We start from the raw sequence: 71,174 nt of genomic DNA, 5'->3' as shown, positions 1-71,174 counted from the left end.
CCCCACTAGATCTGGTTACTCAGGGTCCCATTGTTGTGGACTAAACAGACTCAGCTTGGGGAAATTATTTTAGTACCAAATTATATATAAAACCACAAAAATATATATTTAAAAAAAAAACATTTAAAACTATTGATTCAGGTAGCTGGAATCAGAAAGACAATTATTAACCCACAAAGCGAAACAACCTTTCCTCCTCCTTTCCTTGGCTGACCTCATTCCAAGTCCTCTTCTGCCCCTGCTGTTGCCACCAAAGGTCTCACCCAAGCCCTTCACTGCAGAACAGGCAGTGCAGCTCAGGGCAGCAGCTGGGATGTAGAGACTCCTTTGCCTCTCATTCTCTTCCTCTGCTCTGGCCTGGCTCCTCCACAGGCTGTGCTTCCTGCCAGGAACCTCCATCTGCTCCAGGGCAGGTCCTGCACGGACTGCAGGGAACTCCTGGTCTCCCATGGAGTTCTCCCCACCAAAACCTTGTCACAAACACCCACCCGTTCAAAGGGGGTCTGTCTTTTGAAACAGCAATTTGGGATCCAAGTGGGGAAAAATGGTTTCTTTTCATGTTTCTGCAATGCTGTTTTGAGGGCACAGAGAAAAAAAAAATGTTCTTGTGGGTTCATTTGCTTTGTCCAAGTTTGCAAATTATCCTAAGTCCAGTCTAAATCTGTTTTGATTTCATGGTACTAGAGCCATCCATCAATGCAGACAAGTCTTGTCCACTGTTATTAATGTTCAACTCCTTCTTCCTCCACACTCATCCCTCATCATGACAACGCTCTTCTGGCTAAATTCATTATGGACTCCTGCTCTGTGGTGTGCAGCACTTCCCAAACTGAGGAGCAGCAGCCCAGTTCCAGGGATGGAATTTGCAATGCTGAGTTGGGGGCCCTGCACACACTGGAATGAAAATGGAAAGGCCAGGCTCAGAGAGCAGGGCTTGTGACAGGGATGATGCTGAGCACAGGGATGTCCATGGCCCTGCGCTGGAGATGACAATGACACAGGTTGTGTGGAGTTTCTTCCACATGAGTTCACGTGTCTATCCAAGAGCAGCACTTAGGCAACTTGTGAAATTGGGATTTGGAGCATGAAACTTATTCCTGTGTTTAGACACTTAGACCTCTGTCTTCTTATAAAACACGTAAGGCTCTCTTGTATCCTGCAGTGAGAGCACCTGCCCGAGAGACAGCGGGCAAATCCTCCATCCCTGCTGGGATCTGGAGGGATCACTGCAAGTATTTGGCAAAGGGAGAACAGCAGTACCTCCCCCCCACCCTCACTCTCTGTGAGCATTTAAAGTTGGAAAAGGAGCATCAATACTTTGTGTGTGTGTTTTGAAACCAAGCATAAAATCCACATGTTATGGAACAAGCAAGTGGGAAATCTCTTCTGTGGGACCTGCTGGAAAAAAACTATGCCTTGAGGTTCTGCTCTGACTGTTTAGATGTTTTACATCTGACATTTACTGGGTAAGGAAAAAACCACAACATCCAAAGGGCAGAGACTCAACAACAGATCTCTGGGAGGCACTCGGCTCAGTTCTGTGCTGTAGGCTGAGAGCAAGACACGTTCTGCATTTCCAGATCTGGGCCCAGCAGCACCAGCTCCCCAGTTTGGGTCCAGGGAAGCTGAGAGTGGAGGACGTGCCATGGGACCTGTATGTGTGGCTGCTCGCCTGTCCAGGGCTGGGCTCTGCTGCAGCTCAGAGAGGCTCTGGACTGTGTGTAGTGAATAAAACCGGGGCTTCAGGGAACCAGCACCTGAACCCTCCAGGAGGGGAGGAGAAACAGAAACATGGTAAGTACATTAAAGTATCGTTTCAGCTCTTAGAGAGTGTCCAAAGAAGGTGTAGGAGAAGCCTTGTAAGGAGCAGCTGGGGGCACTTGGTCTGTTCAGCCTGAGGGGGGACTCATTGTAGTTACAGCTTCCTCTGAATGGAACAGACAGACACTGATCTCTGCTCTGGTGACAGTGACAGGACAGAGAGAATGGCTGGAGCTGGGTCAGGGCAGGGTTAGGTTGGATATCAGGGAAAGGTTCTTCCCCCAGAGGGTTCTGGGCACTGCCCAGGCTCCCCAGGGAATGGGCACAGCCCCAAGGCTGCCAGAGCTCCAGGAGAATTTGGACAAGGCTCTGAGGCGCAGGGTGGGATTGTTGGGGTGTCTGTACAGGGTCAGAAGTTAGACACAATGACCCCAGTGGATCCCTTCCATTTCAGCACATTCCACAGTTCTATCACCTCCCGTTAAAGCAAGAAAGTGCCTCTGCTCAGCTGTTTTCAGGAAGGTTTATCCTAAAGGTTAATCTTGAGCAAGGTCATGGCATGAATATAAAATAGAGCATTGTGGTTTGGATCCATCTGTTGGCTTTTGAACTCCCCTACCTTGTCACATGCCACACGGTATGGAATAACAATGGAAGGTGCCAGCTTTCATGTGGAAGGAGGTAAAGCAGCCCCAGCCCCAGCTCCAGCTCCAGTCCCAGCCCCAGTCCTAGTCCCAGTAGTCCCAGACCCAGTCCCAGCTCCATTCCCATCCCCAGCCCCATCCCCAGCCCCAGCCCCAGCCCCAGTCCCAGTCCCAGTCCTAGCCCCAGTCCCAGCCCCAGTCCCAGTCCCAGTCCCAGTCCCAGCCCCAGTCCCAGTCCCAGTCCCAGTCCCATCCCAGTCCCAGTCCCATCCCCATCCCCAGTCCCATTCCCATCCCCAGCCCCAGCCCCAGCCCCAGCCCTGGCTCTCTCTGCTCCCTCCTGGCTTGCTTTAAAGGCTCCTCGGAGGCGCTGCCTCAGCGCTGTGCCTTTATGAATGTGACACATCACTCAATAGCGTCGACCAAAAGCCACTCTGTTGCCATGGCGACTGCATCCGTAGCCCAATTCCTGCGGCTCCTCAGGACTGTTTGATATTCACCTTGACACCTTCGCAGAGACCTTGGGGAAGCACATGAAGTGTGAGAACCCCTCATATTCCTGGGCCAAGGTGATTCCTGCCAGCCATGCCCGTGGTCCCAGTGCAGGAGAGGGGCTCCCACCCCTGACTCCCGTCCATCCCCACTTCCCTCTCTCCCTCCATGGCTGATGAGCTGCAAAGCCAAACCTGAGAAGAGCCTGGTCCCCTCTCTGATCAGAAATGCTGAATTCTCAGAGCTCTGCCCAGGCTCCTGCTGGAATATTGACCCCAGCCAACATGATTTCCCTCTATTCTGAGCCCTGCATGTGACTGGCTCTCCTTACTTTGAGCATTCCTTCTTCCTTGTTCAATTATTCTTTTTCCCTCATTTTCTGGGCTAGGCATTAAGTTTTCTGATTCTCTGTCCTTCCCAGGGAATACTTCTGGTAACTTTTCCTTGCATATTCCTTCACTCTGCTCCTGTGTGTGATCTCCACTGGCTGATCCACTGCCCACACTGTCCCAGTTCCCTAACTCCTGACAGCTCATGGGACTGGCAATTCCCTACACTGCTGTTGGATCATGCCCCTGGCTCCTTACACCCATCACAGAAGGATCATAAGGGTAAAAAAAAAAAAAAAAATAAAAAAAAGAGCGTTAACAACAGGAAAGATGCTCAGTCAGGCAAATTGTGGCTGTCCTGTGCAGGGCCAGAAGCTGGATTTGATGATCCTTGTGAGTTCCTTTTCAGCTCAGGATAGTCCAAATTTGATTATTCTAAACTTTCAGGAGACATGGTCAGTGGGAATGAGGAATAAATTTGTTTATAGTCATTCCCCAGCCTTTCCCAACGGCTATTGCTGATGGTACCTCTGTCCTTGTGCCCTATCTCATCCTGCCAGGTGTCTGTCCAGCACTCCTGCCTGTGGATCATTTGGGTTTCCATAATGCTGTGTCCCCACTGGAGATTTCCAGAGATCTGCTTCAAAACCCAGTCCCAGAGTGACTGAGAGCCAGAGCTTTGCTTTAAGGCAGAGATGCTCTGGAAGATGCTCAGAGATACTCTGGAAGGAGGAAGACTTTGTGCTGCTAGGAATGTCTTCTTTTCTTAGTAGTGGCCCTGGCAATGCTGGGATAATGGTTGGACTCCATGGTCTTAGAGAGCTTTTTCCACCTAAATGATTGTGTGATTCTGTGAAAGATCTCATCCTATTTCCTCTTCATTTGGATGTGAGATCTCCATAAAAAAGATGTAAACCACAGGGAATCTACTGCAGGTGTCAGGAAGCTGCAGAAGGGAGGATTAGGTTGGATATTAGAGAAAATTTTGCCATAGAAAGGGTGGTCAAGCATTAGCACAGGCTGCCCAGGGCAGTGGAGAAGTCTTCAAAACCATGTGGGTATGGCACTTGGGGACATCATCTAGTGATGGCCTTGGCCATGCTGGGGGGAGGGTGGGACTCCATGATCTTAAAGGGTTTTTCCAACTTTAACAATTCCATGATTCTGTGACAGGCAGAGGAGTTTCTGTTCTCAGGTTTGGAGCACAGCAATGATGCCAAAGAAGGTTTTTGATTATGCCTTCTTTGGAGATACAGAGTCCTGTGTACCCAGCAGCCACTCCTTGTTATCTCCTGGAGCAGAAGGATGTTATCCCACTTGTTCCTCAGCAAGCAGAAATTGGGAAACTGAGGTACATGACACACGAATAGCACAAAACAGCGCTGTGTTCTCCACACTGCTGTGGAGGAGCTGGATCAGGTGGGGGACCATGGGTGGAGGGCAGGGGGTGTTTGATGATTCCCTCGTGCTCTGGGCTGGTGCTGGGAGAGGAACAATTTAAGCTCAGCACAGAGGAGATGGGGCTGCCCTGAGCTGGCCTCACAGCCAGTCCCTCGGATTGCTCCTGTGATGTTTGGGCTACTGCAAAGGTTTGCAGTTTGCTGGGAAATAATCAAGGAAACCTTTTTGATAGGAAATGCTATTTGAGCACAAGAATCCCGTGCTTTTGATGGTGCTCTCCCCAGGAAGGTGGCCCAGGGCAGGAGAGCCTCCTCTGCTCTGTGGCTGTGGCTGCTGAAGCAGCAGGGGTGGCCAGGCTGGAGCTGTTTTCCAGCTCTGGAGAAGGGAATATACATGAGCTTCCCTCACAGCACCCCCCACCCTCCTGTCCTGCTGCCAGCTCACTGCTGTTCCCTCTGCTTTCTGCCTCTGAAAGGTTTCCAGCCATGCTGGATTTTACTCATATGTCACCATCCCAGGACTGTGTTCCTGCATCCTCCTGCACGGTGGCACTGTGACCTCCCAGCCTGCCAGCAAAGCACTCACAAGGGAGCTCTGCACCAGCCCCATCAGAGCACCCACCTTGAAGGTGGGGCACTGTCCTGGGGAAGGGCAGCTCTGGATTTGGGGATCACACACAGCTTTTTTGAGTTCTTTCACATATTCTCCCCACTGGGCTTTTCTACAAGGCACTGGGTGTTGTCCCCAACTCTAGCTCAACTTAAGTGAGGCACAGAGTCAAGCCCTGGCATTGGAGAACTCCAGCTTCAAGGGGATGTCTAAAACCCAGGCAGACAAGAATTTAAGCCATCTTTGTGCTCACAACTGGCAGGTTGTGCCACCCCCACACTCCCCATTGCCACCCCCACACTCCCCATCAGGCTACTGTGACTCCCACTCCGCACAACTCACTTTCCTGGATCACAGACACACAGAATCATAGAATGTTTTACATTGGAAGGGACCTTAAAGCTCTTTTTGTTCCACCCCTGCCATAGACAGGGACACCTTCCACTGTCCAGGTTGCTCCAAGGCCCATCCAACCTGGCCTTGGACACTTCCAGGGATCCAGGGGCAGCCACAGCTGCTCTGGGCACCTGTGCCAGGGCCTGCCCACCCTCATAGGGAGGAATTTCTTCCCAATATCCCATCTAACCCTGCCCTCTGGCAGTGGGAAGCCACTTGCTCTATCAATACATGCCCTTGCCCCAAGTCCCTCTCCAGCTCTCCTGCTCCTTCACAGACCCTGAGGACAGTGGAGTGCCTGTCCTTGCTCCATGCTGGCCATGGCAGCCTGGGGATGGGCCCAGCGTGGAGCCCTGCAGGGATCAGCCTGAGGAAACCTTTTGGTGATGGTTGCATGGACTCTGTAATGTGCAGCCATAGGGTGAGAGCCCTTGGAATGCCAACAGCAGTGGGACCACAACAGCCACAGACAGGATGGGCAAATCAGCGCTTGGCTTCTGCCCTGCAGAGGAAAGGTCTGGGTGGGCTGGGAAGTTCCTGCCAAACCCTCTCTAGTGGTTATTACTTTTGAAACACTTGGTGTGCCTCTGAGAACATTTGATCTCTGATAGCAGCAGGTTATCAGGAGACACTGTGGGGGCTGGGGTGGGTGGTGGGCAGGGAGGGAGGCAGGCTGTGAGCACTGAGCTGTCTGTGCTGCCGGGACTGGTTTGGGCTGGGGTGAGACGTGAGATTGGGATGTGCTGTCACAGGGCTTGAGCCGCAGCCAAGACAAGTTTAGAGCAATTGCCCACGGGCATAGCTGAGCAAACAGAGCCAGTCTGATCCAGACCAGTCTTTTGGGCTGTACTTGGAGCCCAGAGGCCGTGTTCCTGCAGATGGGAACACCAGGATGCTGGAGGCAGTTTGTGAGGAGCAAAGGAGGTGACAACATCCCCCCAACCCCTGAAAGCTTGCAGACACCGTTCTGCTCTCACACCACATCCAGCAATGCCCCACAACCCTGGAGATACCTGGTTTTAAACCCAGACCCTTCAGACAGACTCTGAGGATCCCCACCCCTGAGCCCCCAGCAGCTGCTTGATGTGTGTAGACACAAGAACTGACCCAAGATGGCACAGAAAGACAGAATATTCTTGTCATCTACTCTTCCAAGCTTTGCTTTCAGTCCATCTGCTCCCACTTTTGTCATGATTGTTGGAACCAGAGGAAGACACGGATGTTCTTCCCAGCATGGCCTCTCCTGTCAGGTGGGAAAACAGGGTCAGGCAAAGGTGTGTTGTGTAGGCAGAATAGGGATGGTCCCTGCATGATGTGGCAATTCCTTCTGGCACAGGAACCTTGGCAGGAACCACTGGGAGAGTTCAGGAGAGGAATGCAAGCAGTACATCTTGTAGGAAACAGGGAATCTTGTTCCCAGAGGGTGATCACCTGCTGCCTTCCTTTGGCTGAACTTGTATGAGAAATGACCAGGACTGGTGCAATCCTTCCACTCCTGCCAGCCCAGGGCCAGACACCTGTAAGGAAGCAGGAGCTCTGGAACAGTGCTGGTCACACCTCCAGCCAGGCACCCTCAGGGTGACACATGGTGGTGAAGCAGCTGGGAGCAAGATCTGGGAAGGTGTGTTTGCAGGGGCTGAGGAGTACAGTGTGCCCTAAACCTTGGCTTTGACTTTCTTGGAGTCACAGAAAGGTGGAAAAACCCTTTGGGGATGTTTAACATCCTGATCTGTCCCCAGGGTTAACTTCAAAGTCAAAGCAGGTTGTTCAGAGAAGCTGTGGTTGCCTCATTCCCTGAAAGTGACCAAGGCTAAGTTGGATGGAGCTTGAAGCAACCTTCATGTAGGGGGTACCATGGCAAATGGGTTGGAAGTGCATAATCTTTAAGGTCCCTTCCAGTTCAAGCCTTTCTCTGATTCTGTGACTCATTACCTTGTCCAGTCAAATTTTGAAAATTCCCAGGGCCAGAATTTTTGATCACACCTTTGCCACTGACCTTCCCCAGCCAGGCCAAGCAGCCCCAGTTCCCACCCACACGACACAGTCAATACTTCGGGATGTTTCAGTGACCCTCCACTGGACTTTGCAGGCTTTTCTGGCCTCCCCAGAGTGTTCTCAAACTGCACACAGCTCTCCAGATGCAGCCCCAGGAATGCTGAGCAGGTGGGAACAACCCCATCCCTCCAGCTGTGCTCTTGCTGACACAGCTGGGGCTGTGCTGCCCTTTGGGGGTCCGGGGGAAGGGGCCTCTGTTGCACATAAATCTGTTTTTGTGGTCTGCATTGGTGCAGGTGAGGATACCTGTCCAGCCCATCAGCATTCCCTGTGCATCTCCCACCCAGGGGACATCCCTTGGAAAGGCTGTCACTCAGGGAGCAGACTGGAGGACATCGCCCAGAAGCAAAATAGGGATCTGAAGGAGGTCAGATCATTCTCTGTAAATATTTAATAGTGATCTGAAGGAGATCAGATCACTCTCTCTAAATATTTTGGGGGACTCAGACTGCCTGGAGAGCAGATGTTTTAAGCAATTGGATGGTGGAGGTGCAAAGAAAGATAGAGATGGATTCACAGAGTCAGTTTATACTGAAAACTTGAGGAGGTGGAATGTGCAGTGGTAGTAACAGCCTACAGAAAACCTCCACCTTCATGTCAGGAGGCAGAAAAATTCTGAGAGGGTTAAAAAAAAGGATGGCAAATTCCACAGATATCTACCTGGAAGCAGGGTGGTACCGTGCAGAATTTGGGCAGGGCTGTCACAGGTGAGTGGGAGCTGGCAGGATTTCTTGACAGACACCCAGATGCTTAACAGAACCCAGTGTGCCCCATTTGGCCCAAATTACTCCCACCTTTCACACCAGAAACGTGACCCCCTGGATACTTGGTTTTCTTGGAGCTACATGACATTCCTGTGGGCTCAAGGGACCAAGCACAAATATGGAAATTTGGAGTTTAACAGTTTGCTCTGATCCTGTAACATGGGAGTTTAAGGCAAGAAAAATGAAAGTGATATTCCATGGGTCACTGGGGTGATTCTGGCCAGTTCCCCAACTGAAATTTGTAGATTCATATTGGGGGCAAATAGGAGAAGAATGAGAAAATCAAAGGCATGTCTCCAAAGCTACATTAAATATACATACATATAAAAGGAAAGCATTTCATCCATCTGCTTGTATTTTCCTTGGTGCTTCTTTTCCACTGCTTTGATAAGCAAGACTCTTAAAAGAAATGCTACGGAAGAAATTTCCTTCCCCCAACAATCACTTTCCCTTATCAATTCCCCCAAAATGAAAAGATTCTTTTTAAAAAATAGCAAAGAAATAAAGGAAAGAAAGGAGAAAAGCCACAAAGGTTTCTGTGATTTAACAAGGCCATTGTGGGATATATGAAAGAAACTGAGGAACCCACGGGCTGACTTTGATGCGGAGCCTTTGAGAACCTGAGCAGGGAGAAACAGCCCTGACCCAGGCGATGAAAGGGGCGAGCAGGGCTGTCACACCGGGGCCAGGACTCGTCTGCCGCGATCCCGCGGAGCTGCCGGCTCCAAACACGGCTCATCCCGGGCTGCAGGACGGGCAGGGGGGCGAGAAGAGCTGCCCGAGCCCCCTCCCGGCCCCACGCCCGCAGGGAGCAGGCGGGAGCCCAGGGGCGCCGGGGGGCGGAGGGACCGGCTGGGTGTGCGGGGCTGCGGAGCCTCCTCCGGCAGCGGAACGGCCGGGAACGGGCCGGGAACAGCCGGGAGTGATCCTGGGAACAGCCGGGAGTGATCCTGGAAACAGCCGGGAATGGTACCGGGAACAGCCGGGAGTGATCTGTTCCATGGGAACAGCCGGGAGTGATCCCGGGAACAGCCGGGAATGATCCTGCAAACAGCCGGGAATGATCCTGGGAACAGCCGGGAGTGATCCCGGGAACAGCCGGGAGTGATCCCGGGAACAGCCGGGAATGATCTGTTCCATGGGAATAGCCGGGAATGATCCCGGCAACAGCCGGGAGTGATCCTGGGAACAGCCGGGAGTGGTCCTGGGAACAGCCGGGAATGGTCCCGGGAACAGCCGGGAATTATCTGTTCCATGGGAACAGCCGGGAATGATCTGTTTCATGGGAACAGCCGGGAATGATCCCGTTCCATAGGAGCAGCCCCGCAGGGGGCAGGGCTGCCCATAGAGAGGTGTGGTACTCACGGGATGCACACAGGGAGTTGTGGTACTCATGGGATGCACAGAGGAGTTGTGGTACTCACGGGATGCACACAGGAGGTGTGGTACTCAAAGGATGCACCGAGGAGTTGTGGTACTCACGGAATGCACACAGGAGGTGTGGTACTCACGGAATGCACACAGGAGGTGTGGTACTCACGGGATGCACAGAGGAGTTGTGGTACTCACAGGATGCACAGAGGAGTTGTGGTACTCATGGGATGCACAGAGGAGTTGTGGTACTCACAGGATGCACAGAGGAGTTGTGGTACTCACGGGATGCACACAGGTGTGGTACTCACGGGATGCACACAGGAGGTGTGGTACTCACAGGATTCACACAGGGAGGTGCATACCTTTCACTGTGCACAGTGAGTTGCATTACTCAGAATGCACTGCACACAGTGAGGTGCATTACTTACAGGATGCACTGCATGCAGCGAGGTACATTACTCATAGGATTCACTGCATGCAGTGGGCTGCATTACTCACAGGATACACTGCACATACTGAGATGCATCACTCTGAGGTTGTATTGCACACAGTGGCTGACATTGCTCATAGTAACACAGTGGGGTGTGTTACTCCCAGGATGCAGTGCATGCAGTGGGCTGCATTACTGCCAGGATGCATGACTCCCAGGATGCAGTGCCTGCAGTGGGCTGCATTACTGCCAGGATGCATTGAGCTGTGAGGCACGTAACTCATAGGTGACGCTGCACAAATGAACGCATTTCTCACAGGATGCACCCCAGAGCGAGAGGGCAGGACCCCACTGCGGGTGCCCACGGGGACCCAGGAGGGGGTGCCAGGCCCTGGGAGCCAGCGCTGGCCATGGCACAGTGCCCATGGGGGGTGGGCTCTGTGTGGGAGGGGGAATGACAGAGGGCACCACTGGATTCCTGGAGACACGGCCCTTCCTGAGCTCAGCCCTCTGCCCATGGCAACCCAGAGGAGACACGGACACGCTGGGGAGTCCAACAAAAGCCCTGAGGATGCTGAAGGTACTGGAGGCTCTTTGTGGAGGAAGGCTGGGAGGGCTGCTCCAGCTGGGGAAGGCTCAGGGGGATGTTCCCAGTGTTCCAGGGAGCACCTGGAGGGAGGGTGCAGAGCAGACGCAGCCTCAGGTGGGATGAGCTGGGAGTATCCTCCTCCAGCAGTGCTCAGAGTGAGAGACCAGGCCACAGAACAAAGGGTCCAGAAAATCCCCCAGGGAAGGAGAGGAGCACTGGGAAATCTCAAGAGAACACAGGGCTTCAGCTTGCTCTGCTGGAGCTGAACTGTTGACTTGGAAGGAGATGTTTTGTTCCTAGTCTTCCCTGAGAAGTCTAATTTTCAGAGGAGTGATATGGGTAGACACCCTTCAGTCCAACTTCCAACCCTGCTGTCCCGCAGGAACACATCAGATCACCACACAACTCCCACCAAGACCAGGAGTGGAGGCCTTGGGGTGGATGCAAGAACAGAATAAAACTATTTTTTAAACCACCTCTCAGCATCCTCAGTTTATGCATATTTTAATAAAACAGATGGTATTTGTTATTGTATTAGCCCACCTAATGGTGTTTTGAGTCCAAGAAAACTTGCAGCACCAAGGCACCCTGTGGTGTTGAGTTCTGCAGCTGAATTAGTCACGTGTGGCTCTGGGCCACTCAGGCTTGCTGAGGTGAGCCCCAACCAGCCCAGTACACGGGGCTGGGCTGGCAAAGCCTCTGTGAAACAGCAGAAAATCACAGAATCTCAGACTGGTTGGGGCAGGGAGGAATCTCTGGAAATCATTTGGATCTCCGGAGGCTGTTCAGTCCAATGTCCCCTGCTAAAGCAGGGCCACCAAGCTGCCCAGGACAATTTCCAGATTACTTTTGGTTATCTCCAAGGATGGACATTCCACAGCTTCCCTGGGCAACTGTTCAATGCAAAGTGCCAAGTCCTTGTCACTGGCTGGGAGAAATCCAGAGTGGGAGCACCAGGTGTGCCCAGGTGCAGCTCTGGCTGCATTTAACCCATGGGGGCTTTAATCCCATGGCTGCAGTGCAGGTTAGACTGGACCTGTGTCATGCAGCTGCCTGTGGCTGAGGCTAATCCCAGCAATATAAAATCCCAGGCACAGCTTCAGGAGTCTGTGTGTGACACCAGGATCAGAGCTTCCACCTCACTGCCCAAAGCCACCAGCTCTGGGGTTTGGGTATCCTTTAGCACCAAGGTGATGGGGATAAGTGGGAACAACACTGGGATAAAAATGTGGCAGCAAGGCATCCCCAAGAGCCCCAGCCCAATGACAGGGAAGTTCAAAAGTTCAGGAGCATGGCTGACAGGGAAAGTGTTGGAAAATATAGACCTTAATTACAATGACCACGTGTGATCCTGCCTTTGCTGGGGACCTGGTGGCTGAAGTGCCTCTCAAGCAGGGGCTGGTGCCTGTGCCAGCAGCCTGGCAGCTCTGGCAGCAGGGAGAGAGCAGGAGCACTGAGGCCCAATGCTGCAGAGGGCACAGCTCCTCACTAAAAACCCCTCTTCAGTCCTTTGGGGATGAAAGTCCCCCGGGCTGCAGGTCTGTCTCCAGGGGAAGAGCTGGAGTAGCAGGGGCTTTGCATGAAAATGTGTCAGGAAACACAGGGATAGAAGATTTCACCGGCAGAGCACGAGCAGGAAGCCACAGGGGAAATTTGTTGAGATAAGTGCCTGATTTTCAGGTACTTACACAGAATTTCTGTGGTGCCTCTAGCAGTGACTTTAACTTACAGTTTGATTATGTGAGAGACAGCAAGGCTGGAAATAACATATTCATAGAAACACAGGATGGTTTGCGTCGGAAGGATCCTTAAAGCCCATCCAGTTCCATCCCCTGCCATGGGCAGGGACACCTTCCAGTACCCCAGGCTGCTCAGAGCCCCATCCAGCTTTGTCCTGGACACTTTCAGGGATAGGACAGCCACAGCTTCTCTGGGTAACTCCTCGTAAAAGTAAAACCAAAGAAATCATCAGTGCCAGGTGCAGTATTTTCCTGAGCTGTGAACAGACAATCAGCTGTGGGAAGTGCCTGGCTCTGCAGCGGCCAAGCAGAGCAGGGCTGAGCCATGAGCAGGACCCCAGGGTGCTCTGATGGCTCAGCAGCCTCTGCACTCACAGAGAGCTCCAGTAAACATTCATATTGATTACCAATTTACAAATGACCAAAGGACATGGGCTGAAACCCAGTGCTGGCAAAATCTCTGCTTCGCAGCTATCACAGCTCCCTCACATTCCCCACAAGACCATCGCTTCCCACCCCTCACCCCCAGACCTTGGCAGCATTGGGATGTGCTGGGCAGCTCCAGACTCTGTGTGCACAGTGAATTATCTGTGAGGTACCTTCCACATCCTCACTGAGTCCCTTGCAGAGGGGGTGCTTATAAATAAATTAACTCCTTGCAGCTCTGAGGCATCTGACAGCAAATCCCCCTTTTTTCAACGTTCTCTAGGGTTTGGTAAGCCAGCATAAAATTTTATTTCCTTAACAAATGATTTTGTATGATCTAAGGTGCCCTGGGTCTGAAATTCACCTGTCACAAGAAGAAAACCCACAATTATGTCACCCTCCCATCTGCAGCGTGCAATTTATCCAGCAAATTGATCTCCTTTTGTCTTAGGCTGCTGCTTGCCAAAGTGCCTTTGGAACTGGTTTCCTATGGGAAATGGCTTGATGAGTTTGTTAGGAGAACAGTTTCCTCTGCTGAGTGAGCTGATTCCTGTCTAAATCTTTTCCCTTGACTGAGACAGATTTCATTAAGCCATAAGGCACTTCTGAGCTCGGTGATGAATATTAGAATTTGTGCAAGGCAGGAAGGGGTGGGAGGGGCTCAACACAAGAAACATAGTGGGGTCTGGGGGAATATTCAGGGTTAAACAGATGTTTAAAGGGCCTGTACTGGAGGGAGGGGATCTTGAAGTTCTGTGCAAACACAATGCAGCTGGACAATGACCAGAAAGGGTGAGGAGGAGCAGCAGCACTCCCAGAAAGTGAAGGCTCCTGCCCCTCCGCTGCCATTAGTGGTGCCGTTAAAATTCCCACAGATTCCCAGCTGACCCCAAACCCTCATCGATTGACTCCAAAAGTAATTGAGAGCACATCAGAATGTTTCTGAGCAGTTTTTCTGGGCTGCCTGGGAAACAACTTGCCTGGACCTGAGCAATCAGCTGGCCCTGGTGGGGCATTTGGGCAATCCCAGGTGTGAATTTATGCAGCTCCTTCCTCAGCACCGATCTCTTTATTGCTGCAAACAGGAATTATTTGTCTCCCCTGCTCTCTGGTGCTGAGCACTGGCTGGCAGTACTGATGGCTGGGTGAGATATTCACCTGTTCCCAATATCAGGTCATTGTTCTGAGTCTCCTGCTCTTGAGTAACAGCTGAATTTTGATCTGTTGACCGTTCTTCCCCCCTTCTCCCCTCCCCTCCAGGGATTTGTTCTCCCTTGGTCTCACAGTGGTGCTGAGCAGTAGGATGTCTCACCATCATCTCACCTCTAAAGGAAATGGTATATTTTATTTTTCACTGCTGCTGACCTAAGGATCAGGATTTGTGATGGGAACTTGTTTAGACATACTCTTTTACACCCTGTTTTTTCCTCAGTGTTTTCCCTGGCTCTTGCATGATCCTCTTGGCTGGGACTGAAGTGTTGGGAAAGAGGGAAGTGTTTCACAATAAGGAGCATCTGAGTCAGTGGGAAAGTCTGAGGTGGCCTTTATCAGAGTGCTCTGCCCTGTCCTGAAAATGCAGTTCCCGGATGCCTCAAGCCCAGGTGAAAGCATCGTGTGACAGGTCAGTGTTTTCCCACTCCAGGAGGGAAGCTCAGCACAGAGACAAAAATCAGTGTTGGCTCCCATTGAACTGGGTGAGCAGCTGGTGACCAACTGTGGTCAGCCATCTCTGTGTGTCAAAAATCACCCAGCACAGAGAAAATGGGTGTTTGGGGCTGAAGCACAGAATCAGAAAATCACAGAATCCCAGACTGATTTTGGTTGGAAGGGACCTCAAAGTGAATCTCATTCCAATCCCCTGCCATGGGCAGGGACACCTCCCACTATCCCAGGGTGCTCCAACCCATCCAGCCCAGCCTTGGACACTGCCAGGGATCCAGGGGCAGCCACAGCTTCTCTGGGCACCTGTGCCAGGCTAGGGAACATGCAAGGTGGCCTTCCCAGGGTGCAGCCAGACTGGCATTACTGATATTCTGTGATTATATCCTCCAGTCCCCTCTGTACTGTGCACCACTGGGGGAGGATTTAGTGACATAATTGGGATAACTGGGGCTCAGCTCTCTTGATTGTCACCATTGGGGACTTCCCACAGCACCTTCTTCCTTCTTCAGACAGCACTGTGCTCCTTGTTCTGGCTTCTGGGATTATTCCACAAGTAAGGAGTAAGTCCAGAGAGGGAAGGGGGACGTGAGGTGAGAGCTGGAACTTCTCTCCTGTGAGGAAAGGCTAGGAGAGCTGGGGGTGACAAGCCTGGAGAAGAGAAGTTCCAGGGAGACCTCAGAGCCCCTGCTAGAGATTAAAGGGTCTCCAGGAGAGCTGGAAAGGGACAGGACAAGGGGGAATGGCTTCAAATGGAATGAGGAAAGGGTTAGGTGGGATACTGGGAAGGAATTCTTGGCTGTGAGGGTGGGCAGGCCCTGGCATAGGGTGAAGCTGTGGCTGCCCCTGGATCCCTGGCAGTGCCCAAGGCCAGGCTGGCCAGGACTTGGAGGACCCTGGGCTAGTGGAACATGTCCCTGCCTGTGGCAGGGCGTGGGATGAGAAGGGCTTTAAGTCCTTTCCCAGCCAAACCATTCTGTCATTCCGTGGATTCTGTGAGTTCCTTCCATCAGTGCTGGTTTGTTAAAGGCATTTTCCCTGTCAGGTCCTCCTGGGCTGCCTCTGGCCACAGCCCCTGGGCTCACCCAGGAATGGCTCTTAGTGGTGCCCTGCTGGGAAGAGGCCTTGGCTGCTGGTTGGACATTGCTCTGTGCCTTGTGGGGCACTGGAATTTTCTCTCTGGAGGAGACAGGGTGTAGCTGGAGCCTCTGGACAGGGTATTTGGGTGGGATGCCATAGTCTGTCCCTGCAGCTGAGCTCCATTCACTTGTTGGTTCCCTCTGGCCCTGAGGGGAGAAAGGAAGGTGCAGCAGAGCAGGAATCAAAGCTGCATTTGGCTGTAATTTAATCACAGCACTGCTGAATCTCCTACCACCATCAGCTCCATTGCCCTTTTTGTACAAGTGAAACAAAGCAGAACATGCAGGATCTTGCAGGAAAGAGGGGTCAGATGCCCAAAATCATGTGCTCAGGGCTGCAGAGGGAGGATTGTGTGGATCCCCATGGCCCCCATTCCCCAGGGAATCCCAAGCCATTCTGGAATCCCCAGATAGGTTTTCTCCAGTATGGACACTGGTGGGGGCACACACAAAGCCCTGCTGAGCTGGGGTGGGCAGACGCAGCTCCCCAGGGAGCTGAGCACTGCTGGAACTTTGGGAAGCACAATTAAACACCTCCATGTCTGTGGCTCACAGCCTTTGGTCCCTTCACAAGCTGCCAACTTATCACAGAAAATGATGTGTCATCCTCAGGTCTCAACTTGTCCCTTCCTGCTGCCTGCAGACACAGAATTTTGGCAGTGTTTCCCTCCTTTGCAAGCCCTCTGTCTCTCTCCCTGCTCCCCAAATCCTTGTTTCCCATCTCTCCCCTACAACACTTGCTGTCTGCAGAGAAAGGCAAAAAGGAGTTTGGAATTGGGAATTTTTTCCTCTTTTAATTTTTTTTTTCCCCCTAGGGGCTGAGTCCTTCCCCCTGTGCTGCCAGGGAGCTGCAGACCAGACAGCCAGGCCTTCTCCTAACCCCTGGGAAACTCTGGGGCTGCTCACCCCTCACTTTGCACAGAAAACAGCTGCAGGAATACATCTTCCCTGAGTTTCACATGCAAGCTGGGACAGGCACCCCGTGGTTCAGGGAAGAGGGACAGAGCTCTTGATGCAGGAAATCTCTCCATTCAGCCATGCAAAGTAGCCCTGAGGAGCTTTTGCAGGAATGCAGAGAAAGATTCTGTCCCACAAGGGAAGAGTCTGGCCTGACTGTGGTGAGTGTACCAACACTCAGTGAGAAACTGTCAGGAAAAATCAGAAGAGGGTCTGATTTAATTTAACTTTCCAGGGAAGCTGATCCTGCCCCCCTGCATCCTCACATGCACATGTACAAGCATCAGGGTGTGGGGCATGGGTGGGGCACTCTGCAATAAATTGCTATCCAAAATCCATTTCCCACACTAAGGCAGGCCGTGTAGGGAGGCACTGTGAGGACACAGCAGCTTTCCAAATGCAGCACAGAAAGGGTGTCAGCTGCTGTGTCCTTACAGGCCCTCCCTGGGTGCTCATGATTGTCGAGGATAAGAGGTTTTTGGGCAGTAGTTCTGACCCAGAAGTTGACATTTACTGCAGTGTGATCTTTTGCTTTGGACTTTTTCTTGCCTCACCCTCAGTAAATCTTAAATGAGATTGATTTCTGTTACCTGTGCTTCCTTGTTTGGGGCCCCAGGTGGATCTGGTGTGTTTGTTGGGATAACATGATGAGAAATAGCACAGATGCCGTGGTGTTTGGCTGCCAGAGCTGCTGGGGGACAGGTTTCTGCTGCCAAGTCACCTGGGCCTTGGGCTCTGTACAAGCAACACTTCTCTTGTGCCGTCACTCACGTCCCTTCAGTCAGCCTGTGCTTGCCTGGAGACGACCCCCACAATTCTGTGAGCCCAGGGAGGATGAACACCACAGCAGGTGGTGGATCTCACAGAATCAGGGAATTATTAAGGCTGGAAAAGACCTCCAAGATCATCAAGTCCAATGTATGACTTCATACGACCTAACTCCCGTGGCCACCAAACCACAGCACTGGTTTTTTGACCACTTCCAGGGATTGTGACTCCACCACTGCCCTGGGCAGCCTGTGCCAGTGCCTGACCATCCTTTCAGTGAATAATTTTTCCTTATATCCAACCATTTCCTCTTGTTCCTTGGGAACACAGCCCAACCACCTCCCCACCCCCAGCTGTTCCCTCCTGCCAGGGAATTGTGGAGACCCAGAAGATCCCCCCTGAGCCTCTTTTACTCCAGGCTGAACAACCCCAGAAGGAAATATTTAATTTGAAGAGCAGCCTCTCATTTTCTTGGCTCACCTGTGGGCCCCTAGAACACACCAGGGGAATCCCTGCTCAGCCCCTGCCTGGCTGGACTTTGTCATATGTCAGAGTTTCATAAGTTGCTTTTGGTTCTCTGTGACTGTTGGGAAGAACTTTGACAAAGGCTTTTGAAAGACTCAGTAAATTGCATCCTTCAAAACTGCTTTGCTGACATACTTAAAGCAGGCAGAGGAACACAATTTTCCTTTAAAGAGGACATGCTGGGTTCTCTGTCTTATGTGCCATAACCAGTAATGAAAGTCAAGCACATCCCCTGCACACTCCCAGGCTTGTTTAACCCTTCTTGCTGCACTGCCTGCTGTCAGGTGCTCAAGGTAAGACAGCAAACTACTGAAAACCTGAGCAAATCTGCAGGTGAAATGAGAAAAAAAAGGCCAAATCCAAAAAAGCCTGATTCCAGAGAAGCAGAAGGAATGGCTTTTGAAGGGTGAGTAGGGTTTTTTTTTCTTGGCTAGAGATCATATTTACAGTTTGCTCTCACAGAGTTTTAAAAACAGCAGAGTAAATTTCAAATTAAAAGGTAAAGCTTGACTAACTCTAAACATCAGTTATATATTGTTTGTAGCTAAAACTTGAGTATTTAACAACAGGATCTGTAGATAACTGATCCATCAGGATCATCTCCAGTCCATCCTCAGCTTCTCTAAGAGCCTGAGCTCCCCTTGCTCAAAACTCCCCTGGCTCAGAAGGAAATCCTGGCTCAGAGAGCCTCACCTCTTTCTGCTGGCATTAATTTACATGCCAAGTTTGAAGCAATCTTCAGGTTTTCCTCAGGAGTTTGATTACACAACTCAGGTACTTGATTAGATTGGTGGTTTACAGTTAATAGTGAGCAATAATACTACAAATAATGAAGTATTTCATCTGTGAGTTAAAAAATCACAAAAATACCATCTCCTGGCATGGCAACAATGTTCTATAACGGGGAAAATTAGAGAACAACCCCATCACTGTCCCTCTGACTCCAAACAGTCCTCTTCTGGCTGCTGAAGGAGATTTTCCCTCTCATAGATTGTCCTGAACAAGCTGTGTACAGGTGATTGGAAAGGCTCCTGCCTTTTCCCTGCTGCACATCAATCAGTGTAAGGACATCCTGCCCTGCACTGAGATGGCAAACAGCTGGGATAATGCCTCACCAGCGAGAACAGATCCACATGGGAATGCATTCCAGCTTCCCAAACCCTGGCCAGCCACAGCTGGGCAAAACCCATGCCCCAGACCTGGCTGTGCCTGGGGTCACTCTGGAGGGAAGGGCACGGGGGTGCCTGGTAAACCCGTCTCCTGCCAGGACAAGCAATCCCAAAGACAGGGAGCTCAGAGCCACAGCCCAGGTTCCAGTGGTCCCAGGAGGGGAAGAGTCAAACTCCAGTCATGAAGGCCATCCAAGAGGTGGGGACTCAGTTAAGTGGAAGGGAAGGAACTGGAGTAACGTGAAGGTGGTAGAACAGAAGGACTATCCAGTCCCACTCCTCGCCCTGCACAGACACACCAACAGTCCCACACTGTCCAAATGCTCCTGGAGCTCTGGCAGCCTCAGGGCTGTGCACTTTCCCTGGGGAGCCTGGGCAGTGCCAGCACCCTCTGATATCCAGCCTAAAGCCCCCTGACACAGCCTGGACACCACTGAGTTAAAACAGTGGAGAATCTTGGGTTAAAGACTGTGCCATGGACAATCCCTAAGGAAGAGCAGTGGGCACAGTCAGACTGGAGTTTGATTAACCTCAGGTGACAATCTGAGTACCCCAGGGCTAAGCAGTGCCCTGGGCTAGTTCAGTATCTCCATGTGCTCTCTGAGTAACAATTCAGGTGCAGCCTCATTATGTTTGTAGGGAAGACCAGAGATGAGGAAGCAGCTGGCACAGGAATGACAAAGTTTTAGCCCAGAAGAACCTCGACAAACTTCAGATCTGGGCCAAGGGGAACCTCTCAAGCTGCTCCAGGTCAGGGCAGGGTAACCCTGGTCAGCAGTGCAGCCTGGGAGGGAAGGGATCAGCCTGCTGGGAAGGACCAGGAGGACAGATGGAACATGAGTCAACAGTGCACTCTCATGGCAAATCAGGGAAACCACAAACTGGGCTTCATGAGGACTGGGACCAGAAGGGAGGAGTTCCAGTTCCTCTCCTCAGTGCTGGGATCCCCTGTTCTTGTCCATCCCTCCCTTCTCCACCCAGAACAAGAGGGTGTGACAGGAACACACAGGAGATGTGGCCTGGGCTAGCTGGGGTGTCAGGGGATGGCTGAGGTGTCAGGGCTGTGACTTGTGGCCCGGGAAGGTGGAAGGAGTTGGTTTGTGCTGTCACACAAAGCAGATGCTGAGGTGCTGAAGATCACAGACCACAAAGTGTTGGAGGGCGCTTAGAGAATGACACCAGGGAGACAACAAGGTGGGATATGAGGGGAAAATGCCAACAAAGCATTAGCCCTCACTCCATCCGGTCCCAGAGTGACCACATTTCCCAAAATATCTGCTGTTCCCCACAGACCTAGCGCTCCCTGCAGAATGAGCATTCCCAGACCATGGTCTTCCATTCAACTCCCTCATCTGCACAGCAAAGAGCTGTCAGGGTAATTGTCCCTCAACATTTAATTGTGTGGAATTCTGTTTACCTGAAACTTCTCACCAAGCAGATGTCAGTGTTGAGACCTGTTCCTGCAGGAAAGGAAATGAAAAGTGGAGCATATTAAGATTAGTCTGTGAACCATCGGTGTTGGGCAAATTGGACAGTTAAAGCTACAGTTTGGGATATTGCCCGCTTTGTGTGCAACTGAGGGAATAATTTATGATAACAATTTTCATATAATGTAAAAAAAGGATAAGAGATCACTATGGTAGCTGAGGGTGGAAGGGAGGTGGGAAAAGCAATAGAAATGGAAGAAAATGAATTAACCAGTAGCTGAATTTTTCACATTTGTGTAAAAAAGAAAACTAAAGTAGAAAATTTGACTCATTCAGAGCAGACAATGTTTTGCTTGTTCTTAAAGGCATCTCAGGGAATGAATGCAAACTGAGAGGGAGATGTATGCAAATTCATGCAAATTCATCTGCAAATCAGCACATACCATCAGTCTCTTGGCACTTTCCCAGCATCTCTGTGCTGGAGCCAGAGGGACTGAGGAGGGACTGAGCAGGATGAGGGGCAGTGGAAGTGTTGTGGTCCCTCCCAGCAGGACCCAGAGCCCTGGGATGGGCTTGGCTGCACTGGGGCTGTTTTCCTGCTGCCCTTTTCTCCCTCCTGCACTATCAGCACCTCCTCCCTCTGTCCAGGGACACATGGGAAAGCTGGAGCACAGGAGCAAGGCAGGGACTGACACCTGCAGTTCAATTTGCTGGCCATCATCCTTCTTCCCCCAATAATGTTACCTCTGAGTGAACAGAAAATACAGAAATCTTCTGTATTTTGGCTTCTCCAAGCTCCCCCAGAAGTCTGTGTTTTTATTCTCACACTCATGTTTCCTTGTACTTTAGACTTCTCTGTATTTAAGGATTCACCTCTTCTGTTTGCCAGCATCATTCCTCACACCCACGCAAAGAAATGCTCATAGTTGTTTATTCTTTGCTTTTCTTTCCAGATCTCTTTTTAAAAAATATTCTGTCAGAATGAAACATTTATGAGTGTTCTTCATTATGGGCTTCATCCTTATCTCCTGAGACCAGAGGTCCTTACTGACATCCAAACAGTAGGACTGAATTATTTCTCTTTCTTCCAAGGGAAAATAGCAACTTATTGTGAGCTTTTGGGGTATTTTGTAGGGGAATTTTTTTCTTCCTTCTGTTTTGTTGAACCAGCTTTGTATGAATTGTTCTGGGAAAGTAAAGTATTAAAATGTATTAAGTTGCTCATCATTTACCAATACATTAAATCCACCAAGGCACGTGTTTTGGGCAGTGTCTGTCATTGCCAACACCAGCTTTGAAGGCCATCTGAACATCTTCCCAATCCTTTCCACCATCCCACCCTTAGCTGCAGAATTTTGTCTATTAGGAGAGGAAAAGGGATTGGAAGTAGCACATGGCAGAAACCAAGATTTATAGTTGCAGTCAAATGTTGGACTTGACAGTCTTGGAGGTCTTTTCAAACCATAATAATTCTGTGATTCTTTAAAATCATAAGAACATTTTTAGGGCTACATTTTTATATAGCCCCATATACATATACTTTATATATGTATTTTATATTTTTAGGACTATATTTTTAATAAACATGCTGTAATGCATTTAGGAGCTCCACAAATAAAGGAATAATGCACAACTGGGTTTATGTGTAGAATCAAATGTCAGAAGTTTGTCCAGAGAGACTGTGGAGTCTCTGTCCTTGGAGGTTTTTGAGGCAGAACTGGAAAAAGCCCTGAGAAGTCCTTTCTAACCTCATATCTGACCCTGCTTTGAGCTGGAGGTTGGAGCAGAGACATCCTCAAGTCCCTCCAACAAATTACTCCATAAATTTGTGAATTGGAATATTTTCCCAGGAAAGCTGTACTCGAACTTATGGAATGTGTGATTTGAAGGTGAATTCCCCAAGTTTCAAAGCTTTGATCTGACACTGTTCCTCTGCCACAAACCAATGGACAGTCATCCTCAAAACTCCCAGTGGGCCCAAAAATACCAATCCCACCCCAAAGTTGTTAGGGAGACTTTTTCCTTGGATAGCACAGGCATGAACCCCAGTCCTGTGTCACCTGGCACACGAGGCTGCTCAGATGCCAAGGGAAGGTGTCAGCCGGGCTCTCCCGGTGGCTCACACATGGCTTGGACCAAATTATTTTTAAGTCTGCCCCATCTTGGGAAATGCCTCTGAGTTCCCAAATCAAGAGTCAAAATCCTCCCAATTCTTGCCCCATCCCAAGGTATCAATACAGCCTGGAAGTACCTGGAAGTGGAGTCCAGATCCAACCCCACTGCACTGTCTGTCATGGAATCACAGACTGCTCTGGGCTGGAGAGAACCCTGCTTCCAACCCCACTGCATGTGCCAACCACTGCAGCAGGTTGCTCAGATTTATGATCCAGGTACAGCTATTTTTGGATGATGGAGGGTCACAAATGTATCAGCAATTTTTAAATTAAAGGGTCCTATTCCTTCACCTCCCCCTCCCCTGGACTGTTTTGTTCAGAACTGCACAGCTTCCATTTAAACTGTTGTTCCGCTTCTTTCATCTGGTAGTTTCTGGGATATTATTTCCAAACCCTGGAAGCATCCAAGGCCAGGCTGGATGGGGCTGGGAGTAACCTGGTCTAGTGGAAGTTCTCCTTGCCCTAGGCAGGGTGTGGATCCCTTTAGGATCCCTCCCAACCCAAACAACTCTGATTTTAGGATTTGGTGGTATTCAAAGTTACCTCCCAACCTAGGCTGTGATTCAATGACCCCCAGCCAGAGTCTGTGGAAGCCCCAGCTCCAAGTGCTGCAGACAGCTGGGGAGGTCTGTCCTCCATGGCTGAGGACTAGCCTGTGACTGGGCTCCACTTTACACTACACTCAGCTTCCTGTATTTCTGATATTTTTAACATGTGCAAACAATAAACAGCTTGGCATGGACAGGTTGGAGTTACACTTTCCCTGTTAGGCAGGTGAAGCACAAGGAATCAGTAGGAGTCTCACAAGCACTCCATATGTTGTTTCTGAGGGTTTGGACATGGTATCAACACCTTTGCTGCCTTAGGAGAGAAAGGATAATCCTGTTGAGGCTGTGAGCTCCAGGATAGACCAGTGTGGTCCGTGGCACCTTGTGACAGGCTGCAGAAGAGCTCAACACTGCTCTAGGACCTCAGGAGTTATCTTCACATCTCAGCACTCAGCCACCCTGAGTTCATGGCTTGTTTCCTTCCCATATGCCACAAGCAGAGCAAACTCAAGAGAAATTATAAAAAAATAAATTTATATTACCATAATTACCATAAATGAAAGCAAATTCAAGAGAAATAATTTTTTTTAAAGTGAAAAGGGTTCATGGCTTGTTTCCTTCCCATATGCCACAAGCAGAGCAAACTCAAGAGAAATTATAAAAAAAATAAATTGATATGACCATATTTACCATAAATGAAAGCAAATTCAAGATAAATTATTTTTTAAAAAAGTGGAAAGGACTATATTTACCATAAATCCAGATAATTTCATTAGTCATAGAATTCCAGAATGGAATTCCAGAAGGAATCTTGAAGCTCCTCTTGTTCTACTCCCCTTCCACTAGGGCAGGTTGCTCCATGCTCTCTCCAGCCTCACCTTAGAAACTTATGAATAGTGAAGGTTACTCTGAAGCTTGGGGAGCAGCTCAAACAGAGTCAAGGCTGGCTCATAAGTGCTGACTATTCCTGACTATATTTTGGGAGCTGTGGGAAGTATCCCAGGGTCTCAGTCATGCTGCTTGACCAGCTTGCAGTGGAACTGCTGCTCAGAGGTTTTCCCCATTTTTGATGTGTTTGTGCCCCCACATCAGCAGCACAGGGATCTCTGGGCACCCAGCCTGCTCCTGCCCTGGCCCTGGCCCATGGAAAACCAGTGTGGAAGCAGGTCCATGTCACTGGGCTGTGGAGCCCCATCCATGCCACAGGGGAGCAGGGAGCCCTCCTCTCCTCCTTGCCTCTGTTTCACCTGTGTCCAGCAGGATGGACATGGAAAAGAGGTGTTCCCCCTTGGCCTGGGAGCCAGGAATGCCTCTGCTTGCATTCAGGCCATCACCTGGACAGGACAATAAGATTTTCAGTCATGTCCCTGAAAGCCAGACCAGTGGGACACAGCAGTCATTGGCTCTCTCATTCAGCAATTCATCTCCCTTAAGGAACTTCCAAAGAGCCAAAGTGATCCAACACCAGTTCATAGAGTCATAGAATTCCCTGAGCTGGAAGGGATCAACAAGGATCCTTGTGTCCAACTCCTGCCCTACAGGACAATCCCAGGAATCTCACCATGCTATCAGAAGACCAGAAGACTTTGTGGATTTCCAAGACCTTACAGGAAAGACCCTTAGGTAGCCTGGTGTGACCTCAGAGCTGACACTTGTCTGAGTTGTAGGTTGGACTAAATCACATCCTGACCTCAAGACATCCTTCCATTCTGAAGGACATCCTAGGAAAAAATAAATGAAAAAGCCCAGGTGCTCATGGAGGTACAATGTCTCCCCCACGCTGTTCCAGGACATGAGTAAGTTCATCCTACCTTTTCAAGCAAAAGGAATGCTCTTATCTGGACTTAAAAGACCATTTCTTTAATAATCTCACACCTGCAGCATTTGTCCAGAGCTGCTGCTGTAAATCTGCTGTGACAGCTCAGCACAAGGGGGAGGTCTTGTCTTACCTTCCACTGCTCCAGAGGTGCTCAGCACACACCTCAGAGGTGCTGGGATTTCCTAGAGTGGGTCTGGGAGCTGAAACCGCTTGTAGAAATGTCAGGAGACATTGGGGGAACTGGGACTGGGGTGAAGAAGAAACAAGAAGAGAGGATGCCTCCCCTTGTCAGTGGCAGGAGCTGCTCCACTGGCTGAACTGCCCTTGTTTCATCCTCTTTCCTCTCTGCTTTGTGGGTTAACTATTGGGATCTGAAGTGTGCCAGCTCCAGACACAGTGGATCCCCCCAGCTGCACTGCTGGTCTGTTCTGGCACTGGAACCACCTCAAACACCATCACTCCTCTGGCCCTGCTTCCAGTACAAACTGGGCTGCCCTGCACTGTCCCTGACAGTCACTGGGGACCTTGTTTGTTCTCAACAGCACACTTGAAAAAGCAGCTGCTGTGTCAGCCCTGCTTCTCAAAAGGGCCTGCTGGAGACTGGGGGAAAGGGCAGCTGGACTGAGCATCAGAACTCAGGGGATAAAGACAAGTCAGCCTCTGTCAGTCACACTGAGAGGATTCACTGTCCTTCTGCCCCATGCATCTCACCGAGCACCTGGCACCACAAGCCAGCTCCAGCCTGGTCTCGTTCTGAGCCCTCATCCTGCTTTTTTCCCCAGTGGGACAGCCCTGCCCTCATGTTCACCCACGATCTGCCATCATTTTCTCCACCACTCAATCCCCACCCCTGCCTCCCCTTCTGTCCTGTTGTGTCCCATGTCCATACCCTGATGCTCATGTCCTTTACCCTCTGACAAATAAAAGTCCAGTTGCATGACGTGACACATGAAGAGCTGTGTTGTTCTCTGTTTACCTCCAGAAATGGAGATATTTTGGTCCCTGGGCTTAACTGGCACGTCGCTGTCACAGAGCTCCCCCACAGCTGCTGGGCTCTGCACTGACCCTGGGGAGCACAGAGAGAGGCTTTGGGCTTTACACCCTGTCCCCAGAGATGGGTTTGTACCCCTGTGGCCCACAGTGGTGTCTGGGACATGTCCCTGTGCAGATTTAGAGCAGTGGCATCACCCCCAACCCAGCCGGTGCTGCCTCGTGGCGAGGCCCACAGCGCGTGAAGAGTTAATGAAAACTGCTGGATTAAAATCATTACATTGTCACTGGCAATCCCTGCTGTTAGCCACGGGGAAGGGGCTCGTCTGCAGCTCCCTGACAATAAAATGGAGGGTAATTTCATCCAGTCACCTGCTGCTGACCTATTTAAAGTACCCGGAGCAGGGCAGAGCAGGAGGCTGCTGCCTCAGCCCATGGCAGCCGGGTCACTCTGCTGGTGACACGTCCTGGGGCCACCTCTTTGGGGACAGAGGGCACCCCAGCACCCTCTCAGTATGGGCAGGCGGTGCTGCTGGCATGGCCTCAGGCAGGCTCTGTGCTGGGCTGCCAGAGGTTCCTGGGCAGGGAAGGGGCTGCACAAACACAGCTGAACCCCGGCCCAGGGGTCACAGCCCAGCACAGCCCGTCCTGGGCACCCAGGCACAGGGGAGCCCTGTGCCTCCCTCCTCTGACACTGCCCAAATCCCCCCATCCCCTGGGGGTGAGGAAGAGGAATCTTACCTGTACTCATTGCCACTGGAGCCACAGCTTTCCAAACTGAGCTTTTAAGACTTGAATTAACTTCTTTCTTGGTTGCTCAACCAAATCTCTGCAGTAGTGACATTGGTGTCTCTCTGGTTTGGAGGTCAGGCTGGGAGGCACCCAGACACCAGCTCCAGCACCCTGGGATATGCCAGAGGGTACAGCTCTGCTGAGAAGAAGCACAACTGTGCTGAACATCCTCCCTGGGGTCACACTGGTCCCCAGCAGGGATTGCCTGGCTGGGCTGGGTGACTCTTCAGGGAGACACAGAGCTCAAGCCTCCCATCCACTCTACAGGGGATGTACAATTATATTATTATATCTCATGTAATATTCAGTCTTTTCCAGCTCTTGGAGTCCCTTGGTGATTATGGGAGAAATGCTGCTTTCATTAAAAAAAGACCAGAAAGCTCTTGCAGCCCCACTGGCACAGAAGAAAGCAGTGGATGTGAACCCAAGGGCTCCAAAAGGCAGCTGCAGATGGAAACACTAAAACACTAAAACCTTCATGGCCCTAAGCCAGGCATGGCCAGGCATGAATCCACCAGCACCTTCTCTTCTGGTTGCTCTCAGCCCTCTCCAGGGTTTCTCTTATCTGTGCACACCCACCCCTCAGGCTCCTATCTCCCTCCCACCCTGCAGCCTCCACCCAAGAAAACTGATATTCCCCTTTTCCCAGGCCACTCCATAGCTCCAAACTTCTCGTGTCTCCTCCACTGGAAACAGGGTGGGGGAAGGCAGCACAGGGGAGGCAGGAAAAAGGACTAATGGGGTGGGTGACACTGGGCAGGTGCAGGGTGATGCCACCACCTGTCACAGGAACATCTGGGACACTTCCAGTGTTAACTCATCCTGGCTGGAGATAGTCAGGGTCTTACCCAGCTCAGCCTGATCAGGTACAAAGCTCCAATAAACCCACTGCTGGACATGACAGGGCTGATGGAGCTGCTGGGGGGTAGAAATAATGGACTTAATTAATTAACTAATTAATAATTCTAAACATTAAGGGTGGGAAAGCTCTCTAAAATCTCCATGCTCAATCAGCTCCTAAACCACATCCCCAAATGCCACATTGACATGGTGTTGAGCCCTTGCAGGGATGGTGACTCCACCCCTGCCCTGAGCAGTTGTGCCAGTGTCTGACCACCCTTTCTATAAGGAATTTTACCTCCTATCCAACCTAAAGCTCCCGTGGCACAACTTGAGGCCATTTCCTCTATTCCTGTCACTTGTTATCTGAGAGCAGAGCCCAAACCCCAGCTGGCTCCTCCGTCCTTAATGCACAAAAAGGCCTTTGTAGTGGCAAGCTGTGTATTTTCTTAAATTGATGGAGAAGGAAATGGTGAGAGCCAGTGGCACAAAGACCATGGGGACAGGGCTGAGTGGAACTGCACCAGGGCTCCCTGATGGATCCAGGGGAACATCACTGGGATGGATAGAGCTGGAGAACTGTACCCATGAGGGGAGAACTCACCACACCTTCCACTGCCTGAAAGGGCTGGAGAGAGGATGGAGCCAGATTTGGGTGTGCAGAGAAGGGACACTGGCAATGGGAAAAGGTTGCCCAGAGCAGCTGTGGCTGCCCCTGGATCCCTGGATGTGTCCAAGGCCAGGTTGGACAGGGTTTGGAGCAGCCTGGAATAGTGGAAGGTGTCCCTGCCCATGGCAGGGGGTGGAAGATGAAATGAGCTTGAAGTCCCTTCCAACCCAAACCAGTCTGGGATTTTGGGATTCTGTATTACTGTACAATGGGACACTCAGGAAAACTTCTTTAGCTTGGAAATGGGCAAGCACAAGCACAGGGTGCCAAAAGTCTCTGCTGCAGACCATGTGAAGTGAGTCTTGTACTTGAAAATAGGTTTTCCTTTTTCTCTTGTGAGGAAGATCAATAACTTTCATTTTTTAAAACACATAAAGGTTTCGTGTAAAGGTTTCACGTGACTCCATGAAAAAGAATTTTTTAAAAAATTGGCGTTTTTTAATATTTAAATATTAAATATTTAAATATTTAATTTTATATATATATATATATATATATATAAAATTTATATATATATATATATACAAATATTTAAATATTTTAAAATATTTTAAAACTCCAGTATTTTGAAACATTAAAACCTACTCTGCCAGGCCAGGCCACATTGTTTTAGTACTTTTGTGATTGTGTGTGTTTTCCTGCCTTACCTGTGTGATAAATAGGTGTGATTCGTGCTGATAAAATTGAAACAGTAATCAATATGGATATAGTAATCCATATTTGGAGAAAACAAAATGGTTAAATGGTAAAAAGCTAGGAAAGCAGAGGGGAAAGGTCCGCCCCCCCCATTATCTTTTGCAGATGTTCAAGGCAGGAAAAGGAGTCAGATAAAGCTTGCTAAAATTAACTGAAAGAGGGAAAACTTGGGTAGAAATCAGAAATATGTTAATTTACAAGATTTATTATATTGGCTTATATAACTTTGGTTTGGCATATATGATATTAGCTTAGTGCGCATGTGTAACCCAAAAGGTGAAATAAAGGACACCTGAGGAAGAGGAGCGGCCTTCATCTGGACGACCCCCAAAGAGTGGTGCGACCCCCAAAAAAAAGATGGTGGCGCATGCGCGGTGAAGATAAAAATGAAGGGGGAGACACCGGAGTGATGAATCGAAAATAGGAGGGGATGCTGATAATAGACAGTATAAAGGGGGGAATTTTGGGCTTAGCAAGCTTGTCCGTGAGGTGGCAGGGGTCCCAAGGCCCTCGCACTCCGTACCCCGCGGTAATTTTGCTTATACGTCATTACCCGAACTAAAATATATTTTATTATAACCAAATTATACTGCCAATTTATTGAATGTAACTATTTCATTTAAACTTTATTAAAATTATTGTTATATTTAATTTTGTTTGGCCTTTTATTTGTGATTGGATAATTGGGCAAACATAACACCTGCAATGGGAAATCATCATTTCCAAGGGCCTTTGCTAGAGGCACAAGGTGGATTACCAGACCTGTGTCCTTCGTTTAGCAATAATAGCCATTAAACTCCTTGTTGCTATGGGGCTGCAGTTTCCAGAGGCGATCCCCATTATCGGAGAGCTGGCTGCTGGCAAGCAGTTAATGAGAGAGCTTTGAAATGGCTCAGTGAAAACCCAGCTCCCTGCAGGCTTCAGAGCAGCAATGAAAGAGGAGAGGGAGCCCCAGCCGGGTCCAGCTGTGCCGGCCCCGCTCTGGGCTGGGGCGGCCTCGCTGCTGCTGCACAGGCTGAGGGAAGCCCCTGCTGGAGCCAGCACGGGGGATTTTCTGCAGAGACTGAGCATAGAATCATAGAATCACAGAATGGTTTGAGTGGGAAGGGACCTTAAAGCCCATCCAGTGCCCCCCTGCCATGGCAGGGACACCTCCCACTGTCCGAGGCTGCTCCAAGCCCCATCCAGCCTGGCCTGGGACACTGCCAGGGATCCAGGGGCAGCCACAGCTGCTCTGGGCACCTGTGCCAGGGCCTGCCCACCTCACAGCCAGGAATTCCTTCTCAATATCCCATTTATCTGTCCTCTGGCAGTGGGAAGCCATTCCCCCTTGTCCTGGCATTCCAGGCCTTTGTCCCAAATTCCTCTCCAGCTTCTTGGAGCCACTTTAGGCACTGGAGGGGGCTCTGAGGCCTCCCTGCAGCCTGTCCAGGTGAGCCCCCCAGCTCTCCCAGCCCTCAGCATCTCCATGCTCTCAGGGCCCAGGGGCAGCCTGGAGTTTTTCAGTGGCACAAAGGCTGAGCTTTCTCCCGTGTGTAACAACCTGTGGATAATTAGGAAAGTTGTGGCATCCAGGGCAGGTCCGTTTGCCCTCTGGATGCAGGTCCAGGAGCAGAGAATTTTGTCTTATTATGTGGGCAAATTGAGAAAGACAAAAGTGATGTGTTTTGTGTAAATGCACGAAATAAATTAAATATATAGAAAGAAAATATATGTAATGAAATGTATAATGAAATGTACTGTTGTCAAGGAGCCAGAGGGCTCCATGCTTCCTGAGGGACCACGATGATGCCGTGGCCAGAGAGTCAGGGGCACCCCCAGCCCCACGGCACCGGAGTGAGGGGAGCAGAGCAGCACCAGCCCATGGGGAGGGGAATCCAGAGCCTCCTTCATGGGGGGCTGGGGATGGAGAGGAAGATCCGGCATCTATTCGCACACCAGGGCCAGGATCAGTGGAACCCCAGCCAAGGAATGGGCACAGCTGCACTGGGGGCCAGCAGAGTTAATCCTGGCAAGGACCAAAGGCTCAGGTTTGGAGTTAAACACAGCCCTTGGGCCAACAGGCAGGGAGGGGAGGGGAAGGCTCCAGGTGAGGCTGGCCCAGGCCATTAGTGCTCCCAGGGCCTTGAGAAATCCTCCTGGAAATGAGGCATATCCAATCCTTAGCAGGGAGCAATGTTCCTTGTTTCGTTTGATTTTATCACTAATCTGTTTAAAAAAAAAAAAAAACAAAAAAAAAACCAAAAAAACAAACAAACAAACCAAAAAAACCCCCAAATCCCTAGATCTTGGGGTCATGGCATATTAAAAAAAAAAAAAAAAAAAAAAAGAGTAAAGCCATTGTGCTTCTGTATTACTTACTTCAAAGAAACCTTTGAAAACATGTCCTGGCTGCCTCAAATAGGGAATATTTCCTCTCAGGCTTCTGACTCTTGCTTCCTGACTCCCTGAGCTGGGCAACGACAGCAAATGGCACTGCTGGCCACCCCTCCACTGCCATCTGAGCCACGCCATTGCCACTAATCCTGGACACAGGAACGTGCAGCTGGAGCCCCTCTGGAACTCTGCTCCATCTTTTGACTTTGAAAGCTCACTTCAGCTACACAAAACCATCAATAAAATGAACCAGCTGGTACCAGGACACAAAGGCTGACAACGGTGCCTGGTAGGACACAAAGGACACCCAGTGGGACAACAAAGTCCTGGCTGGGCTCTGCAATGTGGGGCTGTGGGAGGGGGAGAGCCCCCCTCACCCCATCCTGGTTCAAAGGGCAGCGAGGAGAGAAGGACAATTAGAGCTGGCAATTGCCTTCCCCCAGCAGCCCCCCTGTGTCACTGAGAGAGACTGACAGCCCAGGGAGGAGGGGACAGTGCAGCCAGCCCCCTTCCCTGGGACATGTCACTGCTGTCCTGGCATCCATCAGTGCCTGCACCGCTGAGAGCCTCCCTTGTTCACTTCCTAATTCCTTCTTTAACTGCTCAAGCATCTGGGCCTGATTCATCTGCCCAGCCTGTTTCATTTGAGGTGCTTTTTCTTCCTGCCAATAAAAAAATCTGAGCACAAAATATGCCCATCAGTCCCCTCTAGCCAGCAAAACCAGACCTTGCCATGTTCCCTGAATGGGGACCTGCCCTGAGCCAGGGGCTGGGCAGGAGCTGGGGCCTTCCTGGAGACCTGAAGGTGCCTCTTTTGGCAGGAAAATGGCAGGAATACCCTTCAAGGCAGAGAGATTGAACAACAGTATTGGGAAAAAGCCAAAGGGGAAGAGCTTTTCCTTATGTGATCATGGAATCCCAGAATGGTTTAGGGTAGAAAGGACCTTAAAGATCATCTCATTTCAACCCTGCCATGGCTGTGATGATGAGAGAACGTTGGGCGAGCAGAACTACCACCCAGCTGCTCACTTCCCAAAAAAATTGGGGGAAAAAAGGGGTAAAAAAACTAATGGACTGGGATGAGATGGGGAATTCACCAGTTACTGTCACAGGTTTAAACAGACACAATTTTGGGAAAAGTAATTTAATTTATTGCCTTAAAATTTTGGAGGTGGGAAACAAGAAGACAAATATCAAACCAATATGTTTCCTCCTCACTCCCCAGTCCTTGCTCAGATTCAATTTTGCTTCTTCACTCCAAACTCCCCTAATCAGCCCCCTCCAAAAAAGTGCTGCAAGTGGCATTGCGGGCAGCAGGTCAAGGTCAGCATAAAGGGGTTTTTTCCTCTTACTCCTTCCTCCTCACCTTTTCTGTGCTCCAGCACAGGAACACCACAGGCTGCAGCCCTTCAGGAAAACCTCCTGCAGTGTGGGCCTTCGTGGGCTGTGTTTTCATCAGAAATATCCATTTTCCCTGGAGTGATTTCCCATGGGATGCTGTGTGAGTATCTGCCATGGCATGGTCCCATCCACATCTGCAGGGAATATCTGCCCTGGTCTGAGTCCTCCTTGGGCTGCAGGGAAAATCTGCAGCCCCGTGGAGCCCCTCCTTGCTGCTCCACTTTCTCTTCTCACTTTGCTCTTTCCTTCCTCCCATCTGGCATCTCCTTCCCTTTCTGAAATGTTTCACAGAGGCACCATCAGCTTCACTGGTGGCTCAGCCTTGGCCACGGAGCTGACTGGGACCAGCCCCCTGAGGGAGCTCTGCTGATTGGGACCCCCCACTGCACACCTCAGCCCCCCCAAATCCTTCCTGTGAAAGCCCATGTGGGATGGCAAGCTGCACCCCCAAATTCAGCTAGGGGAATGGATGGGAGAGGAGCTCAGGAAGAAGGAGGAGTTTCTGGAAGCGGGGGGGGGGGGGGGGGGGGCTGCAGGTGCTGCAGGAGGGAAAGGGCTCTGTGTGGGGGGAATTTCCCACAATGCTGAGTTCCAAAGTCCCTGCATCAATCACCTTAGTGCTAAAGGTTTTTTCTGGGCAGGGAAGGAAAAATAATTCAGGTGGAGAGTGCCTGATGGGCATTCTGGCTCTCTGCTGCAGGACAGGCTGTGTAAAACACCTACAATGCAGCTTTCCTTGGCTGGCAGTGGAGACAAGTGCAGCCAGACCGGGAAGCTCGGGACCTGGGCAGATCTTTGTGTTGATCTGCAGCTGAGCGAGGAGAGAAGCCTGAACAGCCCCCAGCCAGCTGTTTGTTTTGGTCACTCCCCATCCCACTGACTCCTGCTCAGAGCTATTCCACGGATTGACCTTTGCAGCCCTTTGGTGTTATGAAACACAAAATCCTTTGGCTGCAGTGCCTGCCTGATGTTCCCTCCTGGCTGTGGCTCCCTGGGTCACAGGGATGCCCTGGGAGCAGGAGGGAGAGGCTGCCCTGGAAACCACAACATCTTCTTATGCCCCTTCTGAGGTTTCTCTAAGCTGGGACACAGTGGAAAATCATTTAGTGGAGGCCACTCTCAGGCCCCCAAAGGATGGGTACATCAGTGGTTTGGCTTAATAAGTAAGTTTTAAATCAGAATAGGTCACTTAGAGCTATAACACTGTGTGGTTTAGCTGCTTGCTTAGCTTTCCTTTCTTAGTCTGAGTAGCTGGATTTGCAGAAGCCTCAAGACACAAGCTCTGAACTCTCACCCAGATGTGCTTTTGGGTGGAATGGAGTTCATTTTCCCAGCAATTTTCCTTGTAGTTGGTAGAGAGCTGTGTCTTGAATGCATTAGGAGGATAATGCTGATAACACACTGCTGTTTGAGCAGCTGCTGGGCAATGCTTTCCCTAAATCAGGAAGGGTTTGGGCTCCCAAGCTCTGCTGGCGCAGCAAGTGCTCAGGAAGCACAGAGCAGGAGATAAGGAGGCTCCAGCCACCAGTGGAAGCTGCAGCTCCACAAGACAAGAGAAGTCAATAGCCTGTGTGTGTGGAGACAGAAAGAGTCCAGTAAGGTGTTAGGAGACCCCAGACCAAAAATCAGCACTGGAGGCATGAAGAGCATGTGCACAAACTGCGAGGGTATCTCGCAGATCTCTTTTTTCAGGGTCCCTCTGCAGAGACACCCAGCTCAAGCTGCTCCCATTGCTGTAGCACTCAAATGTTCCTCTTTTTTTTTTTTTTTTTTTTTTTTTTTTCCTGGAATAATCTGAGACTGTGCTGCTGGGAGCCAAGGGTGAAGAAACTTTTTTAACAGTTTGACATCTCAGGTGGGACCCAAGCCCACAGTTTTGGATCCTTTCATCTCCAAAGATCCATTACCAGCAATGTGTGAGCTCCCCTGGGACCTTTGGCATGGGCGGCTGTGGTCGTTTAGGAATGGAATTCTCCAATTTAGTGCTTCCATGCTGCCCCTTGCTTCCCGCTCACCCTCCACATGTGGGTGGCTGAAGAGGATAATTGGAGGCATGAAAGATAAAGATGGTGGGTTGAGATAAGAACAATTTACTGGAAACAGCCATGAGATAAGAAAATGAACAGTAACAGCAACAATACTAAAGACAAAGGGTATAAGAAACTATTCACCTGGAGAAAAATCACCCAATAATAGAAAATACCCAACCACTTCCTCAACTGAAAGGGACCCCTTTCCCCCTTCTGCCAGAAGAGTCCCTTTCCCTGCTCCCAGCACGAGGTGGTGCAGAACAACCTCCAGGTCCTGGTCATGCTCCTTCCAAGCTACTTCAAAAATTAACACTGTCCTGGTCAGAAACAGGACCCAGGCACCGAAGGGTGAGTGTTAAAATTCCATCAGTAGATTTGGTGAAAATACTGGAATGAGTTTCTCTGTACTGGGAGCTGGGGGAGTTGAACCCCTCTCCTGCTGCTTCCCCAGGAACAGCCTGGTCATCACAAGGTACACACAGAATAGGATTTAAATCCCTAAAATCCCTCTTAGCTCATAAAAATGATAGGAAAATAGACCCAGCACTGAGAAAGGAATGCCTTTAATGGAGGGAGGTACTACAAAACTGGGAAGAGAACCTTTGGCACAGCAGGTCTATCAAAAAAGCACACAGATGTTTCATGTGGAGGAGACTGGCCACTTATAACCAGAGATGGAGCCCCAGCAGAGCAGTGGCCAACACAAGGGACCTTTGACAGCACAGACTCACATTTCTGAGGCATTGGCTGGGTTCCCAGGACAAAGGGATTGTTGGTATGTGTGGGATAACTGGCCATGAGGCCACCATGAAAAACGTTGGTAGCAGGGACAGAAGAAATCCAGAGTTCCCAGAAATGGGGAACGACAGAACCATGAGGAGCCTGATCTACTCTAACCAGCAAGGAGGTCGTCAGCAGCCCCATTCACCAAAATCTGGGCACAGCTGGGGCACAGGCATAGGTTCCACTGGATGTTTTGGGCACTGTCAGATTCTGGGCTGCTATTGGAGATACTGGAAGGAAGGGATGGTACGGGGGAGAATGCCCCTACCTATGAAGATCTGAAGAAGGAATAGGACAGCAGGATCTCCTGAGGTGCATTATCCCCTGGGTCTGGAACGTGAGTGGATGCACAACCACACCCTCCACTTTGGAGAGAATTTATTAGGTACTTTATAAATAATATAATATTATATTATATAAATTATGTATGATGTAATATCATATCATACCATACAATACAATATAATTTTTTATATGATATGATATGATATGATATGATATGATATTAATATAATAGCAGTCTATTATCAACATTTCCAGTTCATAGCATGTAATGGATACCCACACCACAGCTCCCCATTTTCCACTCTGCAGTACCACTGGAGCCAGGAAATCACCAGCAATCCTCCCTCTGGCTGCATCGCTGGACAGATGCTGTGCTGCTTGTGGAGGGGTGAGGCCTGGCCCATTAATCTGTACTCAGAGAGGCTGGCAGCTGGATTAGTGCTTCAGATGCTCTTAACATCTGCAGCTGCAGGACAGCCCCAAATTCCTCAGCTGGAAGCCGGAGGTAGCAGCAAGGCTGGTAAGAGCTCTTTTCTGGGGGGTTGGAGATTAAATTGCTGCTGCCAGGTAGATGGATGAGGGAGATTTTATGGCAGATTTTGTGGGAAAGATGGTGGTGATGCTATTATCGTGGCACTTCCAATCCTGTCATGCAGTGCCTTGGCTGTGGGTGTGTTTCCCAGGGGTAAGGGGGTGTTGTTGGCTGTGTAGAGAGAACAAGACAAAGGAGCCTTGCAGGGGGGCTGGAAGGACCCTATGTAGGAGCCACAGTGAAAATATGTCAGCCCTGAAGGCCTCAAATCTCCAGTTTCTTGTGTTTGGAGGTGAGGTGAGGATGGCCAAGGGAAATGGGAGGTCCCAGAACTTGGGGGTAAACACAAGATGCTGCCAGACCAGAGGCAGGGAGAGGGAAGGGGCTGCTGAGGACTTTTGTGGTTACTGTGATTTATCTCATAGAATGGTTTGGGTTGGAAGGGACCTTTAGGATCCCCCATGACCCCCATGTCCCTCGTGACCCCAAAGCCAGTCTTGTCCCTGCATCTCTTCTTACCTGAGCTGGGCTTTGTTACCTCTTTGCTCTGACTGCTTTTTTCCTGCACCAACTCTGTTTTCTTCATCACAGGGGTTTATAAGCCCTTTATTTGTGGGGACCAGCAGCGCAGGGGATGAGAAGAGCCTCCTGAGCAGCCATGGAGGGGTTACAGCTGCGGGTAAGGATGCCCTCGTGCACCTCCCCACTATCCTCCAGAGTGCCTGGCAGAGAAGGTGGAAGAAATCCCAGCTCCATCTCTGTCCTGTGAGCCTGGAGCTGGGAATGACTCCCTTGTATGTCACTGTGGGAGAACTCCAGGAGGCTGTTCAGGATTAAGCCCAGAGAGTGCCTGAGCTCCCGGCTTAGCTCTCCATGTGCCCTCCCCTTGAGCTGCTCCCAGGCTGGCTGGAAGCACTCAGGGACCGGCCCTCTCCTGCTTAATCGCCTCCTGTTCAGATGTCAGGAGGAGATGAAGCTGCTATAAATAGATGGTGAAGCCCTCCTGGTTTCAGCTGTGATTCACACACATGGCACAGAAGCATTAGGAAGAATTAACATCCAATCTCTCAGGCACTTTCCTGTGCAAATGCCATGCTGCCCCTGTCACTTAAGCTCCTTTCCCAGGGGAGATCAGCAGCACTCTCTGGAGGGCCTGCATGGGCCAAATGGATGGGGAAACCCAGAGCAGGAGTCCTGGGAAGATAAACCTGGAGCAGGACCCGTGGGGAGAGAAAGGCGGCTGCTCCAGCCGGTGCCAGAGCAGCAGCTGCCCGTGACACAGAGCTGCCTTTGGGAGATGCCCAGGGCTCCTGCTCCCCCCTGCCCGGGGCTGAGGCTGGCCAGGATGGGGCTGTTGAAGTGCCCACACGCCTGGACGAAGGACAACAGCCTTTGGGACTGAGGCAGCTCCTGGAGGTGGTACGTGAGGGGCTGGGGGGTCTTTCTGGCTCTCCCTAATCCCTGCTGAGCTGTGCCTTGACTGAGCAACCCTGGTGGGGCAGGACAGTGACCTGGGTGGTCCATTGGGAATCCCCAGTTTTTCTCCCTATCCTAATTTTTCAAAGCTCAGGGGGGAAAAAATGTATGCTACTGCTAGGCTGTCCCCTTGGGAAGCCGTGTGCGCTCATTCCTGCAAGTGTTTGCATTCATTTGCATGTGTTTAAGTGCTCAGTGTCCCCCTCCCCCTGCCTTGCTGTGTCTGTGCTGTGAGCAGTGACAGTCACAGAGACACGTAGTCAGAGGGAAACCAGAGGAAGGTGAGACCAGACAGGTCCTGGAGTGGGAATTGTGATGAAGGTTTGTAGGGGTCTATCCATCTGCTTGCCTGACAGCCTCCCAGGTGCAGGGAAAAAGTGGTATTTTCACTGAAAAGTAGTTTGGAGGGTAGAGCATCTCCTTGGGTGGAGGAGTATTTCTCACACGTATCTGGTGTCCCATCAATAAGGGAGAGATCCATATCTCTGGTCCATGCTATTGCCAGGATTTCTTTGCATTCCCACCCAATCACAGAGCAGAGAAGGAAAAAAAGCCTTTCAGAGCACTCATGATCCACATGAAGTAAAGGGGAGTTTGGACAGAAGGATGAGTTTGGACTAAAAAGATGAGCTCAAAATTGGTATCTTTGTGCCCTTAGTTAGTGGCCCAGGGAGTCTGGAGTCCATGAGATGAGGGATATACCACAAAATAGTCTTCTCACCTTGTTCTCTGGCACTCAGGAAGCAGGGCTTCTCAGTGAAGCAAGGAAAGACGCAGAAGAATGGTCAGAGGAACTGAAAACTGGTGGAGGAGTCAATGTTATTAAGATGGGACTAAATGCAAGAAAGTCACCCATGAGCACCCCAGGGCAGAGGGCCCTGTCCCACTCCTTGCTGCAGGAAAACATCCTTGAACACACACACTGAGCCACAGTGTGAGGGGATTAAAGAGATCTCAGTACAGGCTTTTCCTTGGTGATGGAATCTCCTGCCTGCTAAGGCCCTGAAGGAGGTTGGTATATCCAAACAAGAATGGGATTTGTGTGAGTATGGAATTCCCCTATTTAGAAACAAGTCACAGGCTGGAATAGGGACCTGGAGTGCTCAGGCAGCCTCAGGGGTGAGTGGGTCTGCAGGCATCTGCACAGTCTTAAGCCATCCTTGAATTTTAATTATGTTATAGAAGAACCTGACATAAGCTGCTTTCAGAAATTCCTATAGGAATGTCTGACCAGGCTGAAGGTTTTCAGGAAGAATTATTATATATTTCTGTTATTATGCAGAAATTGGAACTGCATCTCAGAGTTGCAGTGAAGGCTGGAAAACCCAGCTGGATCCACAGAGTCATGTGCGAGTCTGGGAGAGGCTCTGCAGATTCCCTGGCTGTGAGTGACAAGGCTCAGTTGGTTTGCAGAAGCTTTTGCATGAGCTACCCTGTATCTCAGAAACAGGGGGGGGAAAAGGCTGTGTGGAAATCTAAAGGGAATATTTCAATCTGTCTATCCTACAAGTGAGTCCAGACAACCTGAAACAGCATAGGAATGTGGAGCATATTGGATGCAAATGGCAGGCCATATGTTTTGTAACATTAATTGCCAAACTTTCAAAAGCACCCTCCTGACCTCCTGCAGGCAGTGAAGGAGCACAGCTCAGGCTCAGGCACCTCCTCATTTGTCATCTGTTCCTTGTTTTTCTTCAACATTGATCTGGTTCTCTCACCAACCTGGATGGTCTCCAGTGTTGTGAGAGCTGCACACACTCAAATATCAGGCAGTTTTCCAAAACATGGCATCTGTAAATGCCAAGCTTGCAGATGGTACGTGATAGAATGGGATTTACAGGCACAACAGAGAAGGGTAAGGGCAGCACGGAGTGAAAAATTCCATCATTCATCTAGAAAAGCTGGATCTGCTCAGATGGTCTGGCTGGTGGCTGCCATGAACAGATGCTGGACTCTGGAAAAAGGGGCTGGAAAGATATCCAGGAATAAGTCATGGTGATTGAGAAGGGAGGAAGTGAGAGCTGCAACTGAGACTCCTGCCAGGCTGGGATGATGAGCTTCACCTGCAGGGAGGGGAGAAGGCAAAAGGAGTGGTTGATGTTCCACAAGAACCAGCAAGGGGAAGAGAGTTAATGGCTCACAGAGCTCACTGAAAGCCAGGAAGTAATTTCTGGTTCCAGTTACCCCAACCTGGGCTGGTCTGCCCTGCCCTGATGCAGCAATGGTACTGAAATGATCCCAGAATAGTTTGGGTTGAAGAGACCTTAAAGCTCATCCCATTCCATGCCCTGCCATGGGCAGGGACACTTCCACCAGACCAGGTGAGTCCCATCCCTGCAGCAGCTTTGTTCTCCAGCACAGGGGCCTCTCTCCCAGCTGGCACACCAGGCGTTTTCTCTCTCTCCTAGCCCATTCCTTTTCCATTCCCAGCAGGCACCCTGCAGCCGGAGCTTCCTCAAGCTCACTGCCATGGAGGTGAAGTGGATCCACGTCTTGGTTGTCTTCCTCCTCCTGCTGTCCGTGGCCATGACTGGCTGCTTCCTGTGGCAGTACAGCCTCCCCAAGGTGGAGCCCAGTGAGTAGGGGGTTTAACCTTGGTCACGGTGTGGCACAGAGATTCGGAGACTAATAAAAGCTTCCTTCCTAAAGAGCACTTCCCAAACACAGATTTCCCCAGAGTGCAATAAAGAAAGGCCACAGAGGAGGTGAAGGCTGGGTTGATGGAGGTACCATGCCACTCTGCTGGTGTCCAAAGAAGCTCCATGACTCCTGGCCTAGATTTGGATAACTGCTAAGGAGGCATTTTATTTTACATTCTTTATCCTTTATTTTTTCCTGTTGTTACTACAGTTAGTTACTCCAGTTTAGAAACAGGTTTTTTTATACCTTACCATCTGCTTCAGGGTTTGCTCTCTTTCCTCTTCCCCAGATCTTTGTTCTGGCTTAAACCCTCTGATTCATGCTAGAATTCATGGAATCAAACAATCATAGAATGGTTTGTGCTGGATGGGCCTTAAAGTCCATTCTGTTCCACCCCTGCCATGGGCAGGGACGCCTTCCACTATCCCAGGTTGCTCCAAGCCCTGTCCAGCCTGGCCTTGGACACATCCAGGGATGGGGCAGCCACAGGTCCTCTGGGTACCCCATGCCAGGGCCTCAGCATCCCCCCTCACAGCCAGGAATTTCTTCCCAATATCCCATCCATCCCTGCCCTCTGGCAGTGGGAAGCCATTCCCCCTTGTACTGCCACTCCATCCCTTGTCCCAGGTCCCTCTCCTGCTCTCCTTGAGCCTCTTTAGGGCCTGGGATGGAGTCTAAAGTCTCCCTGGAGCCTTCTCTCTCCAGGAGAACTCTCCCAGCCTGGCTCCAGTGGGGCTCCATCCCGTGGAACATCTCCCTGACCTCCTCTGTTGATTATAGGAAACTCAAACGATCCACTCAAGGCACCGCGTGCACAAGGATTAAATATATACAGTGTCAATGGATCAGAGTTTTAAGTAGCTGAAAGGTGGCATAAAATCCATTATGAAGGTGCTAGAAGTATTTCAGAGACCAAGGGGTGAAAAAGTTTCAAACTGCACATTTTTATCTCAGAGTACCAGACTGCCTGTAAGCTGTGTGTATCCATCCCTGTCCATATCCAAGATTTCCTAGTGCCATTTCTCTCCTCATCCCTATTTCTGATGCTTCATGTTCACCTGGTAAGCAAGAAGATGGCATTTTGTCCCCAGCTGACAGAGCAGGGTAGCTGTATTTATGAACACCTTGGGATCAGCTAGGAAAATAGTGCCTCCAAGTAAGGGAGTTCCCATCTCTCTCAAAGTTTAAAGATCTTTGCTGGCCACAAAAATGTAAGCTGTCTGTGGGATATGGAGGATGCAACTGATTCAGGAGACAACTAACGGAGTGGGTATGGGGCCTTCCCAGTGTTGTGACCCCTCACAGGTCACTCCTGGCCCCATTTCTGAGGTTATAATACAGGGATGACTCTTTGCCACTGCTGTCCTGAACCCCAGCTCAGACTTTCCTTTAGACATGGGCAGGCCCTTCCAGGGGGCTAAACCCACTGCCAGGCACCCCAGAGTCTTCTGCAGCCCCAGTTCTTTACTCTTCCAGGTTGCAGAGTTTGTTGAAGTGCATCCTGTGTCCATCCCATGTTGGAATAAGCCATAACAGGGCACAGTGCCCCTGCCAGCCCTGTTGTACATCAGACAGAAATAATTCACCATTGTCCCTTGCCCATGCAGAAGTATCCCTTAGGCCAACACAAGCAAGAAAGCTCATGGTGGCTGCTGGGTGAGGTTCAAGCTTGCCCATGTGTCTATTGAGGTCACCTGTGTCACCCTAAACTGTTTTCCAGATCCATCTGTGATGGAGGTGAGGTCAGAAGCTGTGCAGATGTGTCCCCGCTATCCTGAGCCAGTCCCACTGGACCACCCCCTCCCCATCCTGAAGGAAGCACTGGAGAAGGTCTGTGGGGAGGAGGGAGCAGAGGGACACACCAGTCCTGCTGCTCTTCTCCAGGGGTACAGGGGAGATGGTGGATTTTGCCACTGAACATCCTGGGGAAGGAGGTGGGGAATTGAGGAGTGGAGAACACGCAAACCTAGAAATGGATGTGTGAACTCCTTCAGTGAGCAGTTCTCATGCCCAGAGGGTGAGCTGGGATGGTCAAATATCATCACTTGTCCATCAGAAGGTATGGTGAGCTTCCACCAGGAAAAAATAATGGCTCTTTACATCTGGTGCACTGTTAGGCAGCCCTCATGTCCTGGAGAGTACCTGGCTCAGGTGCTCTCTGGTTCTTTCTTTCTTTGCTGGCTTTCCCCACACCCCTGCTTAAAAATTAAAAAGATGCTTGTACTCCAGGGAACGGAGTGGAGAGGAAAGGAAGGGGGAAGGAGGAAGGGAGAAGGGAAGGGGAAGGGGAAGGGGAAGGGGAAGGGGAAGGGGAAGAAAGTCTGCTTCTTTCTGGAAGAAGGTGTGATACACTGTCATGATGTTCTCAATATGAGATGGATCTGACATTTTAGCACTGCCTGAACTTCAGGCAGGCTCCATGAGCTCTGAGGAAATACTGCAGCATTGCTCTGACTGTCTGGACCATAAGAATAATCATGCTCTGACGGGACATTCCCTATTTTTAGCCCCTATCACATGCTCTCTCATTTGTCTCCTTCTCACAAGTAGAGGGCAATCAGCACTGTAAACAAACTGTATTCAATGTGCAAGTGAATCAGGGGTTTATACAGTGAACAAAATTATGTTTTCTGTTGTATTTTATGTTATTTCTCTAATAATCCCTCCTATTTTATTTGACTTTTTGTCTGCCTTAAGGCACTGAGCAAATGTTTCCATAGGAACATCCACCACAGCCCTGAGGTCCTGCTGCTGAGAGTTCAGGACCAGGTTTGGGCAGTTTCCCTGCACACACATGGCTTTATCCACACTGAATTTCAATTCCCATCACTTCACATCCACTTTTATGAAGTCTCTGCCTGTCTGCAGGTCTAGGCAGGTCTAAAGGTCAGACTCTGAGAAAAGGAGGACCATGATTGCTGACATGAATCTTAGACTGACATGGGTTGGAAGAGACCTCAAAGCTCACCCAGTGCCACCCCTGCCATAGGCAGGGACAGCTCCCACTGTCCCAGGCTGCTCCAAGCCCCATCCAGCCTGGCCTTGGACACTGACAGAGATCCAGGGGCAGCCACAGCTTCTCTGGGAACCCTGTGCCAGGGCCTGCCCACCTTCATGGGGAAGGATTCCTTCCCATCTAACCCTGCCCTCTGGCCGTGGGAAGCCATTCCCCCTCGTCCTGGCACTCCATCCCTTGTCTAAAGTCCCTTTTCATGGTCTCCATGAGACCAGCCCCTTCTCAGGATGTGTAGATGTACACATCTACAGATGTACCAGACAGGCCACTGGTCCATGGGGAGGGAGGGCAAAGGGCCCTGACAGAAGGGCTGGACACAAGCTGGATGTTTCCACTTGTTGCTCTCAGTGCACTTCCCCTGGCCATTCAGTGAAAAGATCCCAAGGACATGACTCAGTTTGGTTTTCCTTGCCTCAAATGCTGGGTCTGGAAGTGCATTTCTTGTGTCTTAACCATGGTGTGCAAAACAAAGCCTGTGCCTGAAAATGCAAATGATATGTGCAAGATGATGACATAGCTTTGAGAAAGTTCCAAAAGGGCAAGATTGATGCATTCTGCTTGCAGGAGGTGGGTGTAGAGCTGATGAGGAGTTCTGTACAGCTCAGTGAAGAGCTTTGCACGGCCCTGGCACAACAGGGAGCCAGGAGCAATCACAGCCCTTCAGCTGCTCAGAGCTGTTTCTCAGGTTGTGGTTTAAAGAGAAGCCTGTGGAAAATAGTAAAGGAAAAAAATATTTCTAGAAGACTGGGAAAAGTAGGATTTAGAAATAGAAAGAACAGAAAAGTTAGAGTTAAGTTGTAGCTGTAAAGTCTGAAAGTAGAAAAAGTTAAAATTGTATAGCAAGCAAGGACATTAAATAATAGCTTGAATCTTAGGTTTGGTTAAGATAGACCTTAAGACTGTTTAGCAAGACAGTAGAAGGTTTTAAGCTTAGTAATGGAGTATTGTGTATTGTTAATAGAAAGGAGGCAAGCAAACATTGTGTGAAGTAGGTGTATGTGTACTTTTAGTAACTGGCTAAAACAATTGTCTGTAAGATTTAGCCATATGCTATTGGCTAGAAAGTTTTTTAAATGTTCTATAACAAAGAAATCTTTGGTTGTTGCTGGCTGTATGTGAGCTTTGCCATCTTCCTATTGTCTCAACCATGTAATGAGGCTGATGCTGCAAATAAAGCTCAAGGAATGTATCCCAGCAGTCCCATCCCATTCATGAATGAAAGAGAAAAAATAATCACACCAACACAGAGCCCAAGCTCCAGAGTTTTTCATGGCACAGGAAGTGTCATGGGACATTTGAAAAGTCTTTTTCTCGTGTGTCTTTGACCCTAAAATACCAGTGCAAAGAACAGATGCACAGAATACAAATTAAAAAAGAATAAATTGCAATTATTGCATGTTGATATTTGGTTTTAATCATAAATATTACAAGCATAAGCACCACATTCATCTACACAGTGGATATGTAGACTGAAAAAGGACACAGGATAATTCAACAGAAGCAATTTTAGAAGAAACAGATAAACAGGTAAAATACTTTTTTCCCAAAACACCGTTCATAGGATCACTCTTGACTGCTTGGGAGTAATGAGGGTGGATGACCTGAGCCTTCCATTGCTTGGTACAGACTGGATGCATTGTAAGACCCTTCTTTTGGGAGTTCATGGTTTCCCTTTCTCCCCAGGTGGATCAGATGCTGCGGCAGAAGATGCACAGCTCCGGCCTCCCGGCCATGTCGGCCATCGCCATCTACAACGACACCGTGCTCTGGACGGGCAACTTCGGGAAGAAGAACGCCTCTGACCCTGCCTCAGGGGTGCCCAACGAGTACACCATCTACAGGTGAGACACCTGGCACAGCTGGGAGAGCCAGGAAAGGGCAACACACCTGTGGGGACCTGGTACCTGCAATAGGGACGCCATCACAAACTGCAGGTCCATGCAGGAAACTCTGCTGGCTTATGCTGGAACTTTGTGAGACAAAGTGAATTCCCAGATTGTTACATGCTGGTGGCTTGCTGAATTACTTTGGATTTACTTATGTATTTTTTCATTTAATTCTGACAACATTTTAAATTGGAATAGCAATGACCCTAAAGAACCTGAAATCATACTGTTCCTTACATGGGACTGGTTTCATGTCGAGGGCACAAACCTGAAGTCCAAGAGCTGGCACAGATTTGGAGAGCAGAGAGGAGACAGTGCCACAGGATTAAAAAAAAAAATAATAAGTGTCAGTTAAGGAAAAACTGATGTTTGGGATTAATATCTGCAGAACACATAAAGCAGACCCATACATTTATTTATTGTTCCAGTGAAGTCAAATTCATATTGGCTGGGTTTTTTTAGGTTAAGACAGAATAAAGCTCTTAATGTGTGCTAAAAACCAAAAACCAAGACAAAGGAAATGCTTCCTTCCTCTAAAGATTAATTTTCAGTGAATTGTAACTGTGTTATCTAAGAAACATGGGCTGCACTCTGACTATAAAATCTTGTCCTCAGAATGAACAATTTTGGACAGTTTCAGCAGCTGTGATTATCTGCTTCTTCCCCATCTGTATAATGGTAAAATGACCTTGTGCTATTTTTCTTCCAGAACCATTGAATATTTTGGGTTGGAAGGGACATTCAAGGTCTGGTTCCAACCCCCTGCCACAGGGCAGGAGTCAGGGCCACGTCCCTGGGTGGGCTTGAACCACCAACCTTTCGGTTAACAGCCGAACGCGCTGGCCAATTGCGCCACAGGGACGGCCTGGATAGGCACAAAAACTGTGGGAATCTGGCATTCAGGGACAGTTTGGTAGTGCTGGGTAAATGGTCCAACTCAATGATCTGAAAGATCTTTTCCCACTTAAACGATTCTGTGATTTTAACCTTAAAATTCCAATAAACTATGTGAGAGTGTTTATGGTATTTACTAACCAGCAATTTACAATTTATGTAATTTTATGAATGCCAAGTGAATAGAAAGAGACCAGCAGCCCACTGCACTGCTAGAGACATTCAGAAGTTGTGTTGCAGTCTATGAAGATTCAGATTTAAGGATATTAATTCAAGCTTCCTACCTGTGTTTTAGCCATTCCCTCTGGAATGAGCCAAGATGTCACATGCAAAATCACGGTGATCTCTTCTTTCCTCTTGATTCATGGGCTTCTTAATGCTAAATTTGTCCAATTGTTTCTTACCTAACAGAATTGCCAGTGTCTCCAAGATCTTCCCCACCATTATGTTGTACAAGATGTGGGAGGAAGGAAAAGTCACATCCCTTGATGACCCACTGGAGCGTTATGCCCAGAACTTTGTTATTAAGAACCCTCTGGGCAGGTTCAAGGACTCAGAGCAGAGATACACAGCGGACGGCCTGGTGTTTCTGGAAAAAGGCTCGATGCCCCTGAAGCCATCCCTGGTCACCCTGCGCAGAATGGCCAGCCAACTCTCAGGTGAGACAGCTCCCTGAGTGTCCCTGGGCCCCTCTGCCCTGGAAAGACACCTCAGAGGGAGCAGACCATATTCCAGGAATAAAAAAAAAAAAAGCTGCTGGGAGGCTGTTTCCCAGTCTGGACCCTGCACTGTGCACTCCCCAGGGATCAGGCAGGGCTGGTGGAAGCAGCAGGGGAAGCAGGGCTCTTGGTCAGCAGCTTTATGGAGTGCTCCAAGGGAACTCTTGTCCAGAATACCTGTCAGGAAAGGGGCTGAGATGAGGGGGTTTCTCCCCTGCAAGGTGAACACAGATTCCTCTCAGGTGAACACAGATTCCTTTCTCCTAACTCACTACCATGACCTGAAATCAGGTTCCAATTGCACAACAGTATTTTGTTCTCCAGCCCCAAGCACTCTCATTTTTCTGAGATGTAGAGTTGAGGGTCAAATCTCTTTGCTTTGAATAGAAAGACCTTGATTGCTGAGCTAAATTTAGCTGTCAGTGTGTGGTTCCTGATCCGGGATTCCTGAGCTATTAATAGCTTGGCATTTGCTGTCAGAGAAGTGTTAATCTGCTGCTACCTTCAGAATTGGGGAACTCATACATCAAGGGAGAAGGAGCTCACAAGACTAAGAACTTTACCCTTTCTCTGAAACATAGCTGCTAATACTTGACTGAGGGATTACAAAATGTAATGGCCAAAGAGACTGTGCTGCTATCACGTGTGGTATTTTGGTCAATCTCTGTAACACTTGCATTTTCCAAGATTGGAATAAATGCCCTAAATTAGCACCTAAAATCAAAATAGCATGTCTGAACTTGTAGGACCTCAGGATGGGGTACAGCACCATCTGAAGAAAGCCAATATGAAAATGAAGGCTCTCCAAAATGGAACGATACTGAAACCTGGAAAAAAGCAGATAAACAACACAAAGCAGCCATACCCCTGCCCAGCCCCTCTCCCTGCAGACAAGGTGTGGCTCCATCCAGCCTGGTGTTGTCTGCAGGGGCATCTCTGACTCTCATGAGTACCTGAGGATGCTCTGACTGCTCCTGTCACCCAGGGAGGTGTGACGTGCACCCCAGAAATGTTGGATGCACTAATGTAAGGAGCATTAGTCAAAAGAATACCTGGTCATGGCATAATTGCTTGTACTGTGCAGCCCTTCCATTGCTTCCATCACTGTGTTAGATGTGTGCCCCTGCTCAGCTCTTTTTATGCTGCTATGTATTTTTGGATTGTAGAATGTGGCCCAAATTTCCCAGAGCACCCCCAGAGGACACACCAACCCTTGGACCCTGACAATTCAGCAGAAGGAGATGTACAGTTTCAAAATCCCAACTGCAAATCAAAGGAATGTTCCAGTTCCACTTTCCGTTTGCCGTGTGTCAAACCCCAAAAAGGAATAAGTTCTGCTTAGCACGGGGATCAAAGCCACTGCATGACACATTGTAAAGAGGGTTTCATCTAAATTCTTCCAGTGGAAACTGATCTGTAATAGATCCTCATTATCTGCTCTCTCCATTGCATATTACAGAAGTAACTCCAAAGGTTTTTCTCCTCAGCACCCGATGGGCCCATTGCTGGAGGGAAGCTCCAGCTTGTTAAGACTGTGATTTTCCAGTCCACACGAATGACAGGATGGGATGCACTTGTAAATTATTAACAACGTGCTTGTCACTTCAATTAGCAGCCCATGAGGTAGAAACCAATGACTCTGGATTATATTATGCTCTGGTTTATCATTTCCAATGAACCTTAAGGAGACACTGCTCTGCTGTCACAGAGCTGGTGAACTCTCCCACTGCTCCAACATTTTCTTTGCTACCACTGGGGCAGGTACATCATGAAGGAGCCCATTGTCCACTGGAAGATGCCAGTGCATCTCTTATCTGGTCGTGCAGCTGCACACATAACCCCAGAGCAGGGGCAGAACAGTGCTCTCACTCCTTGGCTCAAATGCCAAGTTCAGGCCAGCTGAGGAAAACAAGTATTGCTGCCACAAAAGAATGGGGCCTCATTCAGCCTTGCCAGGATGCAGGACAAGAGGAAAAGGCCTCAAGCTGCACCAAAGGATGCTTAGATCACATATTAGGAACCAAATTTTCAGAGGAAGGGTTGTAAAACATTGGCAAAGATTGCTCAGGGAATTAGTGGAGTTACCATTCCAGGAGGCATTCAAAAAATGAGAGAAGTGGCACTTGGGGACATGGGTTAGTGGTGGACAGGACAATGCTGGGTTAATGGTTGGATTCAATGACCTGGAGGGCTTTTCCAACCTTAGTGAATCCATGGTCACTGAGCACACGATTGTGAGTCATTTTTCTGTCAAAACCATACATTTCCCAATTTCCTCCCAAACATCCACATTGAAGCAAGTTGCAAATGGCAGCAAGGATTCCATTCCAAAAGTGATGCAGGTTCTGGCCTAGGCAAGCCATAGATTCTGTCCAGAGGAGCCGGGATGATTAAAAAAGTACTGACCAAAAAATTTTAGATAATCCATGTACAGTGAGGAACGAAAAGTGAAAAGAACTTGATATTTTCTGCATTTAGAAACCCTGAATAACTAAAAGTGGAAAGAACCTTGGTTTTTTCTATATTCAGAAACCCTGAATAAATGTTGCTAAAGATGAGGGGAAGATAAAAATACTTTAGGCCAAGCCTGGAGTTGTCCAGAGAAGTTTAAGGTGTCTGTGGTGAAGTGTAAATAATGAAATCCTGTTAAAGGGAACTGTTACACACATTTGTAGTCAAGGAAATGCAGTCACGTGGGAATATAGGGATTTCCCCACACCCCATTTGCCCCTCTCTTCCAAACCACACCTGGAGATCCAGGATAATTTCCATCATTCCTTGAGGTGTTTTCACTGAGATGCAGCAGCCCAGAGTTGATGTGGGGGTTGGACCTATGCAAGCCAAGAGTCAGGAGTCCATGACTTGATGCCATGTCCTGCAGCCCAGCAGGAGCAGGCCCTTGCTGTGCTCCCAGAGCTCTCGTGTCCACCACTGGTGCTTCCATTTTGCCATTGAATCTTGCCTTTGTTCTGTCTTCACCAGAGCCATCATTTCCACGATTTCTCTCTTTCCCATGGCACAGGTCTGCCCAGGAGGCTGCGATCCACCAGCCTGCTCTGGAAGGGCAACACACAGGACGCCCTGGCGCTGCTCAAAGACGACGTCCTGGTGGCCGACCCAGGAACCAGGTCAGACACTTTGCTTTAGGAGCTTTTGGTCTGGATGTGTTCTCCACTCTCAGCCCCATCCCCAGCCTCCATGGCTGGTGGATAAAGGCAGCCATTCCCAAAGGGAGGGAATCGGCCATCTCCCCACACACCTGGCAGAGGCTGGGAAAAAGGGACTGTTGGAGGTCTCAGGGTTTGGTTTAGTATTTTAAGCCCAGATGAGCCAAATTAAACTGCTATAGTTCACTTTGTGAGCCTTAAATGATGCAGGTTTTCAAAAATGGAAAGGGACTTTAATTTAAATGGTTTAAATCATCACAGGTTTCAGTTAAAATCATGCCTGTGGTGAGCTGTGTGTCTCTAAATTATCAAAAATGTCTATGAATGCTTGTTTCAATTCCTGTATCCTGTTAAAAGTCTGTTACCTGGGTTGCAAACACACAAAATATATAATGGATTCATAGAATCCCAGACTGATTTGGGTTGGAAGGGACCTTAAAGATAATTTTTTCCCACCTCTCTGCCATGGGCAGGGACATCTTCCACTGTCCCAGGTTGCTCCAAGCCTTGTCCAACCTGGCCTTGGACACTTCCTCACAGGCTTCAACAGGATCCAGTGGACAACAGATGAGGGAAAGGATTAAAACTAACTGGGAAGAAATTTTCTAAGACTGCAAAATTATTTGGTAATTAATTACAGCCTGAAATAATTTATCCAAGATGGCTGAGGATCTACCACTCACTTGTGTTAGTTCTGTCCCATGTCATGTAGGGGGCTACAACAGATATTCCTTAAAGGATTTTAGGATTTAATACCATCATCTTCTTTGGTATTTTTATTGTTATTGTAACTTATCTCCATTGGTATCTTTATTTTATTATTCCCATGAAGATAAATAAGGACATCCCCTCACAGTCACGTAACACCTTATTAATTGATATGTTGATAGTTTTCACTCTCTCTCCTTGTTCCTGGTTATGCTTCCCAGCTAAGAGATCATGCTTCCCAAAGGAAGTTCCCATTCACTGATACAGATGTTTTAATATATTTTTCTATGTTGAAATTCAGCTCCATTTCAGATAAAAGTTTTTACATTCAGAATGTTATTGTTCTTAGGGTAAGAATATATATGCTCACCATGCTTTTATTCAACTAAATGGGCTGGAAAAGGTTGAAGTGGTACCAAATTTATGATCTAAATAGGTCTCAATGAGATGCATGGCTTCACACAATTAAAAAAACCAACAGGCTTGAAAATCTAATGAATTTTGAAAATGTATTTTTAAAAATGCCCCTTCATATTTTCATGCCATTAAACTTCATTCAATTCTGAAGACATAAATCACTTGATGGTTATTAAAGACTGGAGTACTCAAGCTTCTTTAATGATTCCACATTGCTGGATGCTGCTTTGTGGGCTTTTAAGTGCTCTTTAAGTGCTTTTACCATCTTATGGTAGCTTAGGTATCTAAGTGATTATTCCATGGCAAATCCCCAAAGAGGTTTACCCAGGATTTTGAGACCTTTAAGGTGAGCACCTGGAACCCTGCACGCTGCTCTTAAAAAGAAGGGATGGTGAACAATTATAAACAGCAAGTCAGGTTATGCAAATATAGAGAAGTTGTTTCTTTTCCATTTCCAGCTCTCTCTGTACATCAGGGTTGAACAGCTCTGCTGATGTTCCCATAAAACATTTCTGTTTCTTGATTCAACAACAAATCATGGCAGCAACATGCAGCTTTTCTCTGTCTCCCGTTCATCTGCCATTCCATAAAATGTGAATTTTCCCCTAAAGAAGAGAGACCCAGCCACTGATTTTGCATATCACTGATGAACAGCTGATCCCAACATATTCCTCTTCCTTCCAGATGCCACTACAGCAACCTGGCCTTCTCCCTGATGGCCCACGTGCTGGCTGACCACGCAGCTGACGGGCAGTACCAGCGCTGGATCTCGGAGAACATCCTGGACCGCCTGGGCATGGAGGACACGGGCTTCGACATCACGGCGCCCATCCGCTCCCAGATGGCCGTGGGCTTCTATGGCAGCCAGCAGCCAGCCCCGCTCTACGACCTGGGCTGGTACCGGCCCTCTGGCCAGATGTACTCCACGGCTGCCGACCTGGCCAAGCTGGCCATGGTCTTCCTGGGCAGTTACCACCGCCGGCTGCTCGAGCCTGACACGGTGAAGACAATGCTGACACCCCTGTTCAAGTGCTCCGTGGAATACTTTGCTAACAAGACAGGCACACCCTGGGAGATTAACGAGCAGCTGGGATATGATGTCATCAGGAAGGATGGGGACCTTGATGGTTACTCAGCAACCTTCTCTCTCATCCCCAAGCTCCGCCTGAGCTTCATTGTGCTGATGGCAGGGCCCAGACCGCAGGGTGGGGACATTGTGACTCAGACATATGAGTATCTCATCCCTGCCATGGAGACAGCGTTCAGAGAGGCCGACAAAAGCTTGGTTCCTCCTCCAAACCCAATTCCTTATGTTGGCTACTACACCTATTCCAACTTGACTTTCTATGAGATCAAAGTTGGAATTGGTGGGGTGCTGCTCATGCAGCAGTTTGGGCCTCATGTAGAAGAGCTGATCCCTGAAAAGTATCGAACAATCAAGCTCCACCACCTGGAAGACCGCGTTTTCCAAGTCGTTTTTGACAAGGAGTTCCCATGTGTTCTGCACCTGGGCTCTGCCTCCATCTCACTGGAGACACAGAATGGGCAGCTCTTTAATTTCTACCCCTTCGACCGCAAGGGTTTGTCCCCTGGCTTTGACGCCCCTGGGCTGAACACCTACAACGTGGTGCGTGTCCTGCGCAAGCCTGTGTTCTACAGCTAAACATTCCACGCTCTTCCCTCCTCTCCTGGGAGCTGGCTCCAGATCTGTGTCTTACCAGACTCTCCTGCCTGTGTGGCATTGTGGATGCCATTCAAAAGGGAAGGACGGAGGCAAATTACTCTTTTGCCAAACAAATCTTTCCCACTTTTAAGATGACTTTAATGACTTCTCATTGGCGGCCAGCAGTGCACAACAGGCCAGCTGGCACCTGGACACACCTGCAGGAAAAAGAAGTGGGAATGTGCTGGAGGGATGTGTTTGGATGCCATAAAAAAAAGCCAGGCACTAAAGTGTCCACTCTTACATTGTCTATTTGATGACTACTGTGGTGATCAACTGCTATCATCAAAGGGCTGAGAATTCCCTGGGTCTCTCAGAAAATGTCTCTTTGTCAGTCCAAGGATTTCTCCAGGGCTTTTCAAGAGCCTGTCTATCACAAACAAGATCCCTTACCTGGGTTTGCCGAAAGCATTATGTGCTAAACAATGGCACCAGTCTGACACCAGGCCCTGCTTGGGATCCCTGGGAAGTGGGGGTCTGTTTCTTTCCTGAATCATAAACTTTTAAAAGTGCAGAGCAATGCAGTTCAGTCTTGACTACTTGGCTGGTTCTTCAAAGGATGTGGGAGCAGTGTAGAAGCTGAAGCTCACTGCTGGGCGTAGAGGCACAGGAACATAAGGTGGGATATTCCAGCTGGACTCAGCTCTGTGACAGTCTCAGTATCCAGGGAAGTGTGTGAGCATGGTGTGGAAATTCAGGAATCATGGGAACTTTTCTGTATGTTTGGGGCAGGATGTCTGGCTGCAAATGTTACCCACTGGGTTTCTGCAGCTGGGAGTGAAGATCTGAGGGAAAGTGCATCAGCCTGGAGAGCATCACCTTGGTGACAGTGCCCCTGCACCTACAGAGCCACTGGTGCACTTCGTTATCCCCTCCTGTGCTCACACCATGCCAAGGCAGGCAGGACAGGGAAATGGGTCACACCAACCCTAGGCAGTGCTGCAGGTGTGGGGCAGAGTGACTGAACTCCTGCCCAGGAGGAAAAGGCCCTGGAGGTGCTGGTGACAGTGGCTGAACATGAGCACAGGTGTGCCTAGGTGGCCAAGAAAACCAACAGCACCTGGCTTTTCCCAGCCATGGTGTGACCACAGGACCAGGGCAGCGATTGTTCCCCTGTGCTGGGCACTGGTGAGGCCCCTCCTCGAATCCTGGGTCAGTTCTGGGCTCCTCCTGACAGGAAAGACACTGAGGGGCTGGAGTGTGTCCAGAGAAGGGAACAGTGCTGGGAAAGGGTCTGGGACACCAGGAGCAGCTGAGGGAGCTGGGAAAGGGGCTCAGCCTGGAGAAAATGAGGCTCAGGGGAGACCTGGCTCTGCAGAACTCCCTGAGAGGAGGAGGCAGCCGGGGGTTCAGGCTCTGCTCCCAGGGAACAGGGACAGGAGGAAGCACCCTCAAGTTGCACCAAGAGAAGTGTTGGTTGGATACTTGGAAATTTTTTTCTCAGAAAGAGTGTTCAGGCATTGGAAGGGGGCAGTGGTAGAGCCACCATGTCTGGAGGTGTTCAAAAGATGTGTGAATGTGGCACCTGGGGTCATGTTTAGTGGTGGCCCTGGCAGTGCTGAAGGAACAGTTGTACTCAATGACCTTGAAGTTGTCAATGGCCAGCACCACCTCACTGTGATGAGGACAATGTCAGGCACGAGGGCAGACAGGACCACCATAACTGCACAGTCCTGGCTCCTCAATGCCTCTCCAAACTTAGGGGATATTGTGGTTTCAGCCCTGGGTGGAGCGGAAATAAAAGCAAGCAGAGGGGCAGGGCAGGATAGTTCTGACCTTAAAGTGAATATCCAAACTGGAGGGCATGGCAGAGGCTGCACAGCATGGAAATCCAGAAGGGAGTGCGACAGGGGCACTGCACAAAGTCTTATAGAAAGTTGCACCATCAAAGAGCCTTCCAAGTGCATGTTCTGGTATGAGGTGTACCCTCTTGCAGAGCAATATCCTGCTGCTTCTGGTTCACACAGACTCTTGGATGTGGACATGTCTCAGAGAGGATGGGAAAAAAACCCTCTCTGATCCCTTCTCTCTGGTTCTCTCAGTTTTTTCACTCTGTGAGCTGTTCTTCAGCTTCAGCTGTGAATAAAGAGACCACCACTGAAGGCCCAGAAATTCCCTGCCTTTTCTCAGATAATTTCAGTTCCCTGATCAGCACCTGGAACCATGCAAACCTTGCCTTACAGAGCTCTGCTGTGTTGGTTTCCTCTGGACTTTGTAGAAGATCACATCCCATACCTTGTACAACCCCATATGTTCAATATTTAGTCTGGGCTATAGCAACAGCAATAAAACCTGTGGAAATGCCACTGTCCTGTGTGGTCATGCCCAGAGGGATGAGTGCAGCACATTTGGTGCTGATTTCCCGAGGACAACATCACTGCTATGACACTCCTGACACAGCCAAGCCCATAGGATGGGATGTCTGATTGCAAGATCCTGGAGTGGTCTAATTCTGGTTCTTTTGAGTGAGGGCTATGAGCCAGTGAGGGGCTGTCCTTCTTGCTTTGAAACAAAAGAAGTGACTGTTTACCCTCAAAAGCTTCCAAGAAAAATTAGGATTTATATCCCATGTCACTCACTGGCCAGGAGGAAACACCACACTGGACAACCTCCATCTGTGTGATGGAAAGTTGGAGGTGTTTTAGTTTTCCACCAGAAATGTAGACACCAAGAAGTCTTTTCTAGTGAGTCACCCTCACATCTGTTCACCAACATTTTTGGGGCTCTAATTCATTCTCATTAACAGTAAATCATGTTCTTTGTTCCTGAGTCAAATTCATTTCCTGAGCTGCAGCAAAGCTTATCTCACCAAAGCCTGGCTCACCCTGGGAAGGTGAAGAGGAGCTCAGTGTGACCAGGAGAACCTTCCCTGACACAGAGGGGGAAAAGGGGACCTTGAAAGATCTATACAGATGATTTGGGAGAGGCTGTGCATGGCAGAGAGGAAAAGGTGGAGTTCTGGGGTAGTCCAGTCAGTCATGGGGAGCAGCCAGAGTCACAATCCTGAGCCGAAACTTCTTTTTGTAACCTTGTGCCAAAGCAGCATCCTGAGAAGAGCAGAACCTGCTCAGTCACGGGGAGGGAGGGGGAGTGTGTGGGTGACCTGACTCAATTAGCAGGTGTTTTACACCAGCTCTAACAGCTCTGTGTGAATTTGCCTTTTTATTTTTTTTTTACTTGAACTTTTACAGAATCTAAGTTACCATTATGAATAATGTTTAAGCTTTTGTGTTTGCTGCTGAATTTAAAAATATCCCACTGTTATTTCACCCATGTCAGAGACTGGCTCCATAATCCATACAACAAACATGCAAACTGCCCATCTGCTCATATTTCACTGAATCTGTGCTTTAAAAAGTGACTCAATGTGTCTGCAACAGCCTATAGAAACACAGTGCTTAAAAATGTTTTCAGAATTACTCATCAGGGAACCAAACAAATAGAAAATGCTTCATTAACATTCCCAGCATTCAAAAACAGACAAAAACAAAACTCACTTTATTGGTTTAAGAGACCAAATTCTGCCCCAAGGAGCAGTAATGAAACCACATAATATTGTAATAGTGTCCCTTAAACTGTAGTTACTCTACAAGTTAAAAGACTCTGGACCACTGAAAATTAGAATAATCTGGCAAAATATTAACACCTACATCTCAGAACTTGGAACCCTTTGAACTCCTTTCTTAGTGAGTTTTAATTACTCCAGTCAGTGGAGTGGATTCCTCTCACATCAAAATGTAAAACTGGGAAAAATTGACAAATCACACTCTACAAATCCCCAGCCCCCAGCTGGCTGGGATGGACCCAGGCCCATCATGAGCACCTCTTCAGTTGGAAGGGAAACGCTTCCAGAACCTGCTCTCAGGTAAGGACCAGCTCACCAGCCTTGCCCTGAAGATGTGAGGCTCACAGATTAACAGCTGAATATAAAACAAGGCAGTGCTTGTGGTCCCTTTCTAACCTGACACTGGTTATGATGACTTCTTCCCCTTTGCAAGGACTCTGCCTTCAGGACTATCAGCTCAGGTGAGGGTCACACTGATATCTGACATGCATAATGAGGTGGCTGTGCTCCCATTGTCTCCTACAGCTACACCTCATTTATGAGGACTTTGCTCCTATTCTCTTTTGCAGTTGTGTCCCAGCTATCCCCAGCCCTCACTGCTCCAAGCTCCCTGTCCCTCCAGCGCATGGAGCCCCCACCTTTCATCCCTTTTCTCTCAGAGCCTGAAGTGGAACATATCACCCAAATTCACATTATCCACATTATTTATATTGTCCTGAAAGGTGCATTTTCCTCAACATGCAGTGCTCTGGCACACCCATCCCAGCCCCTCATAGCTAATGAGCAAACATGGTTTTAATGGTCCAGGTAGAATTATTGCACAGGCAGAGCTGAAATGCAGTTATATTACAGTCTCCAGCACTAGCCAAGCTGACAAAAATGATGAAAAAACAATAAAAGTAAATTGATGTTTCATGCCCAGAAACACTCAAAGACATAAAAACAGAAAGAAAAATCTTTCCCCCTGGGCAGGATTCCAGGCCCTTTTGCAGATACAAACAGGAATTGAGGGAATACAGCATAGTTGAAGTACAGTCACAAGCTATCACTGAGGTGGTGTATGCAAGCTGTAATTAAGGGTCTAATTATTTACCATGGGCACTTGGGAGTCTCCCAGACGTGCCCATTGCACACACAAAGGTTCCTGGCTTCATGGCATTTTGAGAGCTCTGGGCATTCACTCCAAGCCAAGACACTAAGATTATCACAAGACAGAACACTTACACATCAGGACAGTTCTGCTGCACCTCCAAACTTGTTGGAAGGAATTTGGGTGGAACTTGCAAATCTGAAGTGACCTGTGCCATGCAGCCTCTCACAGGGATGTCACACAGTCCTTCTCAGTGCCGTGCTCTGGGTGACAAGGTGGTGTCAGGCTGGACTCAATGATCTCAAAGGTCTTTTCCTACCTAATTGATTCTGGGACTCTGGCATCCTTGGAGTGTCTGTCTCTCACACTTCTCCATCATTCCTACCCTGTTCTCTTCAGCCCAGGCCCTGCCCAGTGCCACAGCACAGGAAGTGTCTTCTCCCCCTCCTTCCCCCTCGTGGTCTGGCTGTAAGTGCTCTGGGCAGGTGCTGAGCCTCCCCTGGCAGCCATTCCCAATGCAAACCCAATTATCAGCATTGTGGGTTGGTGCCAACTCTGCCTGGCAGCAGCTCCTGTTTAGCTCCCAATTTATTCCTCCAAGGAGTGATATTTCTGCTAAGGATGGGCAGGCACATTTCGTTTAATTTCAGCTCCACCTGAGCACTGTGGGTGAGATGTGAGAGCATCCTGCTGGCGAAAGGTTGTGGAAAAACATGGGAAGAGAGGAATCAGCAGGAGGATGGAATGAGCACAAGAGGGAGCCGAATATAAAAATGTCCAGCCCCAATTTCCAATCACTTTCACTTCATCAGTATATCTTCTGATGAAGATGTAAGAAAAGCAGTTGGTTAAATCAAAAATCTGAAAGATGGGAGCAAAATGCTCCCAAACAGGCAATTGGAAAATATTTTGCCCTGCAGCCCCCAAACTGGGAAAAACAAGCTCTGCTGGGAAGAGCAGGTCAATTCCAGGGTGACAAATAGGCTGTTTCCCACCACCTATGGAAGAAAGCTACCACAGCTCCTGCTGGGCAACTGGTAAAACTGGGGAAATCTTCACCATTCCAGTGTCAGTTCTCTTGGCCAGAGTGTTTAGTTGCTGTTGGTTTGGGTTCAGCCCCATCACTCCCAAAAATCTGTAGACATTGTGTTTATTGTAAGAGATGAACCCCCTCAGGGGTGTCACTCTGGGTCCCCACCTGCCATTGCACCTCGGTGCTCCTTCCTTGTGAGGATGCAGAAAAACCTCTGATCACTTAACACCACACAGGTTCCCTTGTGCCTGCCAGGAAATCTGGGACAAAGTGGGACATAAAATGTCTCTGGAACACCTCACACACTGATGGGAGTTACTGGCTGGAGGATGGGACACAGGAGAAGAGCATTTGAGAACTAATACAAAGACTTGTCTGGGGAGGTGGGGAAAAGACCAATCAAGGGACTTTGGAGAGCAACAAACATGAAAAAATAAAGAGATAAGGAAATAAAAGAAGCCTCCAGCTTCCCTTTCATTTGTCCAAGCTCGAAGGCTTCAGATCTCAGTCTGAGCTTTCCTTGTGCCATCTGATGCTACATACAGTCCTGTATCTGCTGAAATGTCCTGACTGACTTGTGAGAGTCAGGAGGGGCTGGATTTCATCAAGGTAATGGCCACTGTTTGCCATGACAGTCAATCCAAAAATGGGAGATGTACCCAAAAAAGATGTGCACAGATTTTGGGATGGCTCCCAGGATGGCAACCTTCCTGGATGTTCACAGCCAACACTGACTGATCTAGAGAACCACAACACATGAAATAGGTTTGGAGGAAAGGACCTGGGAGCTCATCCAGTCCCATCCCCTGCCATGGCAGGGATACCTCCCACTGTCCCAGGCTCATCCAGCCTGGCCTTGGGCACTGCCAGGGATCCAGGGGCAGCCACAGCTGCTCTGGGCACCCTGTGTCAGGGCTCCCCACCTCACTGCCAGGAATTCCTTCCCAATGTCCCACCTAACCCTGCTCTCTGGCAGTGGGAAGCCACTTGCCTTTGTCGTATACGTGGAAGAGGATTTATTTCATCCAGGAGTCAGTGGTTTCAGCATCAGGATTGTTGTCTTTATCCTTTTCTTGCATGTGCTTGAAGGAAGCTCAGGTAACATCCCTCTCTCCTGACACCCCACTCATGAAACAAGGAGTGAGGTTCCTGTGAGATGGCTGGGGTGCCTTCAGAGTGATCCCTGCTGTGGGAGCTGCAGAGCTGCTGGCAGAGACCAGGAGCTTGTGTGGGGTGTGAGCTCAGGGCTCACAGGGCAGGAGCAGGTTCAGGGAGTGCAGAAGCTCCTGAGGAGCTGGGAAGAGAACAAATCTGAACCAAGCCTGCAGTGGAGATTCACAGGCACAGGGGGAGAGGGCACCACAAAGAGCTCCTGCTCAAGTGCAGCTGGGATTTAATCTGTCGCTCCAGCAGCCTGGAACATGAGCAGAATGGAAGCAAGCCAGGCCACGCTGCATGTCCTGGAAGCCACCCAGGGCTCCCTGGAGCAGAAAACAAATGCTCAAGACAGTCATGGGTGCAGTCAGCAGTTACCCCTCACGCAAGGGCAGGGCGCATCAGACAATTCCTGTGATGGGATCGAGTCACTGTGTGGTGAGGTGTTGCTGTGACACTGTGACCATCTGCAAGGATGGCCCCTGGAGCCCTCTCAGAATAAAGCATGCTTGGAACAACACACTTATCCAATAAAAACTGGGGGTTCCACCAATGGAGGGTGAAAGGGAGGAGGAAAAAGAAAAAAGAGCAATATTTGAGCACAAGGTGTGGGAGAGGGGCTGGCAGTGCCAGCAGGTGTGGCAAGGTGTGGGAGAGGAGTAGGGGCTGAGTGGTGAGCACAGAGCTGCCTGCAAGGGCAGCAACCACCCTGGAGACCCTCACAGGAGGACTCAGTGTGTGCAAAGTGCTCAAGGCCACACCAGTGCTCCTCTGTGACACTGCTGGTGTGCTCTGCTCAAGGGGCTTTTATTATAAAAAATATAAAATTAGCAGTATGGTTAGACGTGGGGGAAGCTCACAGGGAATGCTCTTTTGAGACATCAGTGTTTCTGTTGGCCTCTCAGCACACCCAGAATTTGAGTGGTGACCTCAGAAGTCAACAGAAATCTTGGGAATTCCTCAATTCCTGTACAACACAGTCCCTGGGCCAAGTCTCTACTCAGGCCCACAGACTCTCTTCACCCAACGAGACATTGAAGACTGATTTTTCTCAGACTCTCATTTCCATCTTATCCTAGAAGTTTGTCCAGCACTATATTCCCTCTCTAGAACGTATTTTTTGATGTAAGAGACCACAGGAACTGGTCTGCTTCTTGTTGGGAGGATTTCTTTGCCCAGCTTTGGTGCAAACATTGAAGTCATCTAGAGACACAATATTGCTTTTCTCATGGAGGAGTTGAAGACTGGGATGGAGATTTCAGCCCTTCACAGCTGTCTGCAGTTTCTCCCTAAGAAACTCCTTCCTTTTCCAGTTACTGTGAGGAAATCCTCACACCTCACAATGCTCTGTTTGAGCACTGATTGATTACTTTGTAATCTCTGCATATCTGCACTGAAGTGCTACATCAGGGAATCCACCGGGCCCAGTAGTTATAATTTTACAAAGTCCTTTTCCCAACAAATAATGTAACTCAGAATCCCAGGAAACCACTAAGCAAATTAAAATCTGATGCACAATAAACAATTCAGCTTTAAAAAATAGATGGCACAATAAATGAACCAGAACTGGCCCCGTTCCCATCCACAAAGGAAGATTAGTGGGAGCAGTGTGACCTCTGCAAAGCATCAAAACATCCAGGAGTGCAGTATAAAAGAGTCCACCCCCTTTAATTGCTGCTTTGCCTTGATTGAAAAATATCAGATATTTTCTGAAAGGGACCATAAACCATAAATTTTGTTTCAGAGAAATGCAAATCCCTTTCTGTCAGTAAGCCAGCACCCAAAGTGTGCCCCGTGCAAGCAGCTGAGCTCTTGTGGAGAGGAGATCAAGGCCACAAGATGCGACCTGGATTCATCTTCCTGTTCAGGACTGAGAGGCACTTGGGCCAAGTGTTCCAGGAGAACACAGCCATAACTTCTCAGCTCTTGGAGAAAACCTCTCCAGTTCATCGCCTCACCATGTGTCCTCTGTGGCTTCTTTCCTTCTACCCAGCAAGATCTTGAGATGCTGAACAACTGGAGGATGACCAAGACAATCAAGGAATCATGGAATAGCTCGGGCTGGAAGAGACCATAAAGTCCATCTTGTTCCAAACCCCTGCCATGGGCAGGGACACCTTCCACTATCCCAGGGTGCTCCAAGACCCATCCAACCTGGCCTTGGACACTGCCAGGGACAATGCACTTCCATGGTCATGCCTGGATCACAGGGAGTACAAGGAGAGGTGGTGGGATCTGAGCTGGGTTAATCAGATGAAGGCTGAAGGATGGATCTACCAGCAGCTACATCTACTTGGAGGACAATGACAAAGAGGACAGAAGAGAGCTAAGTGGTTCCAGACAGTCCAACAAGGGGCAATAGTCACAAGCTGCAGCCTGGGACGTCCAAGGTGGCTTTTAGGAAAAGCTCTCTCCCCCAAATTTCTCTGCAGCCCCTGCAGGGGTCACCAAAGAGGTGAGGTGCCCCACCCTCTCATTGGATATTCCATTCAATATTTGGATTGGTGAAGGCTCAGCCACCCTGATCTAGTGTAGGGAACTGTGCTTTGAGTGGGAGCATCATCCACAGAAATTCCTGTGGCCAGGTTGGATCAGCCCAACTTAGAATTGAAGGAAAGAGTAGGAGCATTTCTAAAACGCTGGGACTTGAACCTTCATGATGAGCAAAGTGGTACAAGGACATAAGGATCCTCTGCTCAGCTCTTCCTGAGGTTCTAAACCTGGGGTTTGGCTTTGCAGAATTTACCCATGCTATCTAAGTATTGCGTTCTATGGCAAGGACAGTTGTGGAGTACATCTGATTAATGCTTTTCCCCTCACACCAGTATGGAAAATTTGGGGCCAATCTGCATTCTGGTGCTTGGCATTTTGGCAGCACTCAGGACATTCTGACAAACCTTCCTGGAACTACAACAAACCCTGACCATGTCTTCCCTCCTGCAAGTCATGTTCAGCCTCTTTATAAAAAAACCCAGACACATCTGGGGTGAGTGATTGGAGGCCTTCCAGCTTTCTTGGCTGAAGATCCAGCCCATATTTGAGGCAGTGTTGGTGGAGATCTCACTCTTCCTGTGTCTTGGCCCTGGGAATCAATGTCAGAAGATGCAGAGCATTCATCTGACTTTGCCAGGAATGGTGTTTCTTTCCTAATAGGTGGGGTTGTGCTTTCCCAGGTACTCCATTCCCCAGTGCCTGCTTCCCCTGCCTCCTCCCTTTTTAACTCATGGGATGCTGTGAAATGTCGGTCAGGAATGCCACAGGAATGGAACAACAATGGGCCCATCTGGCAAAATCAGCAGCTTAATGAGATTAATTTTATATCAACGAGTTTGATAACGAACGAGTTGCTTTGATTGTATCTAAGGCACTTTTACCCCCTCCTCACTATCAGTCCAGAGAAGCCATGGCTGCCCCATCCATGGAAATGTCCAAGACCAGGTTGAATGGGGCTTGGAGCAACATGGGATAGTGACACGTGTCCCTGTCCATGCAGGGGGTGGAACTGGATGGGCTTAAAAGTTCCTTCCAACCAAAATCATTCTGGGATTCTGTACAATTCTATTTGTTTTCCCTATTATTCATCATGGATCCAGGATAAACTTTGACATTTCTGGCAAAGGTATGAATCTCCCTAAAAGTTCATAATTTAAAAAGTGAGCAGGAAAATACAGGATTCCTGAGTAACAAAATAGATTTGTTATCACTCCCTGTGCCCAAAATACTGGCAAAGCAATTCCTGCAGCTCCAATTTCTGTCCCAGGGACTGTGCTGTCCCCATGGGCAAAGCAACACTGGGGGTTTCTCAGCCCACTTTGGGACATGGGGGTTTGGGAGCTGTGTCCATGACCACAGAGCTCCAACACCTCCCACTGCCAGTTGTCTTCCATGCAGATTTTTTTTTTTTGCAGTTTTGGCTCACATCTTTCAGAAGATTTGTAACAGCTCAGCACTTGGGAAAGGATTCCCAATTGGCTTTTTATTTTTTTATAACCTGACAAACCTTAACAAATTCACTTTTCCATCTGTTCTAGAGGTGTCCATGTGCAGGGACACCTTCCACTATCCCAGGTTGCTCCAAGGTCCAGGGCCTTGGACACTTACAGGGATGGGGCAGCCAGAGCTCCCCTGGTTCTCAGAGAGACAACTTGGATGATGGAACCCCAAACAAATTACAGGGGATGGGTTAATTGTGAGGAATCCTTTGATTGTGTGGCCAGCAATGCTCGATTTTCCTGTTTTGCACATGGAAAAATCAACCATAGAAGTGTTTACAGTGATGTCTTTTCTCCTGATTTATTACAATGGAAATTCAAGAGCCATCTGTGCCTTTTTTTTTTTTTTTTGTAATATTAGAAAAGAACAGGTACTGAGACAACAGAGCCAAGCTTACTAAAACAGGAAATTTCAATTGTGTTGCGTAAGGATGTATTTTTCTTGTTTTGTTTAGGCTGTATTTTGCTAAATAAAATGCTTATTTTATTTGAACAACTGGAAAACATTTTCTGATCCTTATTTTTCATTTGGAAGCTGAGAACAAACTCAATTTTTACCTACACCATGAGATACTGTAGTAAATATATTTTTAAAATATTTTGTTTGTGGAGATAAATGCGTTCAAAAACTGTAAATTCATGTAAATGTATGCAAATATAGTATCTTGAAGACAAAGAAAATGCCGTTTCAAGTGTTTGGGTGGTTTGGATGAATATGGCATAAGCATCTCTTTGCTATTGTTTATGTGGCTCACCACAGAGATAAAACAACAGCAGGTTGTGGCAGAAATTCCCACAATTTCCCACTTGTGATTTCACTTCTGGTCTCACAGCCACAATTTCAAAAATCTTTATGAACTAACCATGGCAAATACTCCTCTGGCTGCAGGTAGGCAGAGATGATTTGAGGACATCACCCAGACATCCCCCAGAGGTGCTGGCACTGCCCAGGCTCCCCAGGGGATGGGCACAGCCCGAGGCTGCCAGAGCTCCAGGAGATTTGGACAAGGCTCTCAGGTACAGCTGGGATTGTTGGGGTGTCTGTGCAGGCCAGGAGCTGGGCTCTGGTCCTTGTGGGTCCCTTCCAGCTGGGGACGTTCTGTGGTTCCCTGTGGAAGGCGCTGATATCCCTGAGGGCAGGGTGTGGGAACGAGATGATCTTTAAGGTCCTTCCTACCCAGCCCATTCTGTGATCTTCTGGTTCCTCCTCTTGGCGGCCCAGCCCTGCTCTGAACTGAGGCTGTGACAGCCCCAGGGCTCTGCAGGTGACCTTCCTTCTCCCACAGGTCACTTTTCTGCTCTGTTGTACCTTACCACAACAGAGGCACAGATCCACACAGGACCTGTCCCTCACATTCCTCCTGGCCTCCAAAAGTGATGAACTCTTCTCCTGAGCACCATTCCTCTTGTATTTGCGGGGTTCCCAGACGAAGGAAGGAAATGATGAATCTGACCCCATGTTCTTAGAAGGCTAATTTATTATTTCATGATCTATATTAAAGAATACTCAACTATTCTAAATTATACTAAAGAATACAGAAAGGATACAGACAGAAGGCTAAAAGATACTCGTGATGAAAACTCGTGACTCTTTCTAGAGCCTCGACACAGCTTGGCCCTGATTGGCCAATAAGTAAAAACAATTCAATGAAACAATCACCTGTTGGATACACAGTCTCCAAACCACATTCCAAGGCAGCAAACCAGAGGAGAAGTAAATCAGATAATTATTGTTTTCCTTTTTCTCTGAGGTTTCTCAGCTTCCCAGGAGAGAAATCCTGGCAAAGGGATTTTCCCAGAAAATATGACGGTGACACCATTCCTTATGTAACCTCACAAAGGATTAAATTAGAATTTCACCCCAGCCCTCACAGAGGAAGAGGTTTGCAGACTCTGCACCTGAAGCAGATCATGGTGACCATATTTTACAGAGATTTGGGGGGAAAAAAACCAATCACAAAATCAAAGTTGAAAGCCCAAAACTGCTGGGTGCTATTTCACTTTAGAGGGTCATGCAAGGGAGCATTTGAGACAATGTTAAGGAATTTCAAATCCTGGGATTAGGATTTGTGGGAGGGGGATGTTATCCCAAGCATCTCTCTCTGAGGACTATATTTACATCAGAACATTCGTGGGTCCAGATTTCTCTGGGAATTAGCAGAGCAGTAGCAGCTTCCCACAGGGTGACAGAAGGTGACACAAATCGCTGGGCGGAGCTGGATTTGGAGCGCTGTCCCCGTTAATCCCAGGGATTTTCACAACAACCCCAGTGCAGGCACTGTGCTCACCCTGGGAGCCGTGCTGTGTACTCAGGTGGATCTGTGGGGAGCAGCAAAGAACACAGAGAAGACAATCCAGGGATCTTCCTCCTTTCACTTCAGGTTTGTAGAAAATGTCATCTGCTGCTGGGTCAATATTATTTATAATTTTGAGGACACAATGAATGGTCCCCAGAATACAAGGTGCTTTTTTGTGCTTTGAATGAAGGTCTGAATCTTTCTGTTCATTATGAGCTAATTGAGAACATTCTCCAAATATTCCTGCAGGCAATTCCCATGAAGTCTAGGGAGCTGTATAACTTTTGTGCTATAAATCTGACAGAGGGTAGGGTTAGATGGGATTTTGGGAGGAAATCCTTCCTGTAAGGGTGGGCAGGCCCTGGCACAGGGTGCCCAGAGCAGCTGTGGCTGCCCCTGGATCCCTGTCAGTGTCCAAGGCCAGGTTGGATGGGGCTTGGAGGCAACCTGGGATAGTGGGAGCTGTCCCTGCCCATTTCTTTTTTCAATCCACATCCCACATCAAAATGTAATCCATTATAATCCCCAGGTTTTTGCAAAGCTGCTCCACTTCTGCTGAACTCCTGCTGGATTACCTGGCATGCACCTGCTCGTGTTTATTCCTTAAAAAATACGGGACTGCACCTCCAGGCTCCAGAACAGACTCTTCCTCTGAAACGTCTCCCTGTACAAATCATCTCTCACAGCCTGGTTTCATCTGCAAATGTCAGCAAAGTCTGTTCAATACAAGGTGTTAAATGGAAATATTGGATCCTGCTGGCTCACACAGATTCCTGAAGAATCACACTTGATGCAACACCCTGGTTTGACAGGGAACAATTCCTAACTCCTCACTGAACATGGCTTTCTCCAATCAGCTTTACAAGGATGTTGTGATTGCTCTGTGATGAGATAATTTTCTCAAAACAAGCACAATAAACTCAAATTATTCAGTTAAGGTTACACTTGAAAGACATTCAAATATGGATAAGTGGGAAGTACGCAATCCACACAGCCAGATCTGGCTTTTTTCACAGCTGAGTTACTTTTTTCGGCTCAAAATATTGCAGAACATGTGGGTTTGTTTTTAAAGATAGCACGAGTTGGCAGCAGAGCCACAAAAACACTTCTCATCACTTTTGGTACAATTTAGGGCAATATGAAGAGCTTGAACATCTTTTCTTCCCTAACTATGAGCGGATTATTTTGATGTGTAGTATTCCCTTGGAATTTCTTGACTTTATCACACACTACAATATCCCTGTGGTGGTTTTTAACCCTCCCCAACTGGTCTTTTCCTTTAGTCTGAACTCTGCTTTAATACAATCTTTTGTAAGAGCTGCTCATTCTTTCTCTCAGTGAGCAGATTTCAGATTTTAATTATTGAAGATTCCCCTTTCAGAAAGGCTCAAGGCCCTGGGAGAAGCTGTGGAAGAAGGTGCTTGAAGCCTGAACCTGGAATAGCTGCTTTCCCTTCCCATCTCCTTCTTTTATTGCCCTTCTTCACAAAAAAGTTCCCTTTCTTATCTCCATTTTATGTCACCCTTCTTCAGAACAAAAATGCATTTTCCATCCCCTCTTTCTACTCTTTAATAGCCCCGTGTTTAAATGACCCCACCACAGAGATGTAAATAAAAAGATTGTCATCTGAAACAATTTTCCACAAGCCCCACCACAGGCCTGAGCCAAGGCTCCCTGGGATGCTCTTCCCAATTTCCCTTCGATTTTCTACCTTTAGTGAAACAAAAAGAATGAAAACAGCTACATCTCCAATATTTGTTGGCCTTTAAATTTTTTTTTATATACAAGGTCTTTGTCTTTCAGGACGTCACCTCAGGGACCTGGTGAGGAGATGTAATGATATTCATTATCTCAGTAGACAGAAGCACAGGTGAAATCTCAGTTAGGAATTTTAACAGAAAGGTAAAACCCCAGCCTAGCTGATGAGCAGGGCCTGCACTTGTCCTTCCCTGGATGGTCTTGCCAAGATGAAGACATGGAAGGCATGGTCAGCAGTGAGGATTGATGAGCTATTTTGGAATAAATCTCTTTGAGGAGTAATAGAATTGGCAGTGTCCATCACCTGGAGGAGGGGGAAAGAATAGGGTGGGGAAGACAAACCCCCAAACCAGAGGCTATCTTCATTTGTAGTGAAGATCACACGTGCTAAAAGGGGCTGATGGTGCTGGTTGATTTTCCCCATGTTTGTTTTGCAAACCTGCTGATCCCATTGTGAGTGACCCACAGACATGTGGGGCAAAGGGAGTGCCAGGTTCTGCCTTCTGGAAGGTGCTCAGTTGGATCCAACATTCTGTTTACCTCTGTAAAAAGGTGATCCAGAATTCCTCAGCTCACGCCCTGCCCCCAACAGCAAGGCAAGGAGGAGCTGGTCTGTGTGAGGGCTAAGCCAGTGAGCAGAGCACCCCAGAACCCCAGAATCCCAGACTCAATTAGGATGGAAAAGACCTCCGAGGTCATTCAGTCCAACTTATGACCCAACACCATCATATCAACCAGACAATGGCACCAAGTGCCACATCCAGGCTGACCTTAAATCCCCCTGGGGATGGTGACTCCACCACCTCCCTGGGGTGGCCCCTTCCAGTGCCCAGTCACTCTTTCTGTGAAGAACTTCTCCCTAATGCCCAGCCTGAACCTCCCCTGCTGCAGCTTTAAGGCTGTGTCCTCTGGGATTCCCCAAGTGAGGATCCTCTGCTGCACACAAAGACACAGATCTGGAGTCAGGGTGCGCTGGGCAGTGATGCAGAGTCAGCATCTCACCTCCCCACATCCTCTTGCTCCATGAATGGCTGGCTGGAGGCTCCCAGATCACTCAGGGGTCTGAAAAGGAGCAGCAACTCCATGTCTGTGCTGTCCAGGGTCTGGGAGGGATGAACAGCTGAGATTGGGCAGCTTTCCACCAGAGAGCTGGGATGCAGCTGCACCTCAAATCCTGGAGCAGTTCTGGGGTCCTCAGGACAAGAAAGACATGGAGCATATTCAGAGAAGGGAACAGAGCTGGGGAAGGGCTGGAGCACCAGGAGAGGCTGAGGGAGCTGGGAAGGGGCTCAGCTGGAGAAAAGGAGGCTCGGGAGGGACCTTGTGGCTCTGCACAGCTCCTGACAGGAGGGGACAGCCGGGGGGTCAGGCTGTGCTGCAGGGAACAGCAACAGGAGAAGGAACGGCCTCAGGCTGGGCCAGGGCAGGCTCAGGGTGGCATCAGGTAAAGCTTCTTCACAGAAAGGGCTGGGCAGGCATGGGCACAGGCTGCCCAGGGCAGCGGTGGTGTCACCATCCCTGAAAGGGGTGAAAACCATCTGGGATGGCACCTGGAGACAGGGGTTAAGGGTGGGCCTGATGCTGCTGAGTCAATAACTGGACATGATGATCTTGGAGGTCTTTTCCAACCTCAGTGATTCCCTGATTCTATTTAGGCTGTAAATGTGGAGGGCAAGGGTCTTTTTTTGGCAGCAGATGAGTGATGAAGAAGAGGAGTGAGATCCACGAGGAAAGGGTTCCATTACCCAGATCGCAGGAGGACCCATGTTCATTTCAGTTTGGTGGGTTGTTATGCCAGAGCTCCTGCAGGATGTGCCTGGAGATGTTTTTTTGATGTTCCCTTCCTTGATGAGAAGTGATCACGAAGTGCAGAAAGGTTTCTGTTCATTTGTTTTGCTTCCAGCAGGTGCCAGGATGCTTTTGGCAAAGGTCAGCTAAAAAGCAGACACATAATTCCATAATGGCATAAAGAGGCACTGCTTGTGTTTTGCACAATTTTGATTTTTGAAAAATCCACACTGGAACTAAAAATCTCATTTTCCCAAAGACAGAGTAAGAACAAAATGTCTGTTTTCAACACAATTTAATTTTAAGTGGTCCCACTGAAAATTAAATACGGATTAGTTTTTCCCTTTAACAAAGTAATTTTCAAGATTAGTGAGACAGGTACAACAAATAATTCTGCTTTCACATGTCTGCCCACTACATGAGTCTGGAGCTCCTCTCTGCTATTTCAGGAAACTGAGATTATCTTTTCTTACCCCATTTTCAGTTGCACTGCATTGCACAGGGGGTTGGATCTCATTTTGTCCTGGACAGTTTGAGAGTTTTCACATCAATTTCTTCCTGCTGATCCACCCACAACCACTCCACCTGTGACAAACACCTATAATTGTACTCCTGTGTATGATACAAGAACAGGCTCACAATCTTCGTGCCATTTTTTCATTTCATTTTTCATGCCAAATAAAAATAATTCTTTTAATAATCAATGAATAATCAATCAATGCATAACCAGAAGCATCCAGTGAACCACATGGTGTGTGTTTATACAGGTGTATTTATGTTTTGAATCCCCAAATATAAATTTACTTACTTCATCAAATGAAGTATGAAATTCCTGAAAATCACTTTCATGGTAGAGGTGATGATAAGTATAAATTTCCTGGGATTTTGATCACTTGAAGAACAGTTTATATCCAGAGTAGGACCACTATGGCTAATCTGGTGTGCACACATGCCCAAACACACAGACACTGGAACAATTTTCACTCCGTGGGTTTTTCACAATAACTGATTCCAAGTGAATTAGGAGACAGACCTTTAGTCATTCCCAGAAACAAACCACAACAACAAAAAAGTGACATTGGAATTAAGGATTCTGCATTATGACAAAATGAGGGGTTTTAACACAGTGAGATGAAGGAGCTGCTTGTCCAGGTGCTTCCCTCAGATCCCAGGCACGCTGTATCCCAGGATCCTGCTGGGGGAGGAGGTCATTAACCTCAGCTCCAGCAGAGGCTGATTCCTGCTGAAGAGAGAACCAGTT

General features: G+C 48.8%; 1 protein-coding gene and 1 non-coding gene across 2 annotated transcripts; one reads left to right on the top strand and one right to left on the bottom strand.

Annotated features, from left to right (window-relative positions):
* The first annotated feature begins 37,898 nt into the window (after nucleotides 1–37,898).
* Nucleotides 37,899–53,390, top strand: LACTBL1 (lactamase beta like 1). The gene is made up of 7 exons (XM_041399121.1): nucleotides 37,899–38,008; nucleotides 40,496–40,640; nucleotides 42,426–42,535; nucleotides 45,405–45,562; nucleotides 46,913–47,160; nucleotides 50,243–50,348; nucleotides 52,197–53,390. The coding sequence occupies exons 2-7, from the start codon at nucleotides 40,535–40,537 to the stop codon at nucleotides 53,173–53,175; spliced, it is 1,707 nt and encodes a 568-aa protein (XP_041255055.1). The 5' UTR covers nucleotides 37,899–38,008; nucleotides 40,496–40,534; the 3' UTR covers nucleotides 53,176–53,390.
* On the bottom strand, nucleotides 46,396–46,469 carry TRNAN-GUU. Its single transcript has one exon. It is a non-coding gene; the product is annotated as a tRNA-Asn (tRNA).
* Nucleotides 53,391–71,174: the final 17,784 nt, after the last annotated feature.

Source organism: Onychostruthus taczanowskii, unplaced genomic scaffold (genome assembly GCF_017590055.1).
Source record: "Onychostruthus taczanowskii isolate IOZ18803 unplaced genomic scaffold, ASM1759005v1 scaffold155, whole genome shotgun sequence".
NCBI classification, from domain to species: domain Eukaryota; kingdom Metazoa; phylum Chordata; class Aves; order Passeriformes; family Passeridae; genus Onychostruthus; species Onychostruthus taczanowskii.
Note: the sequence above shows the minus strand (reverse complement) of the source record. Positions and strands in the feature narration are given on the sequence as shown.

What these genes read in the sequence shown, in the direction of transcription:
- LACTBL1 (XM_041399121.1), top strand. Translation starts at nt 40,535, where the DNA reads ATGGAGGTGAAGTGGATCCACGTCTTGGTTGTCTTCCTCCTCCTGCTG. An exon ending in CCTCCCCAAGGTGGAGCCCA is followed by an intron (nt 40,641 to 42,425) that starts GTGAGTAGGGGG and finishes ACTGTTTTCCAG; the next exon opens with ATCCATCTGTGATGGAGGTG. An exon ending in AACGAGTACACCATCTACAG is followed by an intron (nt 45,563 to 46,912) that starts GTGAGACACCTG and finishes CTTACCTAACAG; the next exon opens with AATTGCCAGTGTCTCCAAGA.